General features: G+C 45.0%; 2 protein-coding genes across 3 annotated transcripts; one reads left to right on the forward strand and one right to left on the reverse strand.

Annotated features, from left to right (window-relative positions):
- Positions 1–14,699: 14,699 nt before the first annotated feature.
- Positions 14,700–36,035, forward strand: COPB2 (COPI coat complex subunit beta 2; the record flags this gene model as incomplete). Its single annotated transcript, XM_080695845.1, has 21 exons — positions 14,700–14,831; positions 16,772–16,858; positions 17,060–17,186; positions 18,605–18,753; positions 20,493–20,639; positions 21,610–21,709; positions 22,354–22,496; positions 23,062–23,261; positions 24,514–24,624; positions 26,385–26,473; positions 26,557–26,663; positions 27,899–28,042; positions 28,857–28,987; positions 29,216–29,423; positions 32,092–32,202; positions 33,147–33,361; positions 34,906–34,998; positions 35,090–35,270; positions 35,434–35,502; positions 35,658–35,729; positions 35,940–36,035. The coding sequence occupies exons 1-21, from the start codon at positions 14,778–14,780 to the stop codon at positions 36,033–36,035; spliced, it is 2,634 nt and encodes an 877-aa protein (XP_080551971.1). The 5' UTR covers positions 14,700–14,777.
- Positions 36,036–37,151: 1,116 nt separating this feature from the next.
- MRPS22 (mitochondrial ribosomal protein S22) lies at positions 37,152–46,030 on the reverse strand (the record flags this gene model as incomplete). Of its 2 annotated transcripts, none has more annotated exons than XM_080695495.1 (8): positions 37,152–37,247; positions 38,204–38,312; positions 40,172–40,317; positions 41,519–41,602; positions 42,061–42,204; positions 43,933–44,097; positions 45,095–45,258; positions 45,859–46,030. In XM_080695495.1, 8 exons carry the CDS (start codon positions 46,028–46,030, stop codon positions 37,152–37,154), a joined length of 1,080 nt encoding a protein of 359 aa, XP_080551621.1. The 2 variants fall into 2 exon arrangements, with proteins under 2 accessions (XP_080551621.1, XP_080551620.1); XM_080695494.1 differs by having other exon boundaries at positions 45,095–45,261.
- Between the last annotated feature and the right edge of the window lie 19,035 nt (positions 46,031–65,065).

The raw sequence follows: 65,065 nt of genomic DNA on the forward strand, positions 1-65,065 counted from the left end.
AGCAAGACTCTCGGCAACCTAGAGAGACCCTGTTTAAAAATAAATATATATAAAATAGGCTGGGGTGTAGCTTGGGGGTAGAATGCCACTGAGTTCAATCCCAAGTGTGCATACACACGCATGCGCGCGCGCGCGCGCGCACACACACACACACACACACACACACACGGGAAAGTCTTACTAAATTCATCAGTTGTCTTTCCGAATCACCCACAAGTGGGGCCTATTTTCAGGAGCACGGGAAGGCCCCCTCTCACCACCTCTAAGAACACACGTGGTGTACGCTGCTGCTCAGTTAGACAGCTTCTTGCCAATTCAGCCGAGGCCTCTTTCCTCCACTCTAATTCAGAATAACTTATCATCCTTATTGTCTTTCATCCCTAAAGCACGTTTATTAAGACTCAATTATCAAATCCCTCGGAGGCTTCTGGTTCCTGGATAATAGCAGGAGAAGCTATTCAGATCAACACTCTTGTTGAAAACAACCAAAAATAGTGATAAAATACATTTAAACAAACTTGACTGCCTTAAAATAGCCAAATGCTTGAAACACACAATATGAGATTTCCAGATCAGCATCTGGAGGAGGCCTGGCACCAGGGCAGTGAGAACACCGCTGGATGACCCAAGCCCTGGGGCACCCAGCAATACTGCTGCAGCCACTGGGGCAGGTGGGTACTAGAGCCACAGAAACTGGAGAGTGTTAGAGGACACCCTCCCCAAATGAATACACGTGCAAACCAGAGACAAGCTAGACCTCGAGCTGCCTCCCTGCACCTCCATCTCAGAGGACTACAGAAGGCCTGCCTGGCACTGAGCGAAGCCAAAGACAAAAAAAAGAAACAAGTAGCCCTTGAGGAGTTGTGGCCACAGGCCACCTGTGCAGACTTGTACCATGGGTACACGTGGGTAAGCCACGGGACCTTTAAGCTATGTTTTTAGAGTGAGGAGATCGCAGGTGGTGTTGTCTGCAGGCACCTTGCAAAAATAAATAAATAAATGAAGCCACGCGTGGTGGCACATGCCAGTAATACCCGTATTTGGAAGGCTGAGACAGAAGAATTGCATATCCAAGGTCAGTCTTAGCAATTTAGTGAGACCCCCGCCCCCGCCAACAATTTAGTAAAATTCCGTTTCAAAATAATAAATGAAGCCGGGCGTGGTGGCGCACGTTTGTAATCCCTGCACTTGGGAGGCGGAGATAGGAGGATCGCGCAGGTTTGAAGCCAGCCTTGCTGGCTTAAGAGACCCTGTTTCCAAATAAAAATATATTTAAAAAAAATAGGTGTCTGGGAGTGTATCCCAGAGGTAGAAGGGTTTCCAGGAACCCCAGTACCACAAAAAAAAAATAAATAAAAATAAAATAAATAAATAAAAAGGGCTGGGGGGGGGCTAGCTCGGAGGTAGAATGTCCCTGGGTTCAATCGAAAGAAAAGAAAAACAAAGAGAAGGGAAGAGTGCAGAGCAGAGCTTCTCCAGAGGGAAGATCCAAACTAGACTTCGCAGTGCCCCCACAAGAGATTTAAGGACAATGGCCAGTTATGTGAGCAGAAACAAGAATCAAAGGAGTCAGCAAAACAACAGAAGGAGCTGACCACTAGAACTTCAGCTATTAGGCAATTTCAGTTAAAAAACAGCTACGCTTATCCTGTTTACAGAAATCAGCAACAGCCTTGAAATGAATGATAAGCGGCTACAAAAAGTCATGTATCATTTATAAAGAGAAATCAAATAAAAATATACAGAAATTAAAACCCAGTGATCATATATGCAACACATTGCCAGTATAAGGGAGAAATGATGAGCCCAACGGGGGAGCAGGAGACCTTATATAGAATGCAGCACTGAGAGGAAAAAGCCAAACAAAACTACACAGAAGAGGGTAGAAGATGCGGAAAATATAACACAAAGCCCTAGCCTGGGCGTGCCAAGAAGAAAATTGAGATCAAGAATTTTTCAGAACTGATGAAAGATATCAATTCACCAATTTAAGAGATTCGGTGAATTTCAAGCCGAATCCATGCCTATGTAATTCATCATGAGACTACAGAAACTGAAGACAAAGAACAATCTTAAAACCACTGGAGAAAGAAAGACATGACCTCTCAAGGGGTCACTGACAGCTGACTTTTAACAGCAAGTCAGAAAAGGGTGGGCTGGTATAGCTGTATGGGCTTAAAGAACATGAGCGCTAACCTAGAATTCTATGCACAATAACAAAAATACCATTAAGAAAAAATTTGGTTACCCAATCTGTGGTCCCTGGAAGAGGCTTGAAAAACCCACCTTGACTGATTGCATTTTAAGATTTTGATGAGCTAGGTCATGAATTCATCAAACCCACATTTGAGAAGGTTAATAAAGTCCTACCCAGGCACAGAAATCAGGATCCTGGAGGAACCCTGTGCAATGCGCCCTTCCCCGTGTGACTGGGATGTGAGGTGCTCCGAGGAACATGAGCATCCTTGGTGGAAATATCCCAAGCAAAGGCTATTAAACACTAGGTAAGTACTTCCGCATTTTAATACTGTACGTGCTGGCCATTCTGGTCCATGCCAGCTGAATATGAGCCCTGCTTATAACCCAGATATCTTATCAACTCATATCCTTCCTCTGCTCCCTAGTCACCCACCTTGTCCTTTCCCTTGCAACTTTAAACTTTCCAAGGGAATTGCATCCTTGTCTAGTTCCACTGGGATAGCCTTACCATAAAATCCATTCCTTTTTCAAAACCTGGTCTGTAGTTCCCTTCAAACACTCAAGAGATTGTTGAGCTATATGGGGGCAAAGAAAACACGACCCAACAGCAAGGAATAGGCTTTATTTAGGAATAAAACCTCGAAGGAGGCATCTGACCGGGGCGAGAGCCCACGAGGGTCAGGAGCCTGCCTCCTAACAGGCCAGGGGCTTTATATGGGGCCAGGAAGGCGAGGGGCGCGGGGTAGTCCTGTGAGCCACTGGTGGGTGTGACAGTAGCCAGGTCAGCTGGGGGCAGGGCAATGGTCGGGGGCGTTTCTCTTTGTTCTTTTGTCTTGACCCTCCTCTGGCACATCTTCATGCCAGACCCCGCAGTCAGACCTCCGTGCCCACGGGAACCACATGTTCTCTTTTGGCAAAGTGTTCATTCCTAGATATATCATTTTGGTGCACCTTAAGTGGGTTTTATAAAATCAATCTAAATATTACTGTTTTTTGCTCAGATTAAAAATGACAAGCTCCTTTGGTGCTTTTTATATTTTCTTTAAGTAGTTTTTCCCTTATTACACAGTATATATTATAGTAGAAAAAGTTGAAAATACAAATAAAATCACCTATAATCCCTTACCTCCCCAGATACTGACTTCATGCCTGTCTTATCCATATGAATGTATATAAAATGAAATGTAATGTTCACTTTATAAATAAACCTTTTCAGGATAAACTTATATTTGTATTCACTGTCAATGTCAGATGACCAAAATATTGGATATTTGGCAAAAGAAACAATTTCTTCTTCTAAAGACAATAGCTTTATTTGGGTTTTTGTAAACGTATCAAGTGCTATCAATGTGAAGTCGCTTTGGCATCAATTGACAAGGCCTGTAGCAGCGCACTCAATGTGATCTGTATTATCTTCAAATAGAAAAGCCGATCATGAGTTCAGAGCCTAAGGACTTCATTTTTAAACCTTCAGGTTTGAGCTACATTGGAATTCAAGTTCAGTAATGTCCTTAGATCAGCTCCAGCTGACAAATTCTTTAGAAGAAAGTGGAATAAAGCAATTTGATGGAAATTATACTGCACAGTGCCCTGCCACTCCAGATATTTCACTTTTACATTAAATTTTTTTCAATTAATTTAAAGGTAACTGCTATATGCCAGATATGCAGGCTACCTGTCATTATTATTCATTTATTTTTATGCAGCACTGTCATGTGCAAGAACATAATTCTTAAAGAAACGTAATTGCTCTCAACTTATCAACTTGGTTATATAAAACTTTTGTGAAATCTGTTCTCCTAGAAAGAAAGTTCAAGGTTGGTTGAAAGTTCACTGAGGCCGGGCGTGGTGGCGAACGCTTGTAATCCCGGCATTTGGGAGGCTGAGACCAGAGGATCACAGTTCCCTGACAGCCTCAGCTACCTAGTGAAGCCCTTTGCAACTCAGTGAAACTCTGTTTCAAAATAAAAAATACAAAATAGGGAAGGGGGTATAGCTAGGAGGTCAAATGCCCATGGGTTCCATCCCCAGACCTATACACACACAAAAAAAAAGAAAGTTCACTAAGGACCTCTGCATATTATGCACTTTTAAGCCTCTGCTCCTGGTACCCTCTACATATCGACCCCAGGACACTCAGGTTGATACAGCCCTGTTCCCAGCAGAATGAATTTTCAATAAAAATTAATAGATGGAAGGTGGTCTCCAGAAAAACAACAACACATGCTGCGGGATATGTGAGAAGAGCTACCGTGCTGGCACAAAAATAAAAGAATTGGTAAAAGTAAGTGTCTTACTTAAACATCCTGCATCCATACCCACCCACTTAACTTGACAGGAGCATGGAATCACAGGCTCAAGAGCCTAAAAGGTCTTAAGAGGAGGAAGGGACTTCAGAGCTCACGCTGTCCAGCATCGCCTTGCAGGTCATAAAACCAGAGCCCAGAGAAGTCACTCCCCAAGACAACCCTGGACAAGTGCCAGAGCCACCGGCCATGGCCTACCATGGGGTGGTCTCTGCATCCCACGTGGGAAGAGCAAGGTGCAGAAGGCTTGGGTAGGTAGAACACCAAAGGTCAATAAGTGACAAAAAATTCCTAAAACTGGAATGCCACATTTAGAGTATGAAGCAATTCCTACCTAGAAAATCACCTTCTTCATTTCAGTCAAAGCTCGTTTGAAACTCTAACTCCTCTAAACATTTCTATTAAAAAAAAAATAAGGCTGATGTAACATTTTAAAGGAAAAATCTATACACAAGTCAAAAATATAATTAACACTGTAGATTTTTACCCTTTTAGGTAAACAAATGTGAACATTCTCTCTATCCCAAATCCCAAATCAAACTCATATGGACTAAATTCGTTTTTACCAAATTTTAAATTCTTAGACGTAATCATATGAATTACACGGCACAATTGTGGTCAATCAAAGCTTCTGCAGTCAGTCACACCTTTGCCTCTAAGTGTCCAGCCACCACAGCTCCATTCCTTTATTTTTTTTATTTTTGAAAGATAGCTTAGTGGCTCTCCAACTTAGTTTAGTCTACTAATGGTTGGCACTTGTCTGTGTGGTCAAAACATTCATTTTGTGCAGAAATCCAGCTGGCGATCTTAACTCTTCCCTTAATAGGCAAAGTCCCTGAGACACAGTGATGAATCAGTCATGAAGAATGAAGACTTCCCTACTTAAACTTCTTCCCTGGCTCCCCTGAGCCTTCAGGATAGAGTCCAGACTCCTTAAACTGCCGACCATGGGCCTTCGGAAGCTGAGCCTCATTTATCTCTCCAATACTGTTTCTTAACACCTCCCACCCCTTTACTCCCTGGCTTAGGCATGCTAAACTAATCTTAGTTCTACAGAAAAATCAAAATGTTTGCATATATTCTCTTGATGTGTGATTGGTTCGTTGTTGCTCGTGCTGCCAAGGTTCATTTAGCTGCACATTTCCATTCTGAGTGTAATTAGTGCGCTGGGTCTCACCCCGCCCTCAGCGCAGGGCTAGTCAACCTACTTTCAGTACCACACGTCTCCCACGGAAGCACCGTTGCCTCATCGCAAATCTCTTGGCAAAATGGTTTATATTCACAACTTGCACTTATCATCCCGTCATTTCTTAATCCCTTGCAAATGTGCTTTCCCTAATATTATTCAACTGAAAATGCACTTTTAAAGGATACCGGTGTCTTTATAATCACCTAATTCCTCGGCAATAATTTCTCTAAATACTGAGTTTCCTTCAGTTTTTTAAAACCAAGACTCCTCGTCACCCTGCTCCATCCTCACTTGCTTTTCGGTCTGTGCCACACAATTTTCTCGGGTCTCTTACAGCAAGGAACTCTTACAGTTTCTTGGCTGGTTCCTTCTTCCACTTCTTCTGTCCTGGGTCTCTTTCTCTGACTCTTCTTTCACTGGATCCACATCTCTCCCATAGTTAAAAATATTCCTCTGGATTCATTAGATTCAGGACCTTCCCACACCCTCAACTCAACAAACTCACCCACTTGTGTACCCAGTTGACACTGGCTTCTCTGGGAACAGGAGGGGATTATAGTCCAGTAAAAGAGCATTGGGATAGCCAGGCATGAGAGCATACACTTGTCATCCCAGTATTTGGGAGGCTGAGATGGAAGGATCACAGTTCTCGGCCAGCCTCAGCAACTTGTGAGGACCTCCCCAACTGAGAGAAATCCTGTTTCAAAGTAAAGAATAAAAGATAGGGCTGGGGGTGTAGCTTGGAGGTAGAAAGCCCCTGGGTCCCACCCTAGTAGCCCCCACCCCCCAATAGGAGCATTAGGATAATTAGATTTGACTTGGGTTCATAGCTCAGATCTGTCCCTCATTCTTGAGTGCGGCATGGGGCATATTATATAACCCGTTGGGGTCTCCATCTCTCACCTATAAATCAGACAAAACAATGCCTATCTTTTAATGTGACTATATGAATTACATCACACAAGTGCCTGTTCCCATGGTGGGGTTCAGAGTGGAGACTCAATAAAAGTCACTTCTTCTCAGTGTTTTCCCATTCCACATCCCCCAAACTTTTATAGTCTGTTTATCTCAATTCATTTCTGCCAATGTGTCAGAGCAGCAACGAAAGGTGCATCTCGTCGAGTGTAGATACTGAACAAAGGCTCTATTCTGACCCAGTAATTCCCCGTTGCTTACTGACTCGAAACCCAGTTAGTCTCTATTCAGAAATCTTCAGATTCTAGCCCCAACCTCCTTTATATATGATGCACATATATACAATAAAAGATAAGATACGACTAGAGGTCTAGCTCAGTAGTAGAATGCGCTTGGCATTCGCCAGTAGCAAAAACCTAAAGGCAAAATTGAGGGGACATGAGAGGGGGGGAGACAGGTAAAGGCTCTTTCCAAGCAACCTTCCCTATGCAAAGTGGACATATTCTGGTCCTCAGACACAACAGGCCTCAAGATCCACCTCAGATTCTGTCTTCTTAATGAAACATCTTCCTAAGCTGGCTGCTTATCTTCAGAGTAATTTTAGAGTTTTAGTTTTATTTTAGAATTTTATCTTCAGAGTATTTTATTGTTACTTCTCTTTCAGCGTACTCATATACTGCCTGGGATCCTATTATTTGTGAGTCACTGATCATAGATCCTGCTTCTAGATCATAACCCCTTTGAAAGAAGAAACCACGCCCTTTCTAATAACTCTACTAAATGATGATGATGTCCATATGTTAAAACAAGCAAAAACAAAATTAGAAATTGCCTCAAGGAGTTATTTTTTGCACCCCTCAACTTCTTATGAAGAAGTGGAGATGGGATGGGGACGCAAGGGTGTATCTAGGGGACTGATAGCGGCACTGCTGGTAAAATTCCCACTTGAAAGTCCCCCAGCAGCAGCAAAATGCAGGGTTGAAACAGCCATTCTAGAAACTGACCAGGTAAGACTTTAAGATCTGTTGATCAATTGCAATCAACCTCTTGGGAAACCCTTTACCAATTTGCTAAGCTTGTCCATTTCTTTTCTTCCCCAAAGCTATTTTCCTAACCTTCCAGTCTCCTCTAAACCAAAGAGTAAACAAAAGATTTTACTTTAAGCCCACAGTGGAACACATAGGGATATACATCGGTATACTTAATGTTAGTTTATGTATTAGGTCATATTTGAGAATTTTACTTCTTTAAAATGAACTTTCTTTCAACCAAAATACAAGGCCGACGTTTAAGGAATATTATCTTAAGGCAACACCTAGTATAGCGCTCTTTATAGAGCACAAATTCAATATGCAGTGGCTGAAAGAATGAATTTATACTCCACAATTACAGAACTAATTCATTGATTCCAGCGGAAAAGAATCTGAGATACAAAGTGACTATGCCCGTTTGGTTCAGCCCTTTGGCTGCACTACCTCGTGGTATTTAAGGATTTAAGAATCCTCAACTGAGCCCCTTGAAAATAGAGGTGATATGTCGTTTTGTTTTGCATCGCTTGGCATTGTGTCAAGAGAATTCAAGAATCAGAAATAACAAAGCTCCCTTATTCAATAAAATTAGGTACAAGATCATATGTGTAAAATTTTTCAACCAATTCCTGTGATCCTCAATCACTTTACAGAATGCAGTTATCAGTCTCAGCCACACCTCGTGAGATCACACCACTGGTACTAAGGTCCAGTTCCAGGCCCACTCTCCATTCTACTACGGAAACACAGGTGAGTAAAAATGGAAGCATCTTTAGGAACTAGGCAGCCTCATTATTTTTTTTCTAAAGATTGAGGAAAACCAAGGCCCACAAAGAGGTCTCATGACAAGGCTCTCACTAAAAGCCAGATTACTATTCATGGCTCTCTCTGAATATCACTGTTCACACATGCACACTATCGACTTTCTGAAAACAAGGGGGATGTTCTAAAGATCACACGTCTTCTCTCAAGTCAGAGGTAAATGTTTATATGCAACCAGAGGGCAAGTTTTATTTGTCTCAGGTGTTTTCTAGAAAGGAAGAAAAAAGAAATAAAGAGAAGAAGAGGAAGAGGAGGAGGAGGAAGAGAGGGGAAGGGGGGAGGGAGGGAAGGAAGGAAGGTGTGGTGCTGCATGCCTGTAATCCCAGTATTTGAGAGATTGAGACAGGAGGACTGCAAGTTCCAGGCCAGCCTCCGCAACATAGCGAGACTCTGTTCCAAAATAAAAAATAAAATAGGGCTGGGGGTCTAGTTCAGAGGTAGAATGCCAGACTGCCCCCGAGTTCCAATACCCCAGTAGCAAAAAAAAAAAAAAAAAAAAAAAAAAAAGGCACCACGGTGGAGATATGAAGGGGGAGGCTGGGCAAATGCTCTTGCCGTTTACTCTGCAACTCCTATGACACATGCCCTTCTCCTCGAACTGAACGGCCTTAAAAAACAGATAACTGACGTGGTAGGCAGAGCCCAAGGCTTTCAGGACATCGCTGAGTTCACATCCTGACTCTACTATCCCTTACTTGGGTCTTGGCCAGGACACTTAACTTGAGCCTCAGTTTCCTCACCAGTAGATCGGCGATAACTTAGGTTTGCTGAGTGAATAAATAACACCCGCATGCTCACTGCACATTAATCCTAGCAGCCGAGCAGCAGGGCAGCCTGACTCCCGCAGGTTCCAGAACGAAGGTCCTCGCCCCCTCCGGCCCATCTTCTCGGCCTGTCAGTGGAGGAACTCTCCGGCCTGTCCTCCGCCCTCCCGAGCACACTGGCTTCAGAACTTTGCTCGCTATTCTCTCCCGCCCTCTCTCAGCGCCGGAGTCGGACGTCTGCCGCGCTCCTCCGCCTCCGCGACGCGACTCCGCCATCACGCGCATCCCCCGCCATTAGCGTCCAGCGGGAAGTCAGCGATCCGTTTTTCTCATCTTAAAAAAAAAAAAAAAAAAAAAAAAAAAACCTCTTGTTTTTCTAATCGGCCCCACGCCCGGCAGCCCCAACCCACACCCCGCCGCGGTCGCGTTCGCTCCCCGCCTAGAACAGCGACGCCAGTTCAGCCCTAGTCGGTTGGGAGGGACTCGTTGCCTAGGTGACAGGGGCGTGGCTGGGCGGAAAGGACCGCCCTGTCCGGAGTTTGCGCATGCGCTCGCTCCCGGCCGCAAACTCTCGCGAGAGCCGCTTCCCGGAAGTTCCACGTCAGTCGGTCGGCCGGTCCGCGGGTCGGTGGGTGTCTCCCGGCCTGCGTCCACTGGATTAAGTGCGGGCTCCTGGGCTCGGACGGACGGAGCCATGGTAGGTCCAGACCCCGCAGGAGGGAGCGGAGCCCCGTCGGCTGCGGCCGACTCCCGGGGCTCCTGGGCTGAGGGCTGCGTCCGGCGTCCCTGTGCAGCCGCCGCCTTTGGCCTGGTGGGCTCCTGGTTGTTTCGAATCCTGGGAGGGAAGGAGACGAGGTGGCCGGCCGGGTTTGGGGAAGCAGTGCCTGGGAGTGAGGGGTCTCTGACTCCTCTGGCGCTTGCCAGAGCATCTGCGGTCTGCATTGGGGTCAGTGGTGTAGGGAAACACAGGAGACAGAAAACAGCGGTGCACAATGTAGGCAGTTTGATTCTGCCCTAAAAACAGTGACAGCTAAACTTGCACTGCTCTTGGGCTTGTAACTGGAATCGCGTGCTGACCACAAACGGCAAACTTAAGCAGAGAAGGAATGTGTACGCGTGTGTGTCTGGAGTTCAAAGTGGAGTTTTCGAATGCTCCGGGAAGCCAGGCCTTAGATTTCTAGGGGGAAAGAAGAAATAGGAAATTGTTTATAAAGCTGGCTGGTGTGCTTTTCTGTATTGCAAATGCAGTGAATGCAGCGGCTGGTAGAAATAGCAATGAAGACAATACATTTTTTAAATTATCACTCTCACGCTCAAACATGCTCTGAAATGTCCTTGCACAAGAGTGCAAGAATAAGAGGAAGAATACAATAGAGTATCTTTTATGAAAAAAAGAAAATCAACATTTAAATTTTTCTTCTCTTATATTTTTCTCTGTTTATTTACATTTTCCTGTTTTACTTGTTATGAAATATACGATCTAAGATTTTTGTGTTTGAAGATGGTATGAATTAGTCATCCTAACTCTTGCCGTTAAATTAAGTTTGTACAAGGGTGATAGTTATGGAGTTGGAACTAGAACAGAGATTGATCCCTTGGTGAAATTTATGGATACTCCCAGAACAATGCTTAGAGAAACCAGTTTTGCATAATATTTAGTGTACTCACTTACAAACACATGCCCCCCAAACCATCCTCATCTATAGACTTTCTTAGGTCCCTAGGTTAGGAACCTCTGAAAAAGACTAAGTTTCTTAATTATATCACTTCACATATTAACAATTTGTGCAGATTTGGGTCTCCTGTGCTTGCAGTAATGGGTAGTTTTGGAAAAGGCCCGTAACTCTGCCTAATTTTATTTTAAGAATAAAGTATACAGGAGGGTGTGTGTAGGTTATATGCAGATATTACATTATTTTATATAGCTGTCTTAAGCATCTACAGATATCCATGGGGTGTAGTGTGTAGTGCTGGAACCATTTCCCTCCAGACACCTAGAGATTGTAGTATTTTAAATCTTATGTAGAAAGCACAAAATGTGAACGTACTCATTTTCTCCTTTACATGAAGTATTTACTCTGCTAAATATTTACCACTTAATTCTCACAACAGCTTATAGAGTTTATAAATAATGTTCATGAGCTAGCCATGTTGGTATACACCTGTAATCTTGGGATGCTGAAATAGGAGGATTGCATGTTCAAGGCAATCCTCAGCAAACTAGCAATGCCCTGTTTCAAAATAAAAATAAAAATAAATAGGACTGGGGATATAGCTCAGAGGTAAAATGCCCCTGGGTTCAATCCTCAGTACCAGAAACGTAAAATGAAAATAAATCATTTTCTTGGAGTGGTACCCCAGCATCGTCTGACTGAACTCTGAATTTGACTCTTAGAGTACCAAGAGGTGGATATTAGTATTTTCTGAATTTTACACAAGTCAAACCTGGAGAGATTAAATAAACGTACACATATCGCACATTTGAATGGGTAGCTGAAGTGTTAAAACCGAAGTTTGAATCCAGTGTGACCTGGGTAGTACTGTCTATTCGTAACTGGCCCCCATGCCCAAATATGTAAGGTGCTGTAGAGATAAAGACATGTGTACGAATGACTTTGCCCTTAAAGAGTGTGTACTGTAGAAAGCAAGAAGAGATGTGTCCCATTAACAGTTAAAATGAAATCCTATAGGATTCCTTGGGAAAGAATAGTTTATGCAGGGGTAATCAGCAAGGTCTTATCAGTAACAGTGGCATTTAAGCTGAGTCCTAAGTCATCCATCTTTTGGAAGATGAAGGGAGACAGTTGGAGCTGGAGGATAACAGTATGAGCATCTTAATCATCTTTGTCCCAGGTATAGTACAGTGTCTTATTCAGAGTCATCACTGAAATGCTCTAGGAAATATCAGAGCAGGAGCTCTAGCCTGTCCTTTTTAGTGGGATTTGTTCTTTGGGAGTACATAGAAGTATATACTGAGGTTGATCAGAGTTCCCTGGCCCAACTTCTGGAGCATTACTTGATAAGTACATGGTTTCTTTCTTTCTTTCTTTCTTTCTTTTTTTTTTTTTTTTTTTTTTGGTGGTATTGGGATGGGACCCTTCTACCTCCGGGCTACACTCCCACCAGACCTATTTTATATTTTTTAAATTTGGAAAGAGTCTCTTAAGCCAGCGAGACTGCCTTCAAACCTGCGCGATCCTCCTGTCTCCGCCTCCCAAGCACAGGGATTACAAGCGTTTGCCACCACGCTCGGCTGAGTACATGGTTTCTAAGTATCAGATTGTCTGAGTTGAGGAAATCTCTTGTGCTGGCTTATGTGAAAGCTGCCACCATGATTTCTAGTATAAAGACACCGTGTTTGTTGAAGTGAAATTAAAATTTGTCATGGTAATTAGTGGGACAGACTTGAGAAGTGGTTGATGTGAAAGCCTCTGATTCCCTGAAATTACCAAGAAATTCAAAGATGATGATTTTAAAGTACAAAGTTTGAGAGGCAAGGTATGAGAGTGGACATTTTATCGAGGCAATTGAAGAAAAGTCAGAGAACTCAGATTGCGTAAAGATCAGGTAAAGATTGTTGCAAAAAAGTAAGGGAAGAATGTGTAGAAATAAGAACAAAGTTATGCCATTGTCCACATGATTTACATTATGATGTGAGACTGTAGTGCACCAATAAAACCAAGAGGAGGAGAAGGAGAAGGAGGAGGAGGAAACAAAGTTTAAGTAGCCAGTGACCCAAATTTGGTAGAGAGCCAAAGACATGAATAAAAGCAAGATCTTCATTTTATGTTGAAAAGTAACTGTACATGTCTGTCCTAATCATGATTATCGTGAAAGACCACAAAAATGAAGGTCTTGCCAAATACACGTTTAGTTTATTTAAGATTGGTTAAAGAAAAAATATAAATCTGGCTTTGTTAAACCTACGGACCGAGGGCATCATTGTTTAGGATAAATTAACTTCTAGAATGGCATCTTGGGAGAACTGAGAAAAGAATTATCTTTTGTGTTTTATGATTCAGATGAATCTGGCTGGTAGAAAAGGCTGTTTTAAACTATTAATGTTTTCTGACTCATGAGAATATTTATTTTGTTTAAATTTTTTCTAATTATTCAGTAGGTTTCTACATCTTAAATTTATTAAAATATTGCAGAGATTCCCATTTGACGCAAAAGGCCTTCACAGACATGGATATAGCCCTTATTGGCATACTTGCCTAGCATATACTATAATTTTTTTTTTTTGCCAACATCTGCTTTTCTCTTAGAACTCACCATTATGGCTTAGGATTGCTAAGACTTTATGAATAAAATTTCTTCAAAATATTTTCTAATGACACTAGTGACATAGACACAAAATTATGATTTGGTATTATGTATTCAGTAGATAGTTTGTAAACCACGGGTTCTCAAACTGTATTAAAAAATCATGAAAAGGATAAGACCATTGTCTTCTTAATTTAATGAAGGATAAAGAGTTCATCCTTATGGTTTCGGATTCTATGTTACAAAAGTGTGTGTGTGTGTGTGTGTGTGTGTGTGTGTGTGTGTGTGTGTGTTTTTACTGGGGATGGAACCCAGGTGGCATTCTCCCTCTGAGTTACACTCCCAGCCCTATCTTTTATTCTTTATTTTGAAACAGGGTCTCACTCAGCTGCAGAGGCCTCACTAAGTAGCTGAGGCTGCCCACAAATCTGGGAACTTCCTGTCTCAGCCTCCCAAGTCCTGGGACTACAAGCGTGCACCACCACGCCAAGCTTACAAGTATCTTTTAAGAAATTGTGGTTTCTCAAGTTTTAATGTAGTATCAAAGAATACCTTTAATTTAAAAATTGTTAAAATATCCCTTGCTTTCCAACTATAAATCAGTGTGAGGCTGGGCTGTTTTTGTTATACAGCAACCAAAACAACATAACATATTGAAGGCAGAACAGAAGCATGCATGAGAAACCCTTCATCGCCTATCAAAATTTAAAGAATTTTTACAAAAGTATAAAATATTACCAGTCATTAAGTTTCTCTTAAAAATGTAATTTCCATAAAAATGTGTTACATTAATATGTAGTAGGTTTTCCATTTGAAAGTGATTTAGTACATAAATATTTTAAAGTTGTATTAGTTTAATTTTTAGCAGAGTAAATGTGATTAGCTATTTACCTACATCCACTTTGCCTCTTTTTTCTCTTCCATGCCCTTGGGGTCTTGCAAATGTGAGGGGCTCCTGAGAACTAAAAATTTGAATATTCAAAACATTTAAATATTCAAATGTTTTGTATGAATGCTTGAAGGAGTGGGTGATTTACACTTGAAACTATGTCCAAAATAATTTTTAATTAAATTTTTGAAAAATTTAACTTTTCAAAATAAAAACAGAATTGTTTTGTAGGCCTTTAACACACTGGAGTTGAGGTGTCAAATGTGTTTTATTTAGCTAAACAATTTCATTTTCTAAAATGTCTGCTCTTCTTAGCCTCTTCGACTTGATATCAAGAGGAAGCTGACCGCCAGGTCTGATCGGGTTAAGAGCGTGGATTTGCATCCTACAGAGCCATGGATGTTGGCAAGTCTTTACAATGGCAGCGTGTGTGTTTGGAATCATGAAACACAGGTAGGAGTTTTAAGGGACTCTGTTGGAGATAAAATACGGTGTTCCGCTTTTTATAATGAAAGAAAAGTATCATAACAGAGCCAAGGACTTATATGCACACCCTACTTCCTAAAATAAATTGGTACAGAGTATTTTAAATAAAGAGGAACTACATTTGTTAGGATATAGCTTGTGGGAAAACTGTTCTGGACATGTTATGTACGATTTTTTAAATGTAGCAACCCTGATCCAGGTAGTATCAACTCTTTGAAATTGAGGAAACAGATGTTAACATAAGATGGCTTGCTATGAAGTATTCTGAATTTAATACTAAATTTTCCATTTAGTGACTATTCTGACCATCTTTAGAGTGAATTTCTTCTTATTATTTATTATTTCCCCCAGTGCTCAATGTAGTAATATGCAGGGAGCTTTCAATCAGCCTTACAGAAATATTTATAGTCAATGTTCAATTACACACGAGAGTATGTCTCTTGTAAATCATCTGCCGTGATGCTTCGCTCCTTCTTTTACCCAGTAAGAGACCCTTCAAATCAGTTTATCTCATGCTTTTTCAGTCTTTCAAGATTTTGTTTAATGTTTCCCTTCTAAGGTGCAAAACATATCATTAACATTATACCACACAGCTCTGTGTCAGCTTATGTAGTAATTATCCTCATCATCCAAAGTTGGTTTCTGGAAATCCAGATAAAGTCACGTTTGAGGAACTTAAGACAGCAAATAGGAGTAGGGAGCCGCGGCCGGGAGGAGAGCTGCGAACACCCCCACGATCGCAACTCACTGCAGTGAAGAGCCGTGGCCGCGCACTGACCGGGCCCAGAGCTGGCGATCTGCCACGTCAGCGTTCATGCTCTGCCGTACCCCAGGGCCTGTGCCCAGCCTGACACACCGCACGTGCTCAGCAGTTGTCTGTCGGAGTGAAGAGAAAAGGCTTTCCATTTATTACTGGTTTAGAGTTCTCTTCTCTGCGCCTTCAGCTCTTCCCTGTGACTTCTTTTGCTTCTTGAAAATACTCTAGCTCAGTTGCTCTTGCAAACCAGTCTCTATCACAAGTCATGAAAACATGATAGTTTGTCAGTTTTAGAGAATAGGCCTGGCATCGGGAGGCTGGCGGTGCCTTCATCCCTGCCCTTCCAAGGAGGTCTTCTAGTGTTTGCCTTTATCCTACCTATACAGTCTGTTCTGAGCACTCTGAAGACATCTGAATCACTACAATCTCTTATGTACAAAAAACAACTAAGTATTTAAATGCAAGAATATTGTTTAGACTCAAAAGAATTGTATCTTGCTTATGAGTCACTTCTGTGGGTTCAGAGTTAAAAAGAAGAAACCAAGAGGTAATTCCCTCAGCAAATACTTATCACACACTAATAGTGTGCCAGCCACTCTTGTGTGTGTGTGTGTGTGTGTGTGTGTGTGTGTGTGTGTGCCAGCCACTCTTGTGTGTGTGTGTGCCAGCCACTCTTGTGGGTTCTGGGTGGTGGTGGTGAGGACGATTCCTATCCTTGGAGAGCATAGCAGGGAAGATTGAAATTAAACATGTAATTATGAGGTGCTGTGTTATAAAGGGGGAGTGCCAGTTTCTGTGGGTGGGTTTTCCAGGCCGAGGGAGCAGGAGCAGAGAGGAGTCCAGGAATAGCCAAAGACCACGCTGGAGAGGGAGGGAAGGAGGGAGGAATGGACAGATGGACGGCGGGGCACTTAGGGTCTGCCATAGCATGTTTTGGACATGTGCTTTCTACTTTATCTTTTAAGGGTCTTCTAATTTCAGATTTATTAAAGGAAAGATGAGTAGTCTTTAAACATTTTTTAATGTTGAGCTTTCATATTTTACTCTTGGAATATTTTAAATTAGTGATTTAAATAGTTGGCTGTTTCACATGTATTGAATGGACTTTTCAGTTATTCTCTCTTAACTCAGTGTGTGTTAAATTTTAAAGACACTGGTGAAGACCTTCGAAGTCTGTGATCTTCCCGTCCGAGCTGCAAAGTTTGTTGCAAGGAAGAACTGGGTTGTGACAGGAGCAGTAAGTAATTATACGATCCAATCCCATTTTTTCTTAATTAGTCTATGATTATGTAAATTACTTGCAGAATTCTGACTGCTGGCTTGCTTTGTTCATTGGTGCAGGGTTTTGAAGCATGGAGCTTACTCCTTGAGTCTGTAGTAGTTTCTCATGCTATTTATTTCCTAACAATGATGGTGGCTTTTACATCTTTGCTGCTAGGATGACATGCAGATTAGAGTGTTCAATTACAACACCCTGGAGAGAGTGCATATGTTTGAAGCACACTCGGACTACATCCGCTGTATTGCCGTCCATCCAACCCAGCCTTTCATCCTAACCAGCAGTGGTAAGAAAGGACCTCTTTTGGCCATGTGCATCTCTTTGGAGAATTCATTTTCATTCAGCGAAGCATCCCGTTCTTTAACTGCTGCTGTGAGGAGAGATCTAATTTGAAGCAGCTTTTAAACCATTTGAGTCCATTACTGTGCGACTGATGCCACTTGCTTTTGTATTTTAATGAAATATCAACTGTACTTAGAATTGTGTAGTGAGATTGCCCGGATTCCTGTCAGGCTAGACCTGAAGGTCTGGATGTTTAAAAATCTGCTGAACAGAAAGCTCATTTACATGCTGATGAGTGAGCCATTGGCAGATCGCCATAGACCCTAGTCGGTTTTATCTTTATATTCACACCCGTTTGCTCCTTGGTATTATATATAAAACAGCGGGCCTTTGGGAGGGCAATTAAAATGAGTAGCACTGAACTGGTAATAGCTCTTTGAAACGTTTTTAAAATAAATATTGAGAACATTTTTGAACCAATCTCAGATTTTAAGAGCAAATGCTTATTCTCAGAATAGTCATTACTATTAGTATTCAGTCATACTTGAATTACAGTTTTATCATTCTTTGAAGGATTTTCTTTTTTTTTTTGGTGGGTGGGTATGTGTGTTACTAGGGATTGAACTCAGGGGCATTCTACCACTGAGCTCACCCCCAGCCCCATTTTATTTATTTTTAATTTTTTTATTGTGCATTGTAGTCATACATCTTAATGGGATAAAAGACTTGTGTAGGCATACGTGCACATATCACCCAATTACTCCTTTCCCCATCCCTCTCCAGCCCTCCTCCCATGCTTGGCTTAGTGATTGACTTTGATATCTTTGCTTAGTGCATCATGTGCTTTAGGGAGCCTCACTAAAATTGATGGGAGCTTTGCTCACTAAGTTGCTTGAGGCTGGCTTCGAACCTGAAATCCCCGTCTCAGCCTCCTAAGTACTGGGATTATAGATGTGTCAGCACCATATCTGGCTGTATGATTTTTATATTTGGTTTTAGCAGTCTGTTTTATTTATTTTATGTCCACTCCCCAGAAGAGTTAAATTTATTCTTAGGATATATAGAGCCCTCCCCTTTTTTTTAGTGCTAGAGATTGAACCTAGGGACATTGTACCTCTAAGCTATAACCCCAGCCCTTTCTTATTTTTTATTTTTAAATAGGGTCTCACTAAGTGCTGAGGCAGGCCCTGAATCTACAATCCTCCTATCTCAGTCTCCCAAATACTGAGATTACAGGCATGCATTAGCATATCCAGCTGGATAAATAGAAATTTTTAAATCCTTTTCAGTTTTTATTTTATTTCTTGTAAATCACAAAAAGTGATTTATATTGGGTTTGTTGCCTTAAAAGGTGCAAAGACCTTATGTTCTTAAGTGGAACAAAAAGAATTACAACTAACTTGAAACTTTCTTTTGTCCTAGATGACATGCTCATTAAACTCTGGGACTGGGATAAAAAATGGTCTTGTTCCCAAGTGTTTGAAGGACATACCCATTATGTGATGCAGATTGTCATCAACCCCAAAGATAATAATCAGTTTGCCAGCGCATCTTTGGACCGGACCATCAAGGTAGGTTGTCCACTCTGTACGACAGTTATCAGCGTTAGTGAAATGTACTTGCTCAGGTGTTTCACCACCTGGCCAGTGAGTCAATTCTGTCTTAGAACTTTCTTTGAGAAGCTCACTTCAAAGTTAAATAGGACACTCGTTTTGCTCCAGAAGGGTGCGCTCTGTTTAGAAGAATGCTGTGGCAACTCAGTTTACTTTCAGAGGATACTTTTCCATGTGAAAGCAACAAGTTGTAAAATTTTTAGCCTCCAGGGATCCAGAATAAGAAAAATGTTGATATCTCTTCTAGGTTACCACACTCCTCTCCTTTTGGTGTATTCTTTTGACCTCTCATTATTATTCTCTTTATATTTAAAGCCTGTCTTTTCCATCCTTCCTTCCTTCCTCTGTTTCCCTGTACCATTGCCAATTATCTTTCTGAACCATAAATTCCCTCTTGGCCACTGTGTAGAAAGCCTCTGTGTAGAATTCAGGATTGCCGGGGCAAGCTGGGCTGATGTTACAGGATATCTCCTCTAACTGGATCTACTCACCACCCTCCAGAGATGTAAGGAATGTCCACAGAGCCTGACCCTGTACCCGCATTTCCTGCTACCTGCAGGTCTGTTTTTCTGTCTGTCTGATTCTCCCCTGAAGAACTCCCAGATTTCGAGGCTCAGCACAGATACTTACTCTGAGAAGCTTAAGTCAGGCATCCACCTGGCCTCTGAATGGAGCCAATTCTGTTCATGCCATTCCTCCCATCGCTTTTGCTTCTATTACAGCCTTTCTTGCATTGGGTCAAAATTTATGTGTTTTTAGAAATCTTTATCCCCTGAAATATGGGATGTTTAGGCAGGAGCTGTGTGTTTCCACCTTCCCCAAACAGCCATTCAGGAGCAGCAGCGCTGGGCCTCGCACACAGCAGGTGCTTGGTATGCATTCAGCGAGGACGTCATGTTTCTTTTTCCATTGTAATATTAAAATATCTTATGTGCAGAGATTTAAAATCACATTCACTTGCTTATGCATGTTTGCTTCCATATGTGTAACATCTTTATTAGTTTTTCTTTAACTTTTATACACTTTTATAAAATATCTGAATATTTTAGGGTTTTGACCTTACTTTTTATCTTTTATTGGAGTGTCCTTGCTTTTGACCTAGGTTAGAAACTTTGCAATTGCTTTTAAACTTCTTCACTAGTTAGGTTTGGGAACAAAAATTATCTTTTATTTGGCCCAAGTAAAGTCTGTTGTATACAGTATGTGATAAACATTTGTTTACACATTTTATACTCCCAGAGGCCCACCCACATGGTAAGCACCATTGAATGTTTGTAAACATGAAGCTCAATTTTTAATCATGCTCTTGCTAAATTCATTTTCATCATCTTTGTGTTAAATCTCCCATAAACTTATTTTTATCTTTTAAACCTATTTTTATCATAAACCTAACACTACTTAAAGTAGTGTTTCTCAAGGTAGTGAACGTGCACATTCCTGGGCTTCACGTCCATCATCTGAATCCCTAGTCTCTAGGGACGGAGCCTAGGGATTGGCATTTTCAGAGGTCACCATAGTGATTCTGCCCCCGGAAAGTCAAGTGAGATGAAAAAGAACAAAACAAATGGGAGAGAAAGTTGGAAGTTCCTTAGCTGTTCTCCTGGGCTTTGGCATTTTATACGAGGCACGTGTAAGAGGTGTGGCGGCTCTGCCTCTGAGGGGAGCCCTGGACTCACGGCGGATGTCGTTCTCCAAAGGTGTGGCAGCTGGGCTCCTCGTCCCCAAACTTCACCCTGGAGGGTCACGAGAAAGGCGTGAACTGCATCGACTACTACAGCGGCGGGGACAAGCCGTACCTCATTTCAGGTGCAGATGACCGTCTCGTGAAAATATGGGATTACCAGGTACGCTTTTTTCATGACCTACTTGCTGTATGTTAGCTCTCCTTTTCACTGTTTGTTACAATTAAAGGTTGGGTTGTTGAACTTTGTTCAGAGCTTAATAATTTAAGACCTAAGTAATTGTACCAATATTGTCCCAGAATTCTCCGTAAAATGAACCCAGGACTGGGGATGTAACTCAGTGGTAGACTGTTTGCCTGGGATGTCTGATCCCTGCACTGCAAAAGGGAAACAGAAATGTCTACCAAGATTTTAAAAGTAAAATGCTAGCATGTTTGTCTTTTATTTAATAATACAGTTTATAAGTTTTAGCATTTTAATGTTAAATTAGGTATCGCTGAATATCCTCATTGGTAGACTTCCATTTATTTTTGAAAGCAAGCAGATCGTGAAGCTGTCACGGCACAGCCTTGACGCAGCCGCCCCGCAGACTCTCGCAGCCTCGGCCGGGCTCGGGCTCCTGTTACTATGCTTCGCATCTCCAAGATTTTCTTAAGTTTCTGGGTTTTGGTTTCTCACATCAAAAGTTTCCATAAGTAGTGAATAAAGCAAAGCCTAGAAAACCAGTCAGAATTGAAACTTTTTCAGATCTGTCCTTAAGTCCAGAATAAAAATATTAAACACTAAAGCTGCATGTTGACTTAGTCCACAGATGATAAATGTAGGTATTAAGGGGGAAGTTCATTATGCTAACAATTTGAGTTAATAATATTCAGATGAAAACCTACATATTTTGGTGTTTTCTTTTTTCTTCTCTAAATATCTAGTTAATGTTTACTTTTATCTTCCATGAAATAATTAGAGAAAATATTCAGGTATGCAATAAGATAATTCTGTTTTAAGAATTTCTGTATTAGATCTATTTCGAATGTCACAGTCACTATCACTTATAATGTATCTGTGTATTGAGAAAATTAAGGTTGGGATACTTAATTTTTGCTAATAAAGATGTGTTTCTATGTCTTGATTACAGAATAAAACATGTGTACAGACACTGGAGGGACATGCTCAGAATGTGTCTTGTGCCAGTTTCCATCCTGAGCTGCCAATCATCATCACAGGTTCTGAAGATGGTAAGTTAGAGTACATGTATCCCTGCACTCAGTAGATATTTCAACCAGCTAGTATGTCTCTGCATTATAATGGACAGTTTGCAGCGGCTTTGATATTTTTATTAGTATACTAGTCTTAATCTAGAAAGTATAAAGGGGCTTCAACATCATCATTCTGGTGTGTTTTAATTCTGTCACCTAATAAGAGGGACACCTGGACACATTCAAGAGGAGAAAGGAAAGACATGCTTTAGAGTCAGGCCTGCCGGGTCTCAGTGCAGGCTCTGCCACGTCCTGAACACGTTGGTTTGGGCAGATTATGAAGTGGGGACATGTATCCCCACTTCACAGGACGATAGTGAGAGGGAGAGAACTCACATGTCGAAAGCATCTGGCTTGTAGTAAGCACTGACCCAGGAAATCCTGCTACTGTTCACGCTTAAAGTCACATTTCCTACTTTTAGTTTCTTATGAACTTTCTATTACTATGTTTATGTCAAGTTATAAAAATTAGTTAAAGTTCATAGGTTAAAAAAATGGCCATTAAGTTGCCAGGAAGTATTTTTTATTGGAATAGAAAGATTTCTCTGTGGTTCATTCACCTGACAGTTTATTGTTGATTGTTTGTTTGTATCAGAAGGGAGTAACCACATTGCTCTTTTTAGGAACGGTGCGTATCTGGCATTCAAGCACCTATCGGCTGGAGAGCACGTTGAACTACGGGATGGAGCGGGTGTGGTGTGTGGCCAGCCTGAGAGGCTCCAACAACGTCGCCCTGGGCTATGATGAGGGGAGCATCATCGTTAAGGTACTTGGACCATCTCTAAATCGACGGGCACTGACCGCCAGGAAAGTCTAGGTGGAACTAGAGAGCTTTACCAAGTGAGGTCAGCTGGTCTCAGAAAGTCAAGGGTTGTGGAAGCTAGAGAGAAAATAGGAAAGAAAAACGGTAGAAAGGAGAGACCAGCAGGCCAGTGGGAAGGGATGGGGGGGGGCTCGGGGAGGGGAGGGATGGAGTAGTGTCACTGCCCCTCCCCTGACAGCCTGGGGGCCAAAGCACACCGGTGATGTGTGCACAAGTGATGTATCACTTGCGATCTCGCTTTGTTGTGTAATTACAGTGCACCAATGAAATCGTTTAAAAAAGTAGATGGACATTGGCAAAGCCATTTTCGTTTTATTTTAGTACCATCATCTTCCAGGTCATCAGTTGTCTTAAACTGGTATTTCTTTCATTAAGCACTCGAGATTAAGCAAGGGCAGTTTTAAGTGGAAGAAAGGAATAGACCTCTGGTATGTGGAAAGAGTGTCTCTGTTTTTGTGGTTTTGTGTGCTCGCCTTTCATCTTACGAGCCGTTTGGCAACCCTTCCAGCTTGGCCGGGAGGAGCCTGCCATGTCCATGGACGCCAACGGGAAGATAATCTGGGCCAAGCATTCAGAAGTCCAGCAGGCCAACCTAAAAGCGATGGGGGACGCTGAAATTAAAGACGGGGAGAGATTGCCGCTGGCGGTGAAGGACATGGGCAGTTGTGAAATCTACCCTCAGACCATCCAGCACAATCCCAACGGGCGGTAAGCCGCCCCCAGTCTGTGAGCTTCTGGGAACGTCAGAGTAGGTGTGCGCGGCCACAGCCTGCTCCTGCGCCGGCGTCTCTGGCCGTTCCTCGCTGAGCTGTGGCCTGGCCTCGCGGTCCCCAGCACAGCTGCCGGCTGCATTTAAAGCTGTAGCACCTTAAACTTTAGAGTACGGCACGTGGCTCAGGGAGAGGTACAGCCTTTAGGAAGGGAAGGAGGGAGAGAGGCCCAGAAATAAACAGTTCATAAGTTTAAAAATATTATAATAGGTCTGGGCATCTTAAATGCTGTCTTGAGTTATCAAAAAAGGCAAAGTATGCTGTCAAAGTTCAGTAAACAATTTCTATAATTATTTGTAACAATTATAAAGGCTAAGAAGGTATTATACATATTTTCCTTAATATAAAATTGCTCTTGCTCTGAGGCTTGTGTTTTTACCTTTGGCAGTCCTCTGATAGCAGGCAGTGCAGTGTTCTAAATGATAACTTTAAAAAGAGGTATTTTATATCTCTTAGGAAAATCTTACTATCATTCTATTTTAATCATTATTTAAAGGTTAAAATACCCTGTTTATTTTGATAAATTTAACAGTCACTAAATGAAGATACTCTTGCAATAAGATAGTAACTTCTTTTCTTTTTTTCTTTTTCTTTTTTTTTTTTTTTTTGGTGTATGTATATGTGTGTGGTAGTGGAGGTTGAACCCAGGGGCATTCTACCTCTAGCTGTATCCTCCAGGGATATTTTATTATTTTTATCTTGAAACAGGGTCTCACTAAGTGGCTGAAGGCCTCCTTAAATAAGGTGCTAAGACTGGCCTGGAACCTGTGATCCTCCTGTCTCAGCTGTTACAGGCATGCACCACCACCCCTGACAAGATAGCGCCTTTTTATCATGAACAAAAGCTGAGCATCTTGGTGCTTGACAAAGAAAGAGCTGACTGATCGGAACCCTCCTCCCTGCCTCTCCACCTTCTTTACCCTCCTGCCCCCCATCTCCTTGGTTTGTAAAAGAATGCCATTGTAATAACATTTCAGTAGTTATTGTGTTTTAATAACTTGCTTTTGGATTTGTTACCTAAAATATTTTTGTCTAGCTCCATACGCAAAGAAATGTATAACTTTAAAAAATCTTAAATTGTAGTCATTGACAGAAAAACATTAGAATTATTTAACCATAAATATGAATTGCTGTTTTTGTCTTCCGTGTGTGACTGGCCCTCTGCTCTCTCCCTGATCCTGTTCTTCTAGGTTCGTTGTGGTGTGTGGTGACGGGGAGTACATCATCTACACAGCAATGGCTTTGCGGAACAAGAGCTTCGGGTCTGCCCAGGAGTTTGCGTGGGCCCACGATTCCTCCGAGTAAGTTCTGCTGTGTGATGAAGTTTAGTTGTCCTGATGTCCTGTGCTGCTTGAGACTTAAGGTTCTCTTGTTAAAAACCAGTTTCACCAGAGCTGCCCAACATAAGACTAGTCAGAGGCAACTGTGTAGTGTGAACCATCTTTTCCTTTTCTGTAGTTAGTCCTGAGTTGGCTCAGTGAGCCTGATCTAATAATCCATGAAACGAGGGGCCCAGCACACATTTCCTTGCTGGAGCCTGTGGCCGGACATGGTGCTCGTGGGCTGAAGGCAGGGTAGGCCTCAAGGCCTGGGCAGGCCCTCAAGGCCCCGCTGCCCTCGTGCGCTAGTTGGGGGGAGGCTGTGGTTTGATGTCCTCTCGATGAGATCCTTACTGCTTCATTTTATAAACTCAGTTTCTCTGATATTATGCACCTGCCATTCTCAGCACATTTTTGTCTGAATTCAGATATTCTGAATTCTGAATTCAGAATATTCGTACTAGGTTCTTAGGCAAAGCCGGGGAAATCACGTAACCGAATTGTTTTGCTAGGTAGTCACTGCTCGTCCGTCCTGATTTCTAGTGCATGTAGCACTTTAGGGTGCTGGTGTTTTCACACCACAGCTGAAAACCCTCGTCACAGTTGCCTTAGTGTCTTCCCCTGGGTTTTGTATCGCCACCTTTTCTGAGCAGTGAGGAAACTACATCGTGAGCTGCGTTTAAAGAGGATTTTTATTAACACTTACTGAGAGGGAGAGAAGTGTTTAGATCTCTTCATAATGTCCTAAATATACTCATACGTACACAGTCCTCTATGTTAAAAAGTACCTTGTTATCCTCGTAAGCAAAACTATGCTCCATGGATCACCTCGCTTCTCAGCACCCCCTCCTCTCTTGATACTCCCTTTCCTGAACTGCATTCAGTTGAGATCCTGCTCAGCATCTTTCTCATCCCATGCAAAGCGCTGGGCAGGCCATTCCTCACAACATCTCGAATATCCAGTCATATCCACAGCCCGTTTTCAAGACAGAGGCTCCAGAATGAGTAATTTTCTATTGGTGACACGTGGCTGATTACTGAACCACTTTTCACAGTATTTCTTGACCTTTTAAATTTTCCTTTAATAAGATAGCATTTCTATAAAAGAGAGCTCACCATTTTAAGTATACATACATTCCAGTGGATTTAGGCAAGTGTGTGTAATCTGTCCAGTTACAGAACGTTTTGATACCCCCCCAGGTCCCCTATTTCCCTTAACGGTCAGTCCATCCTCTACCACACATGCATGCACGCACGCATGCACTCATACACACTCCCTGGCCTCCAGGCAAACACTGCTCTGCTATTTGTCGTTGTATAGGTTGTTTTCTTCAAAGTGTCATGGAAGTGGGGTCAGAAGGTACACCTTGTGCCTGGCTTCTTCTGCTTGGCGTAGCACTTTTGAGATGCAGCCAGGTTGTGGCCTCCACCAGCATCTAGCGCCTTTGTGTGCAGAGTCGTCTTCCGTTGTTCGACTGTGGCACAATTTGTCTAGTCGTTCAGCTGGTGATAGACATTTAGGTCATCGCCAGTTCCCGAAATGGTCCAAGAAACCTGTGTAATAGTGTGAAACTCACTCCTTACCCAGCTGTGAAGAGGTCATTGAGCTCTTGGGGAAAAAATACAAATATTCGTTTTTTATTTTTGCATAATTATTCACATACTCGAAGAGACTTCTAATGTTTAGTGGGATTATGATTTAGTATACACCATGTTCTATTTATCTGTCTTTTATCCCCCAGATATGCAATTAGGGAGAGCAACAGTGTTGTGAAGATATTTAAGAACTTTAAGGAAAAGAAATCTTTTAAACCAGATTTTGGAGCTGAAAGTGAGTACAGTTTATTTCAAGTACGTTTTTTGAAGGTTTTTAGTGTAAAAACAACTAAGCCAGATCTTTGCATGTCTTTTGAGGTATCTACGGAGGCTTCTTGTTGGGAGTCAGGTCTATGAATGGGTTGGCTTTCTATGACTGGGACAATACAGAACTCATACGCAGAATTGAAATTCAACCCAAACACGTGAGTTTTCCTTCTATTACTGTTTTTAAAGCGTTCATCTTGGTGAGTCCTGGGTCCCTGAGGCCAGAAAGCAATCCTTTTACCCTGCTGACCCTGCCCCTTGGTGTCACAAAGTGCCATTTACCTCAGGAAGCCAGGCTGGTGGTATTTGAATGAGGCAGTGAACATCGGATGTTTTGAAAAGTATAAAAGTTAGGCAGCTTCTCATGCCATTTGTATTTTAAATGTCTTTTGACAAAGTAAAAAAATGCATGCTTTGAAGCTAGCGTGGTGGCGCATGCTTGTAATCCCAGTACTTGGGAGGCTGAGACAGGAGGATCACAGGTTCCTGGCCAGCCTTAGCTACTTAGTAAGGCTCTGGCAACTTAGTGAGACCCTGTTTCAAAATAAAGAATAAAAAATAGGGGTAGAGGTGTAGCTCAGAGGTGAATTCCCCTGGGTTCAATTCCTGGTACTGCAAAAAAAAAAAAAAGCATGCTTTGAGGACAAGAAATCAGGGAATTCTTGACTTGGAAAGGCCTTCCCGCCCAGTTCATAGAGCCCTCTAACACTATACACGGTGATGGCTGTTCAGGTTCAGGTGACCATCTCTGCTGACCAAGTGTTCTGCTCTTAGAGCTAACTGCCTGCTGTGTTGACAGCTTTGGCTGTGGGGAAAATACCTTCAGAGACAAACGAGCCTCCCCGAGGTCCTGTTCTGTCTTCCTGAGCATGGGGATAGAGCCCTCAGAAGAGAGTGGTTGGTTGGGGGAGAAGGACTTTACTCTTTTATATGTAGAAAGCATGGATATATTATGTGTATATGTACCATATATGTGCATTAAGTGTATGTGTGTAAACATACAGTATAGGTATAAAATTAAAATTTCTTGAGGGGGTGATTGGGGAAGGTCCGCAGAGGCTTCTGGGGTGGGTAGGAGATGGTGGAAGTCAAGGTGAGGCGCACTGTTGGAGACGGCGGAGCGTAGACGGCTGCTCCTCAGTAGCCCGCCCAGGGGTGGTAGCAGCTCTCCTTCCCTACTGGGCTTTCCATTGCTGGGCTCAGTAGAAACGCCCTTCCCTGTCCACCCCCCCCCCCAAATGTATGTATAAATAAGCCACAGAATCATGTTGAGCGCATATGTATCACCTTAACAGAAGACGACTAATCGTCTAAGAAATAAAGTCTGTGCAGTCTGTCATATCCACCCAGAAATCCAAGCCAAGTTGCCTGTGATTTTGTCGTCGTGCTGCAGATTTTCTGGTCTGATTCTGGAGAGCTAGTCTGTATCGCCACCGAGGAGTCGTTTTTTATCCTTAAGTATCTGTCAGAAAAAGTCCTGGCCGCGCAGGAAACCCACGAGGGTGTTACCGAAGACGGCATCGAGGACGCCTTTGAGGTAATTGTTCTGCGGCGTGGGCTTCGGTGTAGATGATTTCGTTCTTGACGAGAGACTACGCTGGTTGGAACGTTTCATTGTAAGTTAGGTTTGGGGAGACTAGGTACTTACGGGGTTCTGGGGAAATGTGTAGATTAAACTCTTGGCTCAGAAAACAGAATCTGAAAGTAAATATGTGTAAAAGTTGTTTGTGCTTTGATTCTAGGAAAGCTTTAGACTTTCTTTGATAATTTTCAGTAAGGAAATTTGAACGTGTTGTGGTGTTAAGACTGGTTAGCCAGAGCGATTTAAGGGAGTTCCCAAATGGTAAAGATAAATCACCGACTATGCAGAGGAATTAAGAAATACTTAATATTCCAGCTTCATGTGTGTTGGGGGTTTAGATTAATACTTATTTTTAGATCAGTTTTGAACCAACAGTGAGATTTCACATGACAAATACTCAACTAGAAATGTTCTTACATGAAGAAAAAAGATGAGTATTCCTAGGAGAGATTTTCTTTTTTGAAACAGAATGGGGTTTTTTTTGTTTTTTTGTTTTGCAGGTCTGGGGATGGAACCAGGGGCATTCAACCTCCAAGCTACACCCCCTGCCCTGTTTTTTATTCTTTATTTTGAAACACACTAAGTAGCTGAGGCTGGCCACGAACCGCGATCCTCCGGTCTCAGCCTCCCGAATGCTGGGATGACAAGCGTGCGCCACCACGCCCGGCTTGCATTTCTTATCACTCTCAGTGATATTCAGCTTCTTGTTACTGACAGAGTTCTATCTGATGTTCGGTAGGTAATAAGAGTCTTTGTTTTCTCTCTGCAGGTTCTTGGTGAGATTCAGGAAATTGTGAAAACTGGGCTGTGGGTAGGCGACTGCTTCATTTATACAAGTTCTGTGAACAGATTAAATTATTATGTTGGAGGAGAAATAGTCACCATTGCCCACTTGGACAGGTAGCTGAGTATTCTTTTTGCCTCTGTCTTAAGCATCCTAAAGTTAAAATGTGCTTCTTGAAGGGAACCCGCTACTGACTTGTAGCAATTGTAGGCCGACTTCTCCATGAAGCGGTATTATGGTTGCCTGTTGTCAGCCATCGTGGCATCAACCAAATGGAAAGACTTTGAGTCTGTGTGCCTAATTGCAGATTTGGGTTTCTAATTCGGTTTCTCTTTCTGTGATAGGACAATGTATCTTCTGGGCTATATTCCTAAAGACAATAGGCTTTACCTGGGGGATAAAGAATTGAACATCGTCAGCTACTCCCTGCTGGTTTCAGTCCTGGAGTACCAGACAGCCGTCATGCGGAGGGACTTCGGCATGGCCGACAAGGTCCTCCCCACCATCCCCAAGGAGCAGAGGACCAGAGTGGCGCACTTTTTGGAAAAGCAGGTGAGGGTGCTTGCGTGCCTGCTCGCTTGCCTTTTCTGCTTGTTTTTTTTTTTTAAACCAGCAATGGACCGAAAAATGTCACTTTGGTCCCCACTGGTTTTCTTAAGGCATAATTTCTCCTGTCAGTGTAAACAGGTTGTACACTGTCCTTATACGCTTCTTTCTCCTTTCTCAGTACTCTGTTTTCCTCTCATTTATCTATTTATTTTTATTTTTATTTATTTATTTTTGAAGCAGGGTCACGCTTGGTTAATTAGAGTCTCACTACTTGCTGAGGCTGGCCTTGACCTCCTGTCTCAGGCTTCCAAGTACTGGGTTACAGGCATGCGCCACCACACCTGGCTCGCTCTCTCCTCTTTAAACACCTAACATGGTTTATCAGTCTTCACCTTCTATACCCTCTTTTTACATTTTCTTAATATTCTTATTTCTACACTGCATTTTTCTATCTCATCTGCCTTTTGGTTTTTAATTGTGGTAAAATGCACATAACACAAAGTGTACCATTACCAATGCCCCTTTTTAAAATACGGTGTATTTTAATCACAGTAATATGTGCACACCTTATAAATTAAGTTCTGTAGGGCATAAGGAGAGTAGACTTCCTTTCTTCCTCCTGTCTTCCTAGTCCTTAGAGACAGATACCTCTTTTCTCTCATTTTTGGTGTTAGTCCCCACAGCCCTATGTGGATAGAGCACTGAGCTGCCTTTCTTCACGGCTCAGCTTGGGGCGTTTCTGTCTTCCCACTTTAAGGCGGGAGCGTTGAGCTCAGCCCTCCTGCGTCCATTAGGGGGCCGCCACGTCGGTCTCTTCACCCAGGGAGTCTAACCCCTTCCCATTTATTCATTCAGTGAGCATGTCACGTGCGTGCAGCCCTGATGGAGCCAACGTGCAGGAAGTGCTCACGGCTTCGACACGGCACTGTGTTTAAGTCTCTTCCCCGTGAGCAGCTTGGGTTTCACCTCCATCATCCTGGGGGCGAGTAGAAGGCAGCCTGGCGTCTTAACATTTAGGACTTTACTTAGTCTCCGTATTCATTTCCTTTCCCTCCCGATCCTCAGTACTCCTTCCTGCAGGTGGTGTGCTGGGTGTCCCCCAGAGTGGCCCGCTGCTTTACCCTCTCCAAGAACAGGCCTGACGTCCTTGAGCCTCGGGGACAGGAGAGGTGGAGCAGACCTGGACCTCCGCTGCTTGAGGTTGCGGGTCCTCGGCACCGCCCTCGCGGGACGCCTTGGGTCTCTGAGGCAAAGCTTCCGCGCTGCCTCACACCGCTCAGGAGCCCCTCCTCTGGTGTTTGACTGAGTGCTGTCCTCCGCTGCTAGCTTCCAGCTTAGAAACCGTTTAGCTCTGGTCCTTGTTTTCTAGCATGGCCTGGACTGTATGCCTCGGGTGGGTGCTCCTTTAGAGCCATTCTAGTGGAAATGTGGGGAGAAACAAAGTGTGCATTCATCCACCCCATTTAGTCTGCTTTCTCTGTGTGGATGTAACTAGCGTTCGAGCTCTCTGTTCTTCCGCCCGGGCTGTTGTTAGCATGAGTGCTAGTGAAGAAACCACAGATGTGGGTTCCTCCCCTTCACTGAAGGTTGGACCCAGGGCCCAAGGCGTGCTAACCCAGTGCACTGCCACAGCGCTGCGTCCCCAGCCCATTTCAGGCTATTTGGAATATCTGTTTCTATCATACCTGTGGATGAATGGAGGGAGGAGCAGGTTATATAATCTGAAAAGCTAAAATGCTTTTTATCACAATAAAGCCGTCTGAAAATCTAGCTAGACAGAGCTCTGAAAGCAGTCTGGCTTCTCCACCCCGAGCCGCCATACGAGCATCTCTCCTCGGGTTGCTGAGCTAGCCTAGCCCCGAGATCTCCGTCTTCACCACACCAGTTCCTGGAGCTGCATGCTGTGTCCGTGGGGCATGCCTTGTCTCTGCTGTTTGTCTGGTGGGAGAAGCTAATTTTGTATTAAAATGGTTCTAAAGCCTGTTTCTGGTGGCTTAATGGAGCATGGAAAGGAAATCCTCGGCTTTCTGCCCTTTGGAGCACGTGCTGCTGATTAAGCTCAATGTGAGGCCAACACTGAAGGCACGGGTGATGACACCTGCTCAGTGCCTGGGCCCAGCCACCACGTAAATACTTACCGGTGATGGGAAACTGGAGGGCTTGATGTTCGGCTCCCTTTCACTTCCCAGTTACAGCTAGTGACGCCAGCTGCAAAGGGAGGCCCGGCTCTTGGTCTCGGGCCCCGCTGTTAGGCAGGTCACCAGCGGCCAGGTTGACACCCTCAGCCTGGTTCCTCTTCTTTGGAAGTGCCTTCCTTACTTGATCAACTTCTCAAAATCCCTTTCTTTCTGAAATTTCTGTTGGTATTTACATTTCTAGTTTTCTAAATTGTTTTACCTGAGTTTCATCTGGAATTGTTTACTGTTAAGAAACAGTAGGCATCGTGTGACTGCATAGGCTAGTGCTTAACAATTAATATAATGACTCCTTAATTTTTCCTGTATTTATAGTATTTTGCTGTCTGCCACTTTTAGGTTGTGGATCTGTATGTCAGCGAGGTATTTTTAGTTTGAGAGGGAAATGATTTCCTCGGCGTGTGCACAATACTAAACGCACACACACCCCTATGTCTGCTGAGTTCTTACTCTTTCCTTTCATTAAATCTGTTCAGGGCTTCAAGCAGCAAGCGCTTACGGTATCCACAGATCCTGAGCATCGATTTGAGCTTGCTCTTCAACTTGGAGAGTTAAAAATTGCATACCAGTTAGCAGTGGAGGCCGAGGTATGTACTAACTGATGACACTTAATAAATGATGCGGAGGCCAGTAGTTATATGTGTTTGGTAGAATGTTTTGTTTCTGAGGTTTTTCAGATGGAAGTTAGTGACTCATTTTGGTTGCTCTTGTCTCTTTGGTCTTTCTCAAAGATGCATTGATAATCTTTGCATAAATTAAATGGATTATATTTGAGATATTATTAGTACTATAAAGAGTATTTTCCTATCATAGTTGAGATGTTTTGCAAAAAAAAGGAAAGATTTAAGATAGTAGGTAAAGTAGCCTAGCATTCTAAAATAAAGATATAGCAGTTATTTGCCAATATCCCAAACCATCAGTTAAGATAATGGATTTAAAGAAGATTTCTAACATTCCAAGATGATTTAATGGCATTTTTATAGATCTTTGTATATTTTGTACTTCCAATTGTGATTTAAGTCTAGCATTTACTGGTAAATTAATTTCAGATGTACAAAATAAATTTTAGCTATGTTAAGATCATCCAGTGTGTGGCATTTTATTTGATTTCTGAGAAGCTACAAATGACAGATAATATTTATTTATTGTTGAATATTTAGAGACAATTTTCTACTCTTTCAAGAAAATGATATTAAACTCACTCGTTAAAATAATTGCAATCTAATTACCTTAAAGCTCCAGCTGGATAGTTTTACTTTTCGTTTCACTTTGTAATTACAAAATAAAAATATAATGAGTTGATAATTATTCATGCTTCATTAAAATGGATTGAACTAATTTTGTATACGTAAATAATTCCACTTCCTCGTTACACATTTTATCGTGTTCTTATTTTGATTGATAGAGCAGACTTAACAAGCACAGTGTCTTCCATTGTCAGCAGAGTAATGTTTAAAGTAATAGTACTGTTGGTGTTGGAGACTTAAGTGCTTATTTCCAAAGCCGTTTCAACTTGCTAACATTCTTGCAGTCAGAACAGAAGTGGAAACAACTTGCTGAACTTGCCGTCAGCAGGTGTCAGTTCGGCCTGGCCCAGGAGTGCCTGCACCACGCGCAGGATTACGGGGGCCTGCTGCTTTTGGCCACGGCCTCGGGAAACGCAAGTATGGTGAACAAGCTCGCCGAGGGTGCGGAGAGGGACGGCAAGAACAACGTGGCGTTCATGAGCTACTTCTTACAGGGCAAGTAAGTGTTGGCACGGGGCCGCAGGACCTTGGTGAGCAGTCACAGGGACCTTCTGCATGAGTCTTGAGGGTGGTTTTGGAGAGGGCTGTGAAGATTGACTCCTGAAGAGAAAACTGGTGCGTGGCCATAGTTGCTGAACACCGGGGCCTTGGTGGCCTGCATCTCCAGCCAGGGACGTGCCCGTGCCCAGATATTCGGCTGTGTGAGCCAAGTGAGCCGTTCTGGGAAACGTCAAGGCCCTTTCTCAGCAGCTGCCCGTTCACAGCTGAGCTGCTGTCCTGTCTGATGGCAGCGGGTCATCGTGCTGCTCCAGTCGGCACCCGATGGCAGGCGACAAACAAAACTGGGAAATTCTGATCTGTTCATGGCAAGGATGAAGCAGGGTGCCAGCTACTTATGAGTTCAATTAAAGTATAAAATGTCACATTTAAAAAAAATTTTTTTACATGGATCATATTGAAATTGGCATACATTCAAACTGTGCTTGGTGCCCTCCCCCCCCCGTCCCCCCCCCTCAACAATGAATGTCCAGGTTGACCATGCTACATTCATACTTTTATACATATTCAAAATGTCACATATTTTTAAGTCTAGCAGTCAGCAGGACACATCATTTAGACATTAGTTGGCCCTGTTAGGAAATAAAACACAAAACATTCATTAACTTTGCCCTACATGCTAATTTCTAAACCCTGTACTGCATCCTAAAACTTTTTAGGGTTCTGGGAATCAAACCCCGGCTTTGTGGAGTTTAAGCAAGCACTCTATCACCGAGATGTACCCCATCATAAAACTTGTAATGTGTATCCCATTATGTGTGAATTTATATTTCTGTAAAAAAATAGAGCAGTTCCTTATCCATAACTCAAGAACCTAGAAATATTCTGGAAATTTTTTATAAACTTATGATGAAACCTGACCTATACTGTTTAGTTGGCTTTATACTATTTAGTGTATTTTTATTGCATTTAATAGTCACATGTTATTACAAAAATATTGTCTGTGACTTCTGTTGGGTGCTGAGGATGTTAAGTAATATATAGTGTATTAACTGTATTATCTTTCTAAAACCCCAAATATTCTGAAAGGCATTAACTAATTTATGAAACTTGCACAGGAAAAAAATTATCTGAACTTAAGAAGTAAAAAAGAGCTACATTGGTGTCCTCCAACTGGGCATCATGGGATAGTCTGTTTCAGCCCACACCGAAGACCCCGCCCTAGACAGCCCACTTGTGGATGTCTTTACGTATCCTGAAACCTGCATGATGTGCTACTTCACCCTGCCTTAACTGCTCTTGAAAAGCCTCTTAAAGTTCTTTAAGAGCTGTTAGAATTGAAAGTGGCCACAAAAGCTGTATTCTCTCACACCCCTAAAATCTGCCAAGTTTGAAAATACCGTTAAGAAAAGTAATTGCTGGGAAACAGACATGAGATGCCGTATGGGGTCAGGGAGGATGTTGACTTCCAGGAAGTCCACACTTTCTTGCAGGTGGAGTCTTGTTACAGTGTGTTCTGACAGTAGCCCCGCTTTCCCTCCTCAGGCTGGACGCTTGCCTAGAGCTCTTGATCAGGACGGGAAGACTGCCAGAAGCCGCCTTCCTGGCCCGCACTTACTTACCCAGCCAGGTGTCAAGGTACGGACTTTTTAATTGTGGAAAGAAATAGTTGAGATAAAACACCACACACTTACTTAGTGCTCCTTTGGTTCCGTGTGGTCTGTACTAGGGTAGTGAAGCTCTGGAGAGAGAATCTGTCCAAAGTCAACCAGAAAGCAGCGGAATCCCTTGCTGACCCGACAGAGTATGAAAACCTTTTCCCTGGCTTAAAAGAAGCCTTTGTTGTTGAAGAATGGGTGAAGGAAACGCATGCTGATCTGTGGCCAGCCAAACAGTACCCGCTTGTCACGGTGAGTGGGTGAATTGTGGCCGTAGAGTGGAAGTGCACGTGTGGCTTCAGGCTTTGACCTGTGCGGAGGACGTTACTGTTGGGCTAAGAGCTAGTATGTGGGATTTAGGCCAAGTTCACGATTTCAGAACACCTCATGTCTTCATTGCCTTGTTCTCTGACAGCCAAATGAAGAAAGAAACGTTATGGAGGAGGCAAAAGGCTTCCAGCCCTCAAGACCTGTAGCTCAGCAGGTCAGTAGAATACTACTTATGATAATTTGGTTGAGACCATTGATACTAAGTAGCATCTCCCATTTCCTCGTTGGGTCTTCCTTTTCTTAAAGAGAAAACTGAAATTTCTGGCCAGTTGTCTTTGTCTTCATACATATCTGTACTTGGGCTTTCAGGACCCTGATGGGAAACCTGCCTCTCCTACCCCAGTTATCATGGCCTCCCAAACAGCCAACAAAGAAGAAAAGGTAGGTCAAGTCCCTCAGGCCTCCCTCCCCGCCCGTGCATGGAGGTGGGACCTCTGGCGGTGACGTCATCAGCGGGAGAGCTGCAGGGCAGGGGCTCTGAAGTGGGGAGCACTGTTGCTGAGGAATTTTAGTTCTGCTTTGGATTGTGAACCAGGTAATTCTTTGACACGGTACTACGTAACTTCTTCACCCTTTTCCTTTTGTTTGCAGAGTTTACTCGAACTAGAAGTAGATTTGGACAATTTGGAACTAGAAGATATCGACACTACAGATATCAACCTGGATGAAGACATTCTGGATGACTGAATGTAGTTTTCCAGTTACTCCATGAAACAGATCAGTATGTGTAGGTATTGGTCATCACCCTGACCAGTGCTTGGAACTGTGAGAAACTCCTTAAATCTTCATATATAAATGCTGTGGGCCAGTGGGGGCACAGCGGCCTCCTCATCTCAAGAGGGTTTAGATCATTGTTTTCTTCATTAACTAAGACAGACATTGGCTTTGTTTTTTTTTCATACTGTTATATTAGACCATCTCTCATAAAATCTTTTGAATTAATGAAGAGACTTCACTTTCCTTTCTGACTACTGTTGAGGCTGAGCCAAAGTACACCTCACCCAGGGATCAGCCCCACATTTTCTGTGGATAACTAAGTCTGATTTCTCACGTATCATCAAACACATTTTTCTTAGAACTGGATACCCGTGTTGTTGTTACCCAAACCTCTTTTCTTGATCTCCTTGTACCACTGTCTTCAGTCTATAGAGCTTGGCTGGCAAGGGTTTTTGTGCCCCACCCTGATTTCATATAGAATTACCCATTACTAGAATCATGTTCTGAGAATCCTGCTCTCTGACCTCGGTAAGCTGGACTCATGACCAGTTGGCCTATTTGGTGTCAAAGAAAGGCACAGTCCTCAATTCTTAATGCTATGTGTTCACCTAACGTGACTAGAGAAATTCATGCTCAAATGTGTTCTCAGTTTATCCCCCTGTGGCCAAGAAAAGTGAGTTGAGTAACAACTCATATAACAAACGTTTTTGTCAGAGGCACTATCTAGAATTCAAAAAGAAAAAAAGAAAAATAAAAGAAAAAGCTGGGCATGGTGGCACAGGATTGTAATCTCAGTACTTGGAAGGCTGAGACAGGAGGATCACAAGTTCAAAGTCAGCCTCAACTACTTAGTGAAGCCTTGTTTCAAAATAAAAAATAAAATAGGGCTGGGAGTGGAGCTCAGAAGCGAAGGCCCTTGGGTTCCACCCCCAGTACCACACACACACACACACACACACACACACAAATAAATAAATCCTTTTATGTAGAAAGCTACAAATCAGTGCCTTTTAATCTCACCATTTTTAACAGTTTGAATACTAATAAGGAGAAAGGTAGAAGTTATTAAAATGAAATTGTTTTATTTCAGGAAGCTGCAGAATGACTGGCAAATGCTTCTTGATAAGTCTGTAGTGTTAATTCTATGTATGCTCCCTTCTGTGCTTCTGTTTTTGCAAAGACCTGTTAAAATTTAAAAAAAAAGTCTTAAAGCAATAGAACATAAACAACTTACAGAGTTTTTAGTTTTTAGGCATCATTAGTATTTCTATAGTATAAAAGCAGAGTCCCAGGTAAGGCTTTCCAAGATTCCCAAGTTTCTCTGATTATAAAGCAATAAATTTACACAGAGAAACATCATCCACTAGTTCAAGCAGTGCTAATTCTCAATACCAGCCTAGCTGTCATCTCGCTTAACCTGTTTTCAGGAAAAAGCGAAGACCTACATTTTACCTGTTGCTAGATCAAACTGAAAGCCAATCAGGTTCAAGAGGACTCTAGGAGAGGGAGCTAGCAAACAGCTTCACTCCAGAGACCGGGCTCCAGAGGCCTGGCTTCACCTGGCTCCCATAGACCCGGCTTACCTCTGCGTGTGCCCTTGCTCCTCCAGCGCACCACCGGTCACCTTTATCCTTAGCCTAACTGCCTTGCAACATGCGAGAAGCATTACTGCCAGAGGCAGCTCCACAGAACCCAGGCTGAGCATCAGAAGAGATCGGACTACAGTGGCCTCCCCCTTCCCACCCTGAAACCTTCTCAACTCAGAGGATATACAAATAAACCTACGCAAGCCCATGGTTTTGAGAGACGTGCAGTTCCAGAACACTCCTGCTAGGGCTTGGTACTACCTAAGCTCCACTGCCTCCGTCTCCCCAGATGACGAGAGGACCACACTGAGGGACGGAAAGCTGCTCTTGGGGACGTGTCTGGCATGCCCAGTGGACTGGGTCACCTCAGCTGCCGGTGCCCACCGCCCCCCATGCTTCTGTTGTCTAGGCTCAAAGAAATGCAGGGGCTGCAATCAACACCCAGGTGCTCCATAGTCACAAATATTTTAGTTACTATTAAATATGACTCACCTACGAATTTTTCCCACCACAACCACTAAACAACCAGTGTGAAAAGAGACCACCCTTTACCTTAATTAAATTCACTCCCTCGGCAGCCTGCTCTTTGGCCTCTTGAGCTGACCGGCCGTCTGGATGGACCATGTGATACAGCTGGACCAAGCTGGCGGCATCATCGACTCTGAGAGGGAAAGGACTTGATGTTACGGGCAGGCTTAGAAAACGTGCCAACTTCCAGCTAAATTACATTTCACTCTCCCAGGCAGCGAGCAGGCAACGCCCTCAGTTCTAGAGTTCCAAATGCACTTTTGAGAAAATTGACTAATTTAGTCTTCACAGCAACACCGCGAGGCAGACAGGGCAAGAGTCTACACAGAAGTACCCAATATATAGACGTATATTCTAAATAAGGCTGTATTCTTTTGGGGAATGTTTGCATCACTTCTCACAGAAATAACAGCCCTAGTGGTAGATGATTTCCAGGCAGCCCCCTTCACCAGCATGAAACAGCTAAATACAACTCAAGGCAGGAGGACTGCCTCTTCTCACCTAAGCGGGAAGCCATTATTAGTAGATAACGCTCCTGTAAGAGGGCCGCCAGGCTTCCAAGACCCCCAGACCACTGGAAATTTACAGGAACACAGTAAAAACAGCGTATTGGTAAAGCAAATTTGAAATAGTGCACATCAGACAAAAGCCAGCAATCGGTCACAGCTACCCAAGATGAAGCTTATACTTAAAATCCACCCCTTCTCTCAACACTGAAACTTCCCTGGCCTTCCCCAAAGCAATCACTGCTTCTCAAAGTCAACACCTCCTACCATTTGTACCTCAAAGCTGGGAGGCGGTATAAAATTAGCCCAAATGCATATCTTTTTCACTTTTAAAAGTTCATTACTTCAGCAGAAGCTGCATACAATGAATTGATGTATGTATTCACCTAGATGCAAAGCCCCAGCAGGCCCTCAGTGACCTCCCTGCCCTCACAGCCGCCTGTCCCCGGAGCCTGCGGCCTGCCCAGCCTTCACAAAATGTCCCTGTGCTGAGGGTCTGCTATGTCCACTGAGTCCGTGGCCCCGACCTGGGGACAGCGGCATGAGGACACTCCCTCTACTCCCAGCTATCACTCAGACTCTGCCCGACTTTCCCATTACTTTAGGTGGAGAGCCACGGTGACCTTACAGTGCCCTGAGCTTATCCCAAGGCCCTTCTGCCCTTACCCCTAACAGTCATTTCTTGGGAAGACTGAGAAGCCAGACTGCTTGTAAAATAAACCTTTTCAAGGACAAAAAAATTTTTAAAATTCATTATACATCTATTGTGTTAGTTATATTCTAACAAAGTCCAGTAAGTGTGGGAACAACTCTGCAAATAGAAAATAAAAACCACTCCCTTTAAGCACTTAGGCATGTGGCTAAGAAGAACTAGATTTCTACATATTATAATGATGTTTACAGCTTCATTAGGTTTATGCTGAAGTGTAATGTGCCTCATAGAACAATTTAATGTAGCTTAATATTCAGCCCATGCTTAAAATTAAGAGCAAATAAGTTATTCTTTTCATACGTATTACAAAAGAAACTCTACAAAACCAACCATGAGATTCAAATCTAAAATGTTCTGTGCAGAATCTTAACTCTGGCTGGTCTCCACTCAGCACGGATGTGTACCTTTACTGCCCCGCTCACCGTCCCTTTCAGGACTATCACAAGGGGTTAAATACTCAAACCTCCCCCAGTGTGCAAGAACCACTTCAGACATGGAGCCTACAAGTCTCTCTCACCACAAGCTGCGGCGAGCCCTGCGCAAGTCCATATTCAACACAGGTCCAAAGCGGCTTGCTTTCCCAAAGGATCTAGCCCTCTTTGTGCAAAACAAAAGCAAAGGTGGAAAACTGGGTTTTGCTAGAAGAGTAAACCCAGACGAAAAGACCTAAGTGAAAGCTTCAGCTTACCCCAGCCACACATGGTTACCACTGGCAAAATACTTGGCTTAAATACAGACTTCCTGTTAGGGCAATGAGCAAGAGTCTGCACTTACAAATCTCTCTGAACCTGGTCAATCAGCAAGCCATCGATCCTCTTCTTATTTACGAAAAACCAAGCCATTCCACCGAAGTGTCTTGTTGAACGTAAAAGGTCGTACTTCCCATGTCTGTCTATATCTTCATAGGTCTGGTGATGAACCTATCCACACAAAATGCAACTCTTCAGAAACGGAAGATAAAAAGAAGTGTGCAGCATTACTTGATTTACAGTGACCGGCACGGTGCTGCCCAGGAAAGGGAGTCAAACCAGGTCTGCCCGCAGCTGTCTGCATCATCACCAGCCCTTTGTAGGATTCCCACCACTCCTGCCACAACCCATGTTAGGGACTCGATTAAGAGTCTGTCTAGATGACAGCAAATCTGTGCCTTCTCCAGTGTGGGAGTGGGTGGCATCCTGGAGCAAGTAACACCAAATACTTATCAATTAAATCAATTACTTTCCAGCCACAGCTGCTATTTAACTAAGCACCGATCCCATCTACACAGACCTTGGTCACTGGGGAAAAGAAATGAAGAATATCTTTCACTTCTGTTCTTCCCATCTGCTCCCCACCCATCCCACTGCCCAATGCTCCTTAGGTCTCCTCCACACTGTTCTTCCTAAAGGATGCTGGCCAGGGCATCCTCTGCTCAAAAGGCTTTCAGAGGCCTGCTGACAAGTCCAGCCTCACACGGACCCTCCCAACTTGACCCAGAACCTCCCTACTGTACACATGTCTCAAGCATACCTTCTTTTCAACTATTACTATACTATTTGCCTGAAACTCCTGCCCCGAACCCTCCCTGCCATCATGTGCCATGCCCTCCTAAAACACTTTAAGACTTATGAAGCCTTTCCTGAGTACACACTAACCTCCTCTTAGCACCTAACATTCTAGGCCTAAGGTGATAAGTACCTAGCACCCTTCACACAATCAATGCAGGACTGCAGGTTTGGACACAGCACCACCTATACTACCCACAATACCTTAGAGAGAAAAGGTACTAATTCATACTGAGCTATAAGACACACACTGACTTTGACAAATGTCAGTCAGTTACTTTCAGCATGTATGATAAACTGAAAAGAATAGGCTTTGTCAGCATTGGGTCCTAACCCTAACACCAACTTTCTGCAAACTACTTAACTCTCCAAGCCTAAATTACCTCATCCTTAATCAAGAGTGGCTGTGAGGATAAAATGCATATCTAGTACACATCTGTACTCAGTAGATTTTCAGGCATTTCCCTTCTCTTCCCCATGCATCAACACTGTAACCAAAGTCACTGTGCCAGATGAAAAATCTTGCTCATAACCATACTCTCAAACCTGTATTGTAGCAGCCATAAAATATACTCACCTTGATGTACTCGGTAGAATCCGGCTCAAACTGGGCAACACAGAGATCGAGGACATCGGCGTGCCGGTCCTGGCTGTACATGGTCTGAAACCACAGGGTGGACTTGGGATTAGATGAGAAGAATGCCGAAGTTCAGCACTTGCCCTGACACCAGGACAGGCTGCCACCCACAATGAGCCCCAAATGTGCCCATCAGGAGGCACAAACAAACAACACGGGCCTTGTGATTACCACACCTGGATTCAAAGCCCAGATAAAAGAATCATGAGGCAGAGAGCCCCAGTCAAGTTCCCATGAGAAACACTTCCCCACGTTTACCAAGCCAGCTGGCTCACCACCAAGGCGAGACAGAAAACTGAGTTCAAGCCGGGCGTGGTGGGCACGCTTGTAATCCCCGCGCTTGGGAGACCAAGACAGGAGGATCACGCAGGTTCAAAGCCAGCCTTGCTGGCTTAAGAGACCCTGTTTCCAATTAAAATATAAAAAAGGGTTTCCAGGAACCCCAGTACCACAAAAAAAAAAAAAAAAAAGAGTTCACCTACCCGAAGGTTCTCTTCTTTGAAAATTATTGGTGGCAAAACTCTCCGACCTTCTTTTGGGAAATATATTTGTATCATCCGGTCCCGTTCTTCCCAAGAGGCTTTGCGCAATGTGCCACTTGGTTCTCTGACAACAATAAAACGCTCCTGAAGTAGGAACAAGATGGAGGACAAGCGTGATGAGGGGCCAAACAATGTGCTATACACAGGGGAGTTCAAAGACAAGGTCAAACCTCAAAGGCCTGGCAAGGTCCGCTGCGTCCTTTGCCAGTCACTACTGTGCATCTATCAGAAACCAAAGATGCAGTTAGTACCGACTGTGGTGCTAACGTGACTTCAATACATAAAACATTTCAACTAAAACTGATCTGAGATTCCTCTAAATCCATTTTAGAGGAAAGAAGGGCTGTAAGACCTTTCAAATTATTTCATTTCCCCATCCCAAAGTCTTGACCTAAATAGATTTTACCACTTTATGATCAATGTTTAAAGTCTCTGTGAGAACAGGAACAAAGACTGTGGCTCTGCACTTCTGGGATCTCTCACTTTGGTGTTAAGACATGAATATATCAGGGAAACTGGTCCACCTGCCTGTTCTCTCGCCTCCCACGCCACATGATCCCAGGCCATGGGATCATGTCTTCCTCTGAATTCCAGCCAGTTTGTACCATAAAACTGGCAATTTATTAGTGCAAGAATCTCGATGTTGCTGATACTATTATATATAATAGGAAAAAGGAAGGAAACGTGGATGATACTTCTTTGCAACGCACAAAGTTGCGAAGACATGCACAGAGGTTTGCACACCTGGATAACTGATACACCTGATTAATATATTAATTAACCAGACAGTATTGACCGTAGTTTTTAGAGGTTTAATAGTCTCTGAATGTGTTCTGAGGATAAAATAATTAAAACTTTCATCCAACACTGTGAATAGGAAAAAAAATAGCAGAAGTCGATATAAGTCTCCTCAAAAGGATTTTGGTAATTGCAGAAACCATAATCTCACATTTTCCTCCCTTTTAAGTTACTAAAATGCTCCCACAAGTCCTTCCATTGCTCTACGAACATAGATTAATACACCACAAACAAAAATTCTAGTTAAAATTGAGGTCCCCGTTCATTGTGTCAGTTGCAGATGGCAAGTGTGGAGACATAGACACAGGTGACATCATGTCTTTTAACCAAAGTCATATATGATCAAAGAGTGATTAATATGGTCACCCTTCTCCCAAAGTCAGCATTCTTTAGTCATGCATTTTGTGGGTCATATTACAAATTACTCTTTTTGTTCTTTACTTGCAAGGCTCAAATGCAAAAGTGATTTATTTTTTAAATACCAGAGTATTCTTTTAAACTGTTAATCAAGAGTAGAGGAGCCAGAGAGTAAACATTACAACAGAAGCAGTGATGTACGAAAACTAAGAAATCATCTGTCGCCCTTACAGAAAATTCTGGGAAGTGGAATTTCCCTGGGAAGTCTGAGATTCTTGGCATCATCAAGGAATATACAAGATAAAGCACACTGTCTTCTCAAGAAGCTTCAGCAAAGGAAACCAATATAACTCTAACTTGGGCAAAAGAGCTTCCTCCTCTCGCTGCCGTGCAGGAGTCCGCCCGCTGTGGTTTGGGTGGGTTTGTCTGCGCAGGCCTTGTTCTGTCGCAGCACACCTGTCTTTGCAGTCAGCCTGAGATACCCTAAGCACAGGGTCTGCAGGGAGTGGTAACAGGATGATATGTACCTTCCAGAAGTCTCGCTCAGCCAGAATCCTGCTTTGAAGGCACCAACATCCAGGTTACATCACCCCTTATCCCTCCCTCATCGCCAAACATTTCAAACAAAGACCATTTAGCTACTGGGCGTGTACTCACCCGGTGTGGTATGCTGTACGATATATCAGTGAACACGTACTTGGATGTTTCTGTTCCTTCCAAAATCTTATCTTCAGCTAACACATCATTTATGGGCACTCGTTCCTCCAGAACCGGTGGCATTTTTAATCGTACTTTAGCTGCCTCAACTGCCTGTCTAGTAGCCTAATGAAACAAAAAATTTCTTAAGGAAAGTCACAAAGTTACAAGCCAGAAAAATCATCTCAATAAAGCAGATACTCATAAAAATGCTAAAGACTGCAGAGAAATGGAGTTTTGGCCATGAATTTGTGAGTGAAAAGTCATACTTGGCCTCGTGGACCCCGGCCTTTGCCTGTGGTGGGGACTAAGCACACCAGCCAAGGCTTCACAACTGTCTGGACAGCAAAAGAATGCTGTGAGACACCAGACTAAAGGCTTCTGAAATCAGAACTGCATACTGGGTGCTTACTAAGTAAATTGCTAGAAGCGACAGCTCCGGGACTTGAATCAGGCAAGCCCACTTCACAGCCCATGCGCTTCGCCCCTGAATACACTGCTCCAAACCTCATTATTAACAGCGGTTACCTCCAAAAAGTAGGTGAAAGGGACTTTTATTCTGATTATGCTATACTATGGGATATTTGAGGTTTTTGCTACACCTATATTTTTCTTCTGAATCAGAAGAAAGAGTGCACTACACATTAAGAGTGTATTACACATTAATACACTAAAGTGTATTCCACAAAGGACTCAGTACCCACGGCTCCAGGAGGACACTGGTGCCTGGAGCAGGATGCTGCTCACAGGATCTCATGGGATTTTACCACAGCTTCAGCCTCAAAGCACCTCACACAGCTTCAGCCCCAATGCAGCTCACAGCAGACAGTTCTCCAGGAAGGAAGCTGGAGCAGGCAGGAAAAAGGAAGGATGTTCAGGCTGGCTTGGGAGCAGAGGAGCCTCCACCTGAACACCTGCCCCACACATCTGGTCCACTAAGGTCTGGTCAAATAGCAGCCTCCTATCACCTGCCTACTCACAGCTCTCTTCTCAGCTCTGTGCCTGGCACTCCCCATCACCAGTGCCTAGGGAAATGTAGCTACAGGCACCTGCAGGGGTCTCTAAAAATCTTCTTTAACCCCTTAATAAAAGGTATCCTACCAATATTCCTGTGCTCACATACCTCTTCCAACTGTGCCTGAGTCATCAGCTTATAGGTAGGTGGCTTCAGTTCTTGTATGGCTGGCTTAAAAACCTTCTGTAAGTCCAAGCCTGTCATCTTGGTGAGAATGCTTTGGACTTCCTCATCCATAAATGTAGGTTTCTTGATCTCTGAGCTACTCGATTCTGCTGAAATGAATGTTAGTAAATAAGAAGATAGCAAAAGTAACTAGCCAACAAGCTCTCTAAGTAGAAAAGGAAGTTAATAAAAAAAAAAAAAAAAACCCATTAGTGCAAAGCCTGGCATGGTGGCGCACGCTTGTAATCCCAGTACTTGGGAGGCCGAGACAGGGGAATCTGAAGGTTTAAAGCCAGCCTCAGCTACCTAGTGAGGCTCTCGGCAATTTAGTTAAACCCTGTTTCCAAAAAATATATAAAACAGCTCAGTGTCAGCTTTGGTAGTATTTTCGAGGACCACCCCGCCTCTCTGATCTAGTTTAAGTGCCTCTTTTATGTCCGTCCTCCAATGAGGTCAGTGCCAATGCCCCACTGGGCTGAGTTGCCCCAGAGAGTCCGGGTCAGTGTGCTTACCCTAACCCCTGAACTCAGCACAGCGCTTTGCAGGGAGCAGAGCTCAGGCACCGCGGTCCGGGTAAGTAAACAAAAGAAGAGAAGAAAAATCCTGTAGGGAACGACGGGTGCCTGTTAGGTCTGAGAACGCGTCTCCTGGACTGCGCAGCCAAGACCAGGTACCAGGTCTCCCCGGGCGGAGCCGGAGACACTTACCCGCCTCGGAGCTGAGCCGGCGGCATGGCGGCCCGATCTGCAAGGGCCGGGGCGGCGGCTGCAGCAGCGCGTCGGGCTGGGGCTGAGCTCGGGCTCCGACACAGGCCCGCCCGGGGCCGCGAGAACCCGTCAGGAGCCTCCCCAGCGACACACGGGTGCTGAAGGCCGCCATGATGACCCGAGACCAGCCGCGCCGGAAGTATCTGGGATTAACTTCCGGTTCACGCGCGGTTCGTGCGGCATTCTGGGAAATGTAGTCTGGCTGGAACCGGAGCGCGGGAGAAGCCGCCCACTCACGCGTTCAGGATGTCCAGGTCTTTGCACTTGCACCTTTTTCTGGGTGTTTTGTTACCATGATTCTAAATAACAAACTTCCACGGGCTGCAGAACCTTTTACCCCCATGCCCACGTTTAAATCCAAGTATCTACCGGACTTACCCCTAAGTCTAACTCCTGATTCGAAGCCATGATTGCCACCATCAATTCATACACTGTATTCCTGTCTCACAACTCGCTCCTTTCGTTTATATCCCTTTTCATAACAGATGAGTATATTGCTTATAACAGCTTACTTATTTTTCTCATCCTGTGAAGACAGTGATTCTACATATTTTATTGTAATTTCACCTAGCCTGTTACATCTATGGGCACAGCAAACACCTGTTGAATGAATGAATGAATGAATGAACGAACGAAAAAGTGAATGAGCGAGTTAATTATTAATAAACGAGTTATTCTGTTATATTCTTTCCCGAATGTCCAGGATGTGCATGCCTTATCTTTCCTTAAGCACTTAGGCCCACAACAAGTAGTCAAGTAAACACTTGCTTGGATAATTAGATGGAGAGATTTACCTCCCAACCTTGCCTTTTCCCCTACTCCCATGTGAAAAGTCATTATACAAAATGGAACCATAGTGAGGGGCCATAGGAGACAGTCCAGTCACTCCAGGGACTACCCCACAAAACCAATGCACCCAGAAAGAGCCTGCCCTATTTTAAGACTATCTTTACTTAGCAACTAACAGTGGAACCACCAGCTATGAACTCATGGCTATATTTATGTAGTTACTTCCACCACTGGCCAATCAGAACTTGCCAGCTCTCATAAGCACTGAAAATGCCAAAAGAGAACTTTTTTCAAAGTAATTTGCATAGATTTCTCTGTCCTCATAGGTGCTCAGAATTTCCTTTGTTCTCTACAGGTACCAGAGGTTACCCCAGTCTATGCATATATGTCCTGGATTGTATATAGCTTTACTCTTTTATAATTCTGAAATGAGAGTTCTTTAACTGGAGATTTATCTTCCTATTTTTGCTTGATTTTGAGACAATTAGGAAATCTCTCTATTAGTTTATTTCAGCCCAAGGACTGTCACTGATGCAGGCAGAGCTGCAGCCCTGCCCTTTCCAATACTGTGTCTCACAGCTATGTGAGAGCAAGTCCCAGAGCGTGGTGTGGGATGCACGCAGGTGCCCCCCGCCCGTGCCTGTTCCCTGAGAACTGAGCCCTTCTTTCCCAGAGCTGCCACTAAGGTAGCGGTTTTGATATTCCTATAAACACCTCTTTAACACAGCTGATTAGACATAGGGGGACACTTAAGGCGGGAGGAATGAGTCCATTGGCTGCTGTAATAGTTTCCTGTATCTGGGATAACAAAGTAGTAGATATTCGATGGGTTACAGTAACAGAAATGTATTCTCTCAAAATCCTCCGTGCCCAAAATCTGAAATCAGTACCAATGGGCTGTGACCAAAGGGTCAGGGCATCCCCGCTCCCTACAGAGACTATGGGATAAAATCTGTCCCTTGGCTGTACCAGCCTCTGGCGACTGCATACATTCCTTGATTTGTACCTTCAATCTGTTTGCATCATTACATCAGAATTCTTTCCCGAGTCAAACAGAGATGGCAATAATTGAAGAATGTTGCTTGTGTCATGAGTTAAAGGAAAAGCTTAACAGCCAAGTTCAGGAAGGATTGGGAAGGTGGACACTGCAGCAGCACCGGAGGCAGGAACTTGAGGACCCTCTCCAAGAGGCTGTGGTCCTAAGTACTTGGTCCCATCTATGTACTTTCTATGAAATCCACGTTTTGAGTGAGAGAGGCTGGTTGGCCAGGATATGTGTCTTTCCACGTCTAGAGGATGGGGAGAGCTGGCTGTCTGGAAGTCCCAAGAGTATCTGGATGCAGCTGCTGGTAACATTCATCAGATCATATCTTCAGAGAGGTCACTGGCTCTAAGGAACACAAATGATGTCCTATATTTCATCATACGAAAGTCCAGTGGTGTCTCAGTTGTCCAGTGGTCAGTGATTTAACAAGATCTGGACGTTTGTTTTTTATCAAAGGACTAGGACTTTTCCCTGAGCTTGGAGAATTTAAGATGGAGTTAGGGAGGCCATTATGGTGGTACCCACCTGTAATCCCAGTATTCGGGAGGCTGAGACAGGAGGGCAGTTTGAGGCCAGCCTCAGCAACTTAATGAGACTCCCCGCAACTTACCAAGACCCTGTTTCAAAATAAAATGAGGCTGGGATGTAGCTAAGAGTTAGAATGCCCCTGGGTTCAATTCCCCAGTACCACAAAAAATAAAATAAAATTGGGTTGGGTTGTAAAAATCAGGAAAAGAGAGAGAAAAGAAGGACAGAACTCACTGGAGAAAGATGACAGTCTGGACAGTCTGAAAATCCCTACAGCCTCCAGAATCGCCCTACAAACTTCTACACCATCTTCAGTACCCTGTCCTTGGAACTCTCAGGCGCACATCTGCCTGATTTTTAGCCTCACTTTTGTTCCCCAGCTCTTGTTCAGTGTCAAATCTCCCATATATTCCTCCAGAAACACAAATTGCATGATCAAAGCCCGCCTGTGTCCTGAAAAGGGACTGGTAGCAAGGGAAAAGTAAAACCCAGCAGGGAGAAGGGACATCCATGAGGTGATGTCCCTCAGGAAGCTTCAGGGACCGAGTGTTCAAGGCGGAAGCGCTGAGCTGGTAAGAAGGGACTGTCACACCAAGAAGCAAGGGTGGAAGATGCCAGCACGCAGACAGACTTTGGAAGGGGCTCCTGCCTCTCTACCTCTATTTTTCTGTGCAATAGAACGCAAAGGAATTGTGTCGGGAGTTGAAGACAAAACAGAAGTTCAAAATATCAGCTGGGAGCTGGGCAGGTGGCTGAGACCCCCCACGCGGTGGCGTCGGCGGGCCAGTCCCCGGTCTGCTGCAGGGCCTTCGCAGAGCCAGGATCTGATAGCCAAGAAACTCTATCTGATAACTCGAGAGGAAGAGGGAAAACATTTGAAGATATGCCCAGAAGCCTGTGTAAGCAAACCTTAAACAGAGCTGGGATGGGAGAAGATGTGACTGAGCACGACACCCTCCCCTCTCCGTCCGAGTACCCTCGCTACTCATTACTCCTGTTGGTCTTCTGGTAAATTCGCGAGCTAAATAGTCCTATCTTCCGTATGCATAAGCTGGGAATCACAGGTTAAGGGTTTTTCTTAAGACCACCTAAATTATTCAATGCACAGATGAAGTTAAACTCTAGGGTCCTTAGCAACTGTCATGATAAAATAAAAAACAAAACAAAACAAAACCTGTTTCACCTGTGTTGCATGGGTAAAGAAAAAATTCCAGAAATTATATAGACTATCTTCTGGGTCAGAATATGACCCAAAAGAAGGAAGGAAGGTCAGCTGTCCTCCCGCACGGGAGGCTGAATGAGTCGGTTCCTCCAGCCCTGGAGTTATCTGTTTATCTCTGAGTTTTCATACGCCACATCATCTCTTTTCTTCTGAGAACATCCCCTGAACTCCAGTTCTACAATCAAAATGGAAAACCATTGCCAGAAGCCAGGCTAAATGTATCTGCGATGACAGAGAGAAAGGCCCTCCATCCTATAGCACAGGGACATAAATACGTGACAGGAAGGCGGCCCAAAGCACCTGCCCCCATCATGGGCGCAGTCTGTAATAGATGTCACTCGGCTCCCCTGCTCCCGAGAGCTGGCCGCTGTCAGGCGTGGTATGTGGATATGCAAAGCATTTTGTCTGAAGGATACCTTGGCCCCGGTTGAAAGTAATTCCTATCAGCTCAGAACCGGGTGGTCTATCCCGGGGTTGTTTTTCAGTTTAATCTGGACTCGAAAGTCCTTTGGACTGAGAGCTGGTCACTTCAAAGGTTAATAAGCCCGTCAGAAATTTCTTTCATAGGAAAATGTTTTGCATCTGATGGCTCAGACCTGCGCACAGTCTGCGATCAGGGAACTGAGCGTATTTCTCTTTAGACATGGGACCTCAATGTTCCAAACACTCCCGGGGCCTGGGCTGGGGAGGGAGGAGCTGAGGTCGCCCGGTCACTGCCTGTGGGAAGCCAGAACAGGAAGGGCAGAATGTATGTTCTTAGGGTGCCTCGAGCGTATGCCTGTGTGTGCGCATGCACGTGTACGGGTATTTGTTTGCATGTGTCATGCAAATGTATATGGGCATAAGTGTGTGCATGCTGAGGGGACATTTTGAGCATACAGTTTTGTGTGTATATGTGGCCACTTCTGTGTGTGTGCACAAATGCCTATGTGTTCAAATGCGTGTACATGTGCCTGTGTTTGCACATTTACTTTCTTTTACTTGAGAAAAGCCGAGCCTGGTGGCACACACACTTGCTTTTTTGTTTGTTTGTTTGTTTGTTTGTTTGTTTTGGTGGTACTGGGGTTCCTGGAAGCCCTTCTAGCTCTGGGCTACACTCCCAGACCTATTTTTACATTTTTTTTAAATTTGGAAACAGGGTCTCCTAAACCAGCGCCGCGGCTGGCTTCAAACCTGCACAATCCTCCTGTTTCTGCCTCCCAAGCGCGGGGATTACAAGCGTGCGCCACCACGCCCGGCTCACACTTGTAATTCCAGTTCTTGGGAGGCTGAGACAGGAGGCTCGCACAGGTTTGAAGCCAGCCTCAGCTACTTAGTGAGGCTCTCAGCAATTTATTGAGACACTGTTTCAAAATAAAATATAAAAATAGGTCTGGGGGGTGTATCCTGGAGGTAGAAGGCCCTGGGTTCCATTGCCAGTACCTCACAGAAAGAAAGAAAGAAAGAAAGAAAGAAAGAAAGAAAGAAAGAAAGAAAGAAAGAAAGAAAGAAAGAAAGAAAGAAAGAAAGAGAGAGAGAAAGAAAGAAAGAAAGAAAGAAAGAAAGAAAGAAAGAAAGAAAAGGAAGGAAAGAAGGAAAGAAAGAAAACAAAAAATATAAGTAAAGGACATATATCCCCAAGCTCCACAATTTCCCAGTGGAGTTTATTTTTATACAAGCCAATATACAAACAGATTTACTTGTGTATGACTGACACAGAATACGCAGCCACGTTTGTATATCAATTTGGTAAGCACCACACGAGCACAGGCCTCTTGGTCATCGTTCTGCTCTTTCCACAGTACTTGTCTCCCTCTGACAACCACTGAAATGACATATAAAGCTCCTGTGAACACTGGAGTACAGCTCTTTGGACATATATTTTTATTTCTTCTGGGTATAAATATAGGAGTATTTGGTTTAGTTATTTGGTGGGTGCATATTTAACTTATTACTTAGTTAGGTGTTTTTTTTTTTTTTTTTGGAGGTGCTATAGTTAAACCATCCCTGCTCGAAGGTTTAACTTCTAATCTCCTCTAAAGCAGTGATACCGTTTTACATCTTCATCAGCCGTGGAATGAGTTTCGTTTCCTTAGCAACCTCACCAACGCGTGATGCAGTCATCCTTAATTTTAGCCCTTCTGACAGATGTGTACTGATATTTCATTTAATTCCCACTGCCTAATGACTAATGATGTTGAACTTTTTCATGTCCTAATTTGCCATTTATCTTTTTCAGCAACTTGTCTATTCAAATCTTTTGTCTATTTAAAAAAATTTGAGTGGGATGTTTCCTTATTATTGGATTTGGGGAAATATATCTTTTTTTTTTTTTTTTTTGCAGTACTAGGGATTGAACTCAGGGGCATTCCACCTCTGAGCTACATGACCTGCCCTAGTTTTTATTCTTTGTTTTGTTTTGTTTTGTTTTGTTTTGTTTGGTGGTACTGGGGTTCCTGGAAGCCCTTCTAACTCCGGGCTACACTCCCAGACCTATTTTTACATTTTCATTTTTGGAAACAGGGTCTCCTAAGCCAGCGCGCGCGGCTGGCTTCGAACCTGCGCGATCCTCCTGTCTCTGCCTCCCAAGCGCAGGGATTACAAGCGTGCGCCACCACGCCCGGCATATTCTTTGTTTTGAAACAGGGTTTCACTAAGTTGCAGAGGGCCTCACAAAATAGCTGAGGCTGGCTGCGAACCTGCGATCTCCCTGTCTCAGCCTCCCAAATAGTGGGATTACGAATGTCCATCCATACACCCAGCTGGGAATTATTATATCTTCAGGAGACAAATCTTATGTTAAGAATATGTTTTCAAGTATTTTCTCCCAGTTTCTGCTTACCTGTGTATTCTCTTAAGAGTATTTTTTTTTTTGTAACTAGAGATGGAGCTATACTCAGACTGATTTTATTTCTTATTTGGAAACAGGGTCTCACTAGTTTGCTGAGAGCCTTGCTGAGTTGCTGAGGCTGGCTTTGAACCTGTGACCCTCCTGTATCAGCCTCCCAAGTACTGGGATTATAAGTGTGTGTCACCACGCCCAGCTTAAGAGCATCTTTTCATGCACACAGTTTTTCACTTTAATGCAGCTCGATGTATCATTGTATTCGTTTATGGGTCAACATGAAGTCACAGAGATCTTTTCCTGTGTTTTCTTCTAGGTGGTTCATGGCTTTACCTTTTACATCTGGGCCTATTTTCCATTTGGAGCTAATGTCTTTGTTTAGTGTGAATATGGACTGGTATATATATAATATATGTACATATACATCATACATAAATTTTGCCTTTGTGTACCATTATCATAGAACCATTCATGGAAAGGACTGTGTTTTCCGCACCAGATTGCCTTTGAATCTTATTTTTTGAATTTGTTGTATGTGTGGGTCTTCCTGGAGTCTCCGGTGTGTAGGTCTGTACCACTGACCTATTTTTATATCTTCCTGGGGCACTCATAGGTTTTCAGATGGGGGTGAGCCCGCTCCAACTTGCACTAGCAAGGTGAAATTTTATGCCTTTTCAAGTGCCTGAAACTCAGTTTTTCTTTCAGAAAATACGACTTACAAGCCAGGCGTGGTGGTGCACACTTATAATCCCTGCACTTGGGAGGCGGAGACAGGAGGATCGCACAGGTTTGAAGCCAGCCTTGGCTACTTAGTGAGGCTCTCAACAACTTAGTGAGACCTGGTTTCCAAGTAAAATACAAAATAGGTCTGGGAGTGCAGCCTGGAGGTAGAAAGCCTCTGGGTTCCATCCCAGTACCACAAGAAAGAAAGAAAGAAAGAAAGAAAGAAAGAAAGAAAGAAAGAAAGAAAGAAAATGAGACTTACAATTCCCCAATTTTCAGCACTGCTGTGGGGCTTAGTGGTCACCCTGGTGAAGGGATTGGCAGCGACTCTGTGAGTGGCACTTATTTTCTGCTCTTTTAAGCAACTTTCTTTCTTTCTTTCTTTCTTTCTTTCTTTCTTTCTTTCTTTCTCTCATGTTGTGGACTTTTTATTTACCTCCCACAATTACTTGATGGGTAAAGCAGCGCAGGGACGAGGCACAGGCCTCAGGCCCAGGCAGGGGTGGGTGAAAGAGCCAGGCGGCCCGGCCCTTGGGCACCGCTCTGGGCCCCTGGACAGCGTCCTCTCCTGCAGTGAGTAACGCGTGTCCCTCGGGGTGGCACTAGGTGGCGCTGTGAGACCGCCGTGGGAGCCACACGCTCCCAGGGGCGCTCAGCCCGGGAGCGCCCTTGCAGACCTCAGGGTTGGGCATCCCCCCTTTTCCTGCAGCCTCTTGCTGCCTTCTTCCCTCAACCTGCGGACAGACAGACACACAGAAACTAGGGGTCTGCTTAGGCGAACCAGGGGGTCACCTCTCACTCTCACCGGGCACTTGGTAACCCCACCTGTGTCCGCAGGCCTTTGTCAGGAGTCTTCGAGCGTGAGTGGGTGAGCTAGGGAGCTTCAGGAGCCCCCCAGAGCAGGAGGCGAACTCGAACTCCACAAGCCCAGGGTTTAAAGTCAGAGCCGGAGTGGAGCCAGAGCCAGGCGTGGTGGCACGTGCTTGTAATCCCAGCATTCGGGAGGCTGAGACAGGAGGACTGGGGTTTGCAGACAGTCTCAGCTACTTAGTGAGGCCCTTTGAAACTCAGTGAGACCCTGTGAAAGAAAGAAAGAAAGAAAGAAAGAAAGAAAGAAAGAGAGAGAGAGAGAGAGAGAGAGAGAGAGAGAGAAAGAAAGAAAGAAAGAAAGAAAGAAAGAGAAAGAAAGAAAGAGGTGCTGTGGGAACTGCCCTGACACTTGGTTGCAACCTTAGTAGGGTTGAGCATGTCCGGTGGAAGTGTTTCATTCATTGTGAGACGTGGTTCTCACCCACAGAACTAATGTCAACAGCCTCGAGAGGTTCCCACAGCGCTGGTGTGCAAGTGTCAGGGCAGTGGGAGGAGGGAACTCTGCCAGCTAGGATCACAGGTGCCAGCCGGCCAGCCCGTGGTTGCCAAGCGCGGGTGGGCCAGGCCGGCCTGGCTGGAGGAGAGGACACCAGGCCCTGGACGCAGAGCCTGCACCCAGCTCTCAGGGAGCGTCTGTGGATTCCCATTGTCAAGAGGGGGCGGCCCTTGCACAGATCCCCGTGGCAGAGCAAGCGCGGCAGCCTCTCAGGATCACGGTGCACTGTTTGCTTGTTTGCGGGTTTTTGTTTTGTTTTGTTTTGTTTGCTCATTTGTTTGTTTTGTCTTGTTTTGGGCCTGGGGATGGAACCTGGTACCAAACTCCACTCGAATTGCACACACAAACCCGGGCTATAAAGTCAGAGCTGCCGTGGTAAGCACTCCAAGTGTTTTTGTTTGTTGTGAGATGTGCTTGTCACAAACATAACAAAGTTGACAGCCTTGGGCTCTCAACTTCCAAACTACACTCCCAGACTCTTTCCAGCCCCTCTTTTTTAATTTTTCTAATTTTCTAATTTTTTTTTTTTTTTGCAGTACTGGGGATGGGATCCAGGGGCATTCCACCTCCGAGCTACACCCCCTGCCCTATTTTTATTCTTTAGTTTGAAACAGGGTCTCACTGAGTTGCAAAGGGCCTCACTAAGTAGCTGAGGTTGTTTGTGAACCGCGATCCTCCTGCCTCAGCCTCCCAAATGCTGGGATTACAAGTGTGCGCCACCACGCCTGGCTCCCCTCTTTTTTTTAAATAGGACTCACTAAGCTGCTGAGAATCTAAGTTGATAAGGCTGGCCTTGATTGAACCTGTGATCCTCCTAGCTCAGCCTCCCAAGTCCTAGGATCACAGGTGTGCACCACCATGCCTGCCTTCACCTTGTTTTGTGTGTCTGTGTGTCTGTGTGTTTGTCTCTCCCTCTTTTCTTCTTGGTACTGGGGATGAAACCCAGGGACATTCTACCTCCAAACTATGTCCCCAGGCCTTTTTATTTTTTACTTTGAAACCAGAGTCTCGCAAGGTCGCTAAGGCTGTCCTCGAACCTGCGACCCTCCTGTCTCAGTCTCCCAAGTCCTGGGATAATAGGTAGGAGCCTGTAATCACCCTGTTCCTGATTGTGACTTTAAAGAGATTGCTCCTTTTCTAGTATTTCCTGATCACTGGAGCAGGTTTGAGGGCTGAGTCGGGCTTGCCCGCTGTCTCTGGAGGACAGGACTGCACGCAGCACGCGGCACTAGACGGGTGACCCCGTGCTGTTCTCCTGCGCTGACACCACAGCGTCCCCAAGGATTTCACCCCCGGCTTCCCAGAGTCGGGAAGCCCAGACGGAGGCCCATCTGAACAGTCTCAGAGAGAAGCCAGATTATGAAATCCATGGCAGCTGCTTGCCACAACACACACACACACACACACACACACACACACACGCACGCACACACACACACACACGCACGCACACACACACACACACGCATGTATCCATGCACAAGCACATACGAGGGGCATGGCATGTGTGGTGGAGACCTTGGTGGGCAGCCAGAGGCCCCGGGCAGCGTGTTCTTCTGTTGGGGAGTAAAGGAGACACCTGCTGCAGCTCTCTGCTTGCAGCTCATGATCTTTCTGAAAAGCTTGTATTCACGGTGGCGTCACCCTTGGTGGCTCTGGACGCACCATCCCTTAAATGTAACTGACTCTGAACCACAGCATCCGAGGACCCGGGGAGAAACGGAGCAGGCGCGAAGTTACGCCCCCCTGGAGGAAAGCTGGCATCTCGGTTTATTTCTACATATTATCATCCTCTCTCCCCCAGGCCCAAGGCAGAATCCAGAGCAACGGAAGACTGCTCGCTCTGCCCTGGCTCAGCAATATTCTACTCTGAGGTGCCAGGAGAAATTTTCTCCTCTGTTGACAAGCAAGACCCTGGAGCCTAAAAGGAGACCGAGAAGCCAGCCCCCTTTTGTGTCCCCTGGACAGTCCCCAAAGTGTTTGGTGCCTCAGTTTTCCCATCTGCAGTATGGGGACAGCAGGGTATAATGACCTTTCAGTGTCTCCCCGAAACAGATGTCAAATATTTGGATAGGGGCTGCACACGGTTCCATGGGGGCGGTATTATCCTGTTCTCTCCCCAGTGGGAAAAAAGAAACAATAGATCCCTACTACACACACGTAGAACCTCAGCCCCTAAAGCCAAGTGAGTTCAAGACACGAGGCCAAAAGCAAACCTGGAGCCGTTGCGGCTGGGATTCTTGGCGAGGAGGCCTTTGAAGTGAGGGCTCTCCCTCCCCAGACAACGGCGCTGGCAGCTCCCCCGGCCCGGCCTGATGAAAGGGAAGACAGGCTCTGTTGTGGTTTGACACATGCCCCAGATGTCAGGTCACAACTCTGTTCAGCAATTAGCTCTCGGAGGTGGCAGCTGTGTGGAGTGGGAAAGGTCAGGGCGTGGAAGCAGGGTGCCCGGGTCCCAGCGCCGGCCGTGCCCCATACTAGCCGGGCATCACTCAGGAGAAGCCGCTCAGCTTCTCCCATAAAATGGGGATGATCCCAGCACAAGACTCTTTCTTAGGGGTACCCAAAGAAATATATGGCATGCCCAGAGAAATTTGGATTTTAGATTTAAAAAAATCATCTTTCAGGACAAGTATAGCCCATGTAATATTTGGGATATACTTATACTAGAAATACCATTCAGTGTTTATCTGGAACTTGAACGTTAACGGGCCGTCCTATCTTTTACGTTACCCAAGGAGGTACCCGGGTGAGGGCTTCCCAACTGGAAGGGCTTTGAAAGCACAAGTTGGGAGGGATTCTGAGAGGATGCGGGGCATAAGTATATAGCAACCAAAGGGCTTCTCACTCTGGGCCTCCTAAGCAACCACGTTCATCTCTGTCCCACTCCAGGGAACCGCTTCCTTTCTTTTTTTTTTTTTTTTTTTTTTTTTTGGTGGTGGTACTGGGGTTCCTGGAAGCCCTTCTACCTCCGGGCTACACTCCCAGACCTATTTTATATTTCTGAAACAGGGTCTCTTACACCAGCGCAGCTGGCTTCGAACCTGCGCGATCCTCCTGTCTCTGCCTCCCAAGCGCGGGGGTTACAAGCGTGCGCCACCACGCCCGGCAAACTGCTTCCTTTCTAAGGAGCTCCCCACCCTTCCAAACCCTGTTCCCCTCTGGCTGTTGTGCACCCCAGCTGCCTGTCCCCAGGGTCCTGGAGAGACCCACGTGGGCCTCGGCCTCTTTTCACAAGGACACTTTTCCTCATTTACCCTTAGTGAGCTCCTGAAGACCCCCACCTCCAGTCACGGGCTTCAGCATAGGAATGTTGAATGGACACCACTCAGTCCATAGCACCCACCCCCTTGTTGATGTACTTGGGCTTGCTGGACTGTGGCCTTCGAGGGGCAGTGCGGGGCAGTGGGAAGCACTGGGGTCTGCTCAGCAGCCGGGCTGGACGTGCTCTGTTGGAGAAGCGGGGGATTCAGAAGTTCAGAAGGACCGCTGCTCAGCTGAGAGCCTCGGGTCCTCTCCTGTGGCCAGGGACGGTGCCAGCCCTGACTCAAAAGGACAGTGAGGCTGCTAAAATTCTGTTGTGGTGCCCATATGCTGTGGGCGCTGAGTGGGGGCACCTGCTAGCACCCGCCACCGCCCTCTCGCCTGCCCTCTGCTGTGCCAGGCGGCTTTTGAGGAGGAAGGCTGGCCCTCCTCCACTGCTCTTGGCATTCAAGGCTACCGGCCTTGCCAGTTGTTGCCCCCCAAACCCAGGGCCCATCTGCATTTCCTTCCCCAAACCTTGCTGGATAACCTCCCTGACGATGGGAAGTTGGTCGCCATTCCTGTTCTCAAAATGCAGCAGAGAAATAGACAAGTTCACACCTCCAGTCCGTGCCCTCCCGGCCCCCAGCCAAGGGAAATCTGGCCGCCTCAGTGAGGCAGGACCAGTCCTGAGGTAGTCTCCACTGCCTCCCCACTGGGGCCTGTGTTAGGCTGCTTTCCCATTGCTGTGGCCAAAATACCAGACAAGTGCAACTTAGAGGAGGAAAGATTTGTTTGGCACACAGTTTTAGAGGCTCAGTCCATGGTTGGCCGGCTCCAAGGCAGAAACTACAACAGCAGGCTTGGTGGGGGGATGCCGCTCTCCATCATGGAAGGCAACTGGAAGCAGAGAAAGACAGGAAGTGACCAGGGACACGGCCACGCCCAGTGAACTAACCCCCCAGCCACATCCTACCTGCCTATGTTTCCACCCAGTTAATCTGTCAAAAATTTTCATCCTTTGTTGGATTTATCTACGGACAGAATCAGAACCCCGACTCGATGATTTCAGCTCTGAATACGGTTGCACGGGGACATGCTGGCAACACATGAGCCTTCTGGGGAGACATTCCCCACCCACGCCATAACAGACCCCCACTGAGAATCAGGACAAAGCATACTGGGGGACAGAGGTCGGGAGAGTGATGAGGAGCAGGAAGCTGTCTGGGGTCTTTGGTTTTGTTCTCTCAGCCCGAGGAGAAATCAGATGAGTGTCCTATGGGGTAGGACATGCGTTAAGAAACAGGAACCTCTTCTTCGCCCTGTAGCCCTGCGGGGTTACAGCTTTTCCTCTTGTCACAGGAGAGATTAGCCCAGGGATGGACCACGTCCCAGAATCCCTCACTCATTCATTCATCCAACACTTAGCCTTCTGCTGAGAGGGGGCACACAGAGGGGAAGGACACACTGTAGGGTTCCCCAGCCAGAGGGAGGGAGAGAGAGCTGGAGGGGGGAGGGGAGGGGAGGGGAGAGGAGAGGAGAAGAGAGGAGAGGAGAGGGAGGAGAGAGAGGAGAGAGAGGGGAGAGAGAGGGAGGGAGGGAAAGAGAGGGAGGGAGAGAGAGCTGGAGGGGGGAGGGGAGGGGAAGGGAGAGGAGAGGAGAAGAGAGGAGAGGGAGGAGAGAGAGGAGAGAGAGGGGAGAGAGGGGAGAGAGAGGGAGGGAGGGAAAGAGAGGGAGGGAGAGAGAGCTGGAGGGGGGAGGGGAGGGGAGGGGAGGGGAGAGGAGAGGAGAAGAGAGGAGAGGGAGGAGAGAGAGGAGAGAGAGGGGAGAGAGGGGAGAGAGAGGGAGGGAGGGAAAGAGAGGGAGGGAGAGAGAGCTGGAGAGGGGGGAGGGGAGGCTAGAGGAGAGGAGAAGAGAGGAGAGGGAGGAGAGAGAGGAGAGAGAGGGGAAAGAGAGGGAGGGAGAGGAGGGGGGAGGGAGAGCAGCCACAGCTCCATGGAGAGAGCTGGGACAGAGGCAGACTTATGATCCTTGGGGTTCTACAAGGGCAGGTTCCCCATGGTGTGCAGGGAAAGGGGGATGAAGAATTATATAAAATGTATATATACAGGCATCACTGACAAAAATTTACAAGTTGTCCATCTCAAGTGCTGGCACGATGTGGTACAACAGGAATGTCACGTTCTGCCACTGAGAGACCAGTTTAGCACAGACTCTAAATAAATACAACACTGGGGATGTTCATTCCATGGACCCAGAAATTCCACCTCCATGTATGTGCCCTGAGAAACACAGCCACACAGGCACCCAGAGAACTGTGCTGGACACCGGCTAGGCATCGCTCCCAAGAGCCCAGACTGGAGACAGGCCCCCTCCCGGGGCCACCGGCGCTAGAATGAGCATGAGCCATGGGGGGGGCACGTTCACACAGCAGAATGCTATCCAGCAGTGAAAGCGAGCCCAGGGCAGCGTTGTGTGATTACGGGGACGAATCTCACAAACACGGCATTGAGCAAAAGAAGCCAGACACCAGAGTACGCACGGGATGACTCCATTTTTATGAAGTTTGAGGACATACACAGCAAAACTATGCTGCTTCAGGATGCAGACATGTGAGTTACAGATCCGACTTGGGCTGTATCAAATCAGCCTAGTAGCTCACCTCTATCCAGCGGTTCCCTCTGGACAGAGGTTCTCCTGCCTCATCCTTTCCCCTGTCCCCAGGGTGTTATGGTTTAGATCTTGAAGGTTTCCCAAAGGCTCATGTGTTAAAGGATTAATCATCAGGCTTTGGTGATATTGGAAGAAGATCTGAGGGAGGAAGTTAGGTTTTGGGGGGGGGCGTGCCCTTGAAGGGCATATCGGGACCCCAGCCCCTGCTTCTCTCTTTCTTTGCTTTCTTTCTTTCTGAGCAACCTCCTTTATCACACACTCCACCATGATGTCCTGTGTAGCCACAGGCCCAAATAAAAAAGACTGAATGGCCAGGTTCTGAGACTATGGAACAAAATAACCCTTTTTCCTTATAAGTTTATTTCCTCGGGTGTTTTGTCATAGCAGCAGAAAGCTGACTACCACACAGAGTATATTAAAAAATCTTGAGAGGTGTATTTGATTGTGACAACCTGGGACAGGGGCCATCCTAAGCCCCCGATGAGCATATCACCTTTTTCTCTGAAATCAAGTGTCTCAACATCGGCACTAGGACATTGTGTAAAGAATAGCTCTTTAACGCGTGGGTGTAGGAGCACTTCTTGTGTATCATAAGAAGTTCAGCAGCGTCTCTGGCCAACAGCAGTGTGTCCCTGACCAAGTTACTTGATCTTGTTGAGATCCAGTTCCATTGGCTAAAAAATCTAATATTCATCTCAAATTGTTAGCATGGGGAAAGATTAGATAATGAATATAAAATGGCCATCCTACCATCTGGGGTACAGTGGCGTCTACTAAATAGTAGCCATGACCGTGGGCATCACGGGGGCCTCACAGCAGCAGGAACCACCCCCACCACAAGGAGTTATACAGTGGGCTGTTGCTGCTGTGGCTGTCCACCCTGTCTGTGCCGCAGGCACTGCTTCTATCTAGCTCCCTGACAATGTCTCTTCGTATTGACTAACTTAAAGAACAACAAAGCCAAGGAAAGAAATTCAAGTGCAGATATGAGCCAAGCTGCTGTAAGAAGACAAGAGCACCCTCAGGCGCAGCTTGGGTGAGAATTAACACATTAACAGGAAATGCAGGGTCCCTCCTGCTGCGGCCACCAGTGCCACCCACACCCCAATTCTTCTGCCAGGTTCTGAACTTCCGTTTTGGTCCACCAAGCACACCAGGTGCTATCTGGGTCAGTATCCCAGCAGGCAAAAGATGGCACACTCAGGCAGGGTGACTTGAAGGCAGTCTCACAGGTAAACTAGTCAAGCAGGGACATCTCAGGGATAAATTCTGAAAGTGTGGGAGGGTGGAAGGGCCACCAGAACCTGAAAGAGAGTGGTCCAGACAGGGCTGCCTGGAGGAGGCTGTGGCCTTCAGTCAGGGTGGCCTGCAGTATCCTGTGGGATGGGCTGGAGCAGTTAGCATCCCCACCGCCTTCCTCCTGCTCTTGGAGTGGAGTTCCTGCTGGAGCCTTGCTTAAATCCATCCTAACGGGAAGACAGTGGGCAGTGGACTGACGAGCCATCCATTCTGATCAGACTCCTGAGGGCCAGTGAAAGGCAGAAGGAAAGGTTCAAACAGAATGGCTTGGATGGGCTCCATTGGTTCTCTCTGGTAAGGGGTCCCTGCCTTATATAACAGTCTCATGAAGATTTGGCTTCATGTTAGAGTTCCATCATCACCATCACCATCATCATAGTCATCACCATCATCATCACCATCATCATCGTCTCCATCATCACCTTCACCATAATCACTATCATCATCGTCACCATCATCACCACCACCATCACCATCATCATTATCACATCATCATCATCATCATCATCACCATCATCACCACCATCACCCTCATAATTGTCACCATCATCATCGTCACCATCATCATCGTCCCCATCATCACCTTCACCATCATCATCACCATCACCATCATCATCATCACCACCATCATCACCGTCATCATCGTCACCATCATCATCACCATCATCACCATCACCATCATCACCACCATCACCCTCATAATTGTCACCATCATCATCGTCACCATCATCATCGTCCCCATCATCACCTTCACCATCATCATCACCATCACCATCATCATCATCACCACCATCATCACCATCATCACTATCACCATCATCATCACCATCATCACCATCACCATCATCATCACCACCACCATCATCATCATCACCATCATCATCACCATCAACATCACCATCATCATCTTCATCACCACCATCATCTTCATCACCAGTGTCACCACCATCATCATCATCATCACCACCATCATCATCATTATTGTACTAGGGATTGAACTCAAGAGCATTCTACCTCCCAGTTTCACCCTAGACCTTTTTATTTTCTCTTTGTGAAACAAACAGGGCCTTGTTAAGTTGCAGAGGGTCTCGCTAAGCTGCTGAGGTTGGCCTCGACCCTGCACTCCTCCTGTCTCAGTCTCCCAAGTACTGAGAGTACAGGTATGCACCACCACATCTGGACAGACTAATATTTTTGAAACCAACCTTATTGTGGTATCATTGACACACAATAAAATGCATCCCTTGTAAGGGTACATTTGGGTGAGTCTTGAGAAATGTACACATGCATGCAAACATCCTGTCACTCTAAAGTGTGTCCCTCTCAGCCACAGTCACACGAACCCTAGTGCTAAAAAGCCACTGCTCTGATTTCTACCATTGTAGATCCATTTGTCTTTTTCTAGAGATTCATATAAACCAAACAATGCAGCATGTTCTGGCTTGTGTCTGGTTTCTCCTACCCTGAATGATCCTTGAGTTCCTGCTGTGTTGGTGTGTGCAGCAGTTGGTCATTGACTTCATTGCTGATTTAGGATTTTCTTGTACTAATATGTCACTAATACATACTAATTCATATATTCTTTCACCTGTTGATGGACCTCTGTTTTTAGGGTTTTGCTATTATGAATGAGGCACCTATGAATATTTGCATAAAGAGCTTTGTATAGACATGCGTTTTCGTTTTTCTCAGATAAATACTGCAAATGACATTATATGTGTATGTTTAGCTTTATAAGAAACTGCCAAACTGTTTTCCGATGGGGCTGTATTTTTTTGTTGACCCACTGGAGAAGTCTGAGCATTCCAGTTGCTCCACATTTTCAGCAACACCTGACATCATTAGTTCTGTTAACACTATTCACTCTAGTGGGTAACAGGACAGCGATAGGTAGAGTACTTTTGAGGGGGGGCTATTTTTGTAGTTATGACTTGCCTTTTTGTTTCTTAACACTGCATGTTGAAGAGCAAAATTTTGTTTAAATTTCTCACTGAGGCCCTTCTTAAATGTGACAAGCAGGTGTGTAAGAAAGGCTAATTTTCCTCCACCCAAGGCTCTTTCTTTCATCTTGCCAATTCTCAAAGGGAGGCCTGGCCTGGGAAGCCGCCTCCATGTCAGATGAGAGGAGCCCAGAGAAGGCACCTGCTTCTACCTTCAGCTTGAAGCAAACGTGAGGGGCTGCTCTGCTCCTGGGGCCCAAGACCAGGGCTCGATTGAAGCTGTGGAGTCCTCCCTCACTCCTACTGAGTCCTCCAGGCTGGGGCCACACGGTGCCCTTCACTGGCTTCTCCTGGCGAGTCCTTGTGGAGTCCCTCTGGACTGGAATCCCTGTCACATCTGATGGGTAGGAAATCTGAGGCATGAACAGGTCAGCCCATCAGGAGACAGAAAACATCTCCTTGACAGGGCAAATTTCTTAGAAGCCACCATTAGCCAGGAATTGCAGAAGTGGAAAGGCAGAAGGGAGGCCGAGACACAGCAAAGGAGTTGGAGGGGTAATACATAAAGAGCTCTGGCAATTCAATGATAAGAGAGAAACTGATGCTTTTTAAATAGGCAAATTGTTTGAGTGGACACTTCAAAAGAAAACCCAGGAATGGCAAATGCGTCTATGAAAGGATGCTCCAGCTCAGTAATAACCCCAGGGCTGAGGCAGCGAAGGTGAGAGTTTGGGTTAGGAAGGCGTGGACACTCGAAGAGGCACCTGTGAGGTTGGGACCAGACTCTGAGGGTGCCGTGGAGCTACGGTGTGAATCCTGACCGACCCCCAGGAAAGCTCCTGTGTCGGCAGCGCAGTACCTCAGAGGTGAAACAATGAATCTGACCTCACCCTTGATGGGTAATAATTTGAGTGAATTTACTGGGTGACAGCTGTAGGCAGATGGAGCATGGCTAGAGGAAGTAGGTCACTCGGCGTGGGGCCCAGGGAACTCTGGGCCTTTCCCTCCTCCTCCTCCTCCTCCTCCTCCTCCTCCTCCCTCCCCCTCCCCCTCCTCCTCCTCCCCTCCTCATCCTCCTTCATCCTCCTTCATCCTCCTCATCTTCCTTCCTCCTCTTATGTTCTCATCCTCCGTCCTCCTCTTCATCCTCCTTTCTCCTCTTCCTCTTCCTCCTCCTCTTCCCTCTCCTTCTTCTCCTTCCCCTCCTCCTTTTTCCTTCTCTTCCTTCTTCCTTCTTCCCCTCCTCCCCCTCCCTTCCTTCCCCCTCCCTCCTCCTCCCCCTCTCCCTCCCCCTCTCCCTCTCTCTCTTCCTCTCCCTCCCCTTCCCCCCTCTCCCTCCTCCTCTCCATGTCCCCTTTCCCTCCCCTCCCCCTCCCCCTCTCTCTGGTACTAGGGGTTGAACTCAGGGGCATTCTAGCTCCAAACTATACCCCCAGGCCTTTTTATTTTTTAGTTTGGAACAGAGTTGTGCTAAGTTGCTGAGGCTGGCTTTGAA

Source organism: Muscardinus avellanarius (assembly GCF_963383645.1).
Source record: "Muscardinus avellanarius genome assembly, chromosome: 5".
NCBI classification, from domain to species: domain Eukaryota; kingdom Metazoa; phylum Chordata; class Mammalia; order Rodentia; family Gliridae; genus Muscardinus; species Muscardinus avellanarius.